General features: G+C 50.3%; 2 protein-coding genes, 1 long non-coding RNA gene and 1 pseudogene across 4 annotated transcripts; all 4 read left to right on the plus strand.

The window, feature by feature from the left end:
• Positions 1 to 41,589: 41,589 nt before the first annotated feature.
• LOC307051343 (phosphoethanolamine/phosphocholine phosphatase-like) lies at positions 41,590 to 44,041 on the plus strand (annotated as a pseudogene). Its single transcript has 2 exons — positions 41,590 to 42,319; positions 43,889 to 44,041. The product of its transcript is annotated as a phosphoethanolamine/phosphocholine phosphatase-like (transcript).
• A 223-nt stretch (positions 44,042 to 44,264) lies between these two features.
• LOC307051490 lies at positions 44,265 to 59,634 on the plus strand. The gene is made up of 3 exons (XR_013810825.1): positions 44,265 to 44,509; positions 58,596 to 58,713; positions 59,325 to 59,634. It is a non-coding gene; the product is annotated as an uncharacterized lncRNA (long non-coding RNA).
• A 4,618-nt stretch (positions 59,635 to 64,252) lies between these two features.
• LOC307051344 (putative ATP-dependent RNA helicase DDX28) lies at positions 64,253 to 65,877 on the plus strand (the record flags this gene model as incomplete). The annotated part of the gene is given in 3 exon segments (XM_079701631.1): positions 64,253 to 64,630; positions 64,634 to 65,473; positions 65,476 to 65,877. Coding segments are annotated over 3 exon segments (1,620 nt in total).
• A 2,890-nt stretch (positions 65,878 to 68,767) lies between these two features.
• On the plus strand, positions 68,768 to 70,922 carry LOC307052540 (DPEP2 neighbor protein-like; the record flags this gene model as incomplete). The annotated part of the gene is made up of 2 exons (XM_079703501.1): positions 68,768 to 68,834; positions 69,962 to 70,922. The coding sequence occupies 2 exons, from the start codon at positions 68,768 to 68,770 to the stop codon at positions 70,222 to 70,224; spliced, it is 330 nt and encodes a 109-aa protein (XP_079559627.1). The 3' UTR covers positions 70,225 to 70,922.
• Positions 70,923 to 70,955: the final 33 nt, after the last annotated feature.

A 70,955-nucleotide genomic window follows, 5' to 3' on the forward strand; every position in this document is an offset into this window, starting at 1 on the left:
TTCTCCTTCATCACTTTAAATATGTCCTGCCAGTCCCTTGTGGCTTGCAGAGTTTCTGCTGAAAGATCAGCTGTTAACCTTATGGGGATTCCCTTGTGTGTTATTTGTTGTTTTTCCCTTGCTGCTTTTAATATGTTTTCTTTGCATTTAATTTTTGACAGTTTGATTAATATGTGTCTTGGCATGTTTCTCCTTGGATTTATCCTGTATGGTACTCTCTGTGCTTCCTGGACTTGATTAACTATATCCTTTCCCATATTAGGGAAGTTTTCAACTATAATCTCTTCAAATAATTTCTCAGTCCCTTTCTTTTTCTCTTCTTCTTCTGGAACCCCTATAATTCGAATGTTGGTGCGTTTAATGTTGTCCCAGAGGTCTCTGAGACTGTCCTCAGTTCTTTTCATTCTTTTTTCTCTATTCTGCTCTGCAGTAGTTATTTCCACTATTTTATCTTCCAGGTCACTTATCCGTTCTTCTGCCTCAGTTATTCTGCTATTGATCCCTTCTAGAGTGTTTTTAATTTCATTTATTGTGTTGTCCATCGTTGCTTGTTTCGTCTTTAGTTCTTCTGGGTCCTTGTTAAACGTTTCTTGAATTTTCTCTATTCTATTTCCAAGATTTTGGATCATCTTTACTATCATTATTCTGAATTCTTTTTCAGGGAGACTGCCTATTTCCTCTTCATTTGTTAGGTCTGGTGGGTTTTCATCTTGCTCCTTCATCTGCTGTGTGTTTTTCTGTCTTCTCATTTTGCTTATCTTACTGTGTTTGGGGGTCTCCTTTTTGCAGGCTGCAGGTTCGTAGTTCCCGTCGTTTTTGGTGTCTGTCCCCAGTGGCTAAAGTTGATTCAGTGGGTTGTGTAGGCTTCCTGGTGGAGGGTGCCTGTGTTCTGGTGGATGAGGCTGGATCTTGTCTTTCTGGTGGGCAGGTCCACGTCTGGTGGTGTGTTTTGGGGTGTCTGTGGACTTATTATGATTTTAGGCAGCCTCTCTGCTAATGGGTGGGGTTGTGTTTTTGTCTTGCTAGTTGTTTGGCATAGGGAGTCCAGCACTGTACCTTGCTGGTCATTGAGATAAGCTGGGTGTTGGTGTTGAGATGGAGACCTCTGGGAGATTTTCGCCGTTGGATATTACGTGGAGCTCGGAGGTCTCTTTTGGACCAGTGTCCTGAAGTTGGCTCTCCCACCTCAGGGGCACAGCACTGACTCCTGGCTGCAGCACCAAGAGCCTTTCATCCACACGGCTCAGAATAAAAGGGAGAAAAAGTAGAAAGAAAGAAAGAAAGAAAGAAAGAAAGAAAGAAAGAAAGAAAGAAAGAGGATAAAAGAAAATAAAGTAAGGTCAAATAAAATAAAGTTATTAAAATAAAGAATTATTAAGAAAAAATTTTTTAAGTAAAAAAAACAAAAACCAAAAAAACGGACGGATAGAACCCTAGGACAAATGGTGAAAGCAAAGGTATACAGACAAAATCTCACACAGAAGCATACACGTACACACTCACAAAAAGAGGAAAAGGGGAAAAAAAATCATAAATCTTGCTCTCAAAGTCCACCTCCTCAATTTGGGATGATTCGTTGTCTATTCAGGTATTCCACAGATGCAGGGTACATCAAGTTGATTGCGGAGCTTTAATCCGCTGCTTCTGAGGCTGCTGGGAGAGATTCCCCTTTCTCTTCTTTGTTCGCACAGCTCCCGGGGCTCAGCTTTGGATTGGGCCCCGCCTCTGCGTGTAGGTCGCCGGAGGACGTCTGTTCTTCGCTCAGACAGGACGGGGTTAAAGGAGCCGCTGATTCGGGGGCTCTGGCTCCCTCAGGCCGCGGGGGAGGGAGGGGCACGGAGGCGGGGCGAGCGTGCGTCGGCGGAAGTCGGCGTGACGTTGCGTCAGCACGAGGTGCGCCCGTGCGTTCTCTCGGGGATGTTGTCTGTGGAGCCCGGGACCGTGGCAGTGGCGGGCAGCACAGGCTCCCGGGAGGGGAGGTGTGGAGAGTGACCTGCGCTCGCACACAGGCTTCTTGGTGGCGGCAGCAGCAGCCCCAGCGTCCCACGCCCGTCTCTGGGGTCCGCGCTTTGAGCCGCGCCTCGCGCCCGTCTCTGGCGCTCCTTGAAGCAGCGCTCTGAATCCCCTCTCCTCACGCACCAGGAAACAAAGAGGGAAGGAAAAGTCTCTTGCCTCTTCGGCAGCTCCACACTTCTCCCCGGACTCCCTCCCGGCCGGCCGTGGCTCACTAACTCCCTTCAGGCTGTGTTCACGCCGCCAGCGCGCTCTGACTGAAGCCCGAGCCTCAGCTCCCAGCCCCGCCCGCCCCGGCGGGTGAGGAGACAAGCCTCTCGGGCTGGTGAGTGGCGGTCGGCACCGGTCCTCTGTGCGGGAATCTCTCTGCTTTGCCCTCCGTACCCCTGTGGCTGCGGTCTCCTCCGCGGCTCCGAAGCTTTCCCCCTCCGCCACCCGCAGTCTCCGCCCGCGAAGGGGCTCCTAGTGTGTGGAAACCGTTTCTCCTTCACGGCTCCCTCCCACTGGTGCAGATCCCGGCCGTATCCTTTTGTCTCTGTTTATTCTGTTTTCTTTTGCCCTACCCAGGTACGTGGGGGAGTTTCTTTTCTTTTTTTTTTTTCCGGTACACGGGCCTCTCACTGTTGTGGCCTCTCCCGTTGCGGAGCACAGGCTCCGGACGCGCAGGCTCAGCGGCCATGGCTGACAGGCCTAGCCGCTCAGCGGCATGTGGGATCTTCCCGGACCGGGGCACGAACCCGTGTCCCCTGCATCGGCAGGCGGACTCTCAACCACTGCGCCACCAGGGAAGCCCCGTGGGGAGTTTCTCGCCTTTTGGGAGGTCTGAGGTCTTCTGCCAGCGTTCAGTAGGTGTTCTGTAAGGGTGGGTCCCCGTGTAGCTGTATTTCGGATGTATCTGTGGAGAGGAAGGTGATGTGCGTGTCGTACTCTTCCGCCATCTTCCCGCTCTCCCAAACATTTTAATAATAGTAGTTTTTCTGACGCATGAGCGTGGAATACTGTTTTCTATTGTGTCTTCAGTTTCTTTACCAGTGCTTTATAGTTTTCTGAGTATAGGTCTTTCGTGTCCTTGGTTAAATTTATTGCTAAATAGTTCGTTCTTTTGGATGGAATTGTAAATGGGATTGTTTTCTTAATGTTTCTTGCTGGTGGTTCATTATTAGTGTATAGAAACGAAACTGATTTGTGTATATTGACTGCATATTTTGCAACTTTACTGAATTTATTTTTTAACGTAGTTTTTGAAGTAATGTGAAAAATTGCAATACTAAAATCTCACCGTTTCTACTGCCCCCCAGGTGATCCACAGGACGCACGACATGGTAGCTACTACTATACTCTTCCCACGGTGCCTCTTAATACCATGCGGACTCCTACAAGGGAAATAAGTATCACAACTTTGGTTGAACGTGGTCTGGGTAAGTCTTGGCCTCTATAAGAAAAATTTGATGTCTGTCTTCTCTGATTTTCTGGCATGATCCTGACACGGTTGTCTAGAAAAGTAATTTACTTTCCAGTAATTTAAAATGTACAGAAAAGTTGCAATAATGTCAAAAAGTACTCACATTTGCCACTTGACACAAAATGCTCAGTGTGTTTTGCCCAAGGCACCAGCACATAACCCCTAAATGAAGAAATCCTGATGTCCACATTATAATTTAATACTCAGCCCCACTTCAACCTTCACCTACTGTCCGAACGGTATGAAAATGTCTTTTTCCATCCTGATCCAGTTTTCTTTTTCTGGAACCATGACTGAGTTTCTCCCTCATTTGGACAACCTTGATGGATTTGAAGCAGACAAGATGAGTATGGGATCTAGGGGGCCTTTTCTGTATGGCTTTTTTCACTAAGAATGTTTTTAACGTTCATTTTTGTAACAAATATCAGCGCTACACTTTTTTTTTCATTGTCATTAAAAATACAAAACACGACTTTAGCATTTAATTCACTTTATGTATACAGTTTTGTGGTATTAACTACCTTCATTTAGTTGCACAAACAAGTTAACTAACATGTGTACCTCCTGTGTGCATGGCAGATACCCAGGAAGTTGAGTAACACCCTGAAACGGCCCAAGACATCACCTTAAACACCGTATTCATCTAAAAGGGAAAAAAAGGAAGGCTATAGTTGTTTCTGTCTACATTCATTTGATCGTATATGGTTTCCAATTGATGTTGTATAACTAGTTGTGGAGAAGTCATGGGATAGGTGGCTTCATTTCAGTTTGAATTTCCAAATTTAGTGGATTCTGCAGGCTTTTTACAAGGTTTACAAACTTCATATTGGGTCAGGACATCCCATGGTGTAACTGGTATTCATGGTTTGTTCAACAATTAAAGTTCTGTGTGATATGAGTTCATCCGGGAGTAACCCAGGTTAGTTTCTCTTACACATTTGTCCCAGGATGAAAGGACAAGAGAACTAAGACCTAATTTATAAAAGTGCCTTCAAACTAATTGATACTGAAGTATAGTTAACCTACAATGTTGTGTTAATTTCTGCTGCACAGCAAAGTGATTCATATATACGTACATACATATATACATATTTTTCATATTCTTTTCCATTATGGTTAATGACAGGGTATTGAATATACAGTTCCCTGTGCTGTACAGGAAGACCTTATGTATCCATCCTATATATAATAATGTGCATCTACTAATACCAAACTCCCAATCCATCCCTCTCCCCTGTCTTCCCCTTGACAACCACAAGTCTGTTTTCTGTATTTGTGAGTCTGTTTTTGTTCGGTAGATAGGTTCATTTGGGTCTCATTTTATAATCCACATATAAGTGATATCATATGGTATTTGTTGTCCTGTGTCTGACTTACTTCACTTTGTATGATAATCTCTAGGTCCATCCATGTAGCTGCAAATGGCATTATTTCATTCTGTTTTATGGCTGGGTAATATTCCATTGTATATATGTACCACATCTTCTATATCCATTCATCTGCTGAGGGACATTCAGGTTGCTTCCATGTCTTGGCTATTGTGAATGGTGCTGCTGTGAATGCTGGGGTGCATGTATCTTTTCGAATTATAGTTCTGTCTGGATATGTGCCCAGGAGTGGTATTGCTGGGTCATATGGTAATTCTAGTTTTAGTTTTTGAGGAACCTCCATACTGTTTTCCACAGTGGCTGCATCAATTTACATTCCCACCAGTAGTGTAGTAGGGTTCCCTTTTCTCCACACCCCTTCCAGCATTTCTTTCTAGACATTTTAATGATGGCCATTCTGACCACTATGAGGTGATAACTCACTGTAGTTTTGATTTGCGTTCTCTAATAATTAGCGATGTGGAGCATCTTTTCATGTGCCTATTGGCTATCTGTATGTCTTTGGAGAATGTCTGTTTAGACCTTCTGCTTATTTTTTGATTTTTTTTTCTTTTTTGAGCTGTATGAGCCATTTGTATATTTTAGAATTAAGACCTTGTTGGTCGCATCATTTGCAGGTATTTTCTCCCAAACAGTTAGCACAGGTGGTGGAACAACTGGATACCCACATGCAGAAGAGTAAAGTTGGACCCTTACCTCCCCGCACCCCACATACAAAATCAACACAGAATGGACCAAAGGCCTAGGTGCAAGAGCCAAAATTATAAAACTCGTAGAAGAAAACATGAGAGTAAATCTTCATGACCTTGGATTTGGTCATGATATCTTAGATCTACCAAAAGCACAAGCAGCAATAGACAAAATAGATGAATTAGACTTCCTCAAAATGAAAAAGAGTTGTGTTTAAAAGGAGCAAGGAATAAGATAACCCACCATCCAAAATGGCACAGGATGTTTGCAAACCATGTATCTGATAAAGGACTGTATGTAGCCCCCCGGCCAAGCCCCTGGTGGTCCAGTGGAGTGTCTGTGCGGCCCCTGCCGTCCTCGGTGATCAGGGAATTTCAGGCCCCACGGCACCCGAGGGGTGGTCACTGGTCATCCTCGGCACCCTCAAGGAGTGAGTGAGTGCTGGATGGTTTTGAGCCCAGATGCACTCCCATTACTGCCCTCAAAGGCTGAAGCCTTCAGCATGCCTCCAGAAGGACACAGAGTATTTGCAAGTCTTTGAGAGCCAAGAGAACAGTCTTCACTTTTCTGAAAAGGGCATCTTACTATCTCACAGCATGACCATTTTCAATCTGGCTCTCGGGGTGCCCTCCCACCTTCTTTATTTCTCTGAGAGTGGCCATGGTGGTTTGGCTGTCCCCAGTCCCCACACCAGGTGACGAGGCCAGTGGGGCCAGATCCTGGTGGTCCTTAGCTTCGTTGGAGATGAACCCAGACTCTCGGCCTGCGATTGAACGGGGATGCCCCTGCTTCTCCCCATCACCGATTCTCATCTCCTCCTCTATCTCTTTTCCTCTTGCTTTTCAGTCTCAGATTTACCTGATGGTCACCACTCACAGCTCCCGCAGAGCCCAGAGATTTCTCCTTGAAGGAAAGGTTGTGGAAAATCAGAGGGGTAAATAAAGGATGCAGCTGATTCCCGCCTTGTGCTGACGCCCAAGAGGGTGAGGAGAGTGAGTGTTTTCTCATTAGAATTTTAAATCCTGCAAGTAATAGATCATTGGGGGTGGGGGGCATCCAGTGTTTTCCTGCTCATTCTAATAATGTCATTCCTGAATTTTTATGTGGTAAATAATTTATATTATTTATCAGTAATTTGATTATTGATATAATCAAATTATTATCAAATTATCCTGAGGGGGAGATCCATTTAAAAAATGTTAGAGGTAACTCCAAGGGATTTACAACAAACAAGGGCACAGAACCCGTTCTCCAGACGCTGGCTGAGAGATTCCTACCCTGAGCCGCAGTCCCCTGGAGGGCGGAGTGGCCATGACTCTCCTCCCACAGGTGAGCGTACACAGGCACATCCCACGTGGGACCACTGCATCGCAGAATCTTAGAGTGGCCAATTGCAGGCAGCTGGCCAGAGATGCGGACAAGAGAAAACTGCCCAGCAGCCTGGGACAACGCCGGGGTGAGGCCTTAGGAAGGGCCAGTGTCAGAGCCTCAGAGATAACTTGAAGAGAGTTCAGGCTGTTAAGGACATCGTCAGAGATGCACTTAGGGACATATTCAGGGCCTTAGTTATGGACAGGATCAGGGCATTATTTAGTGACAGCTTAGACTATAGGGGACAGCATCAGGGCCTGATACTGTCCCTAACAAAATCCCTAAGCCTGACTCAGGCCCTGACAGTGTACCTAACAGAAGGCCCGGACGCCAGTCCTAACCAAGACCCTGTCACTGTGCCTAACAAAGGCTCTGATGGTAGTGCTAACCAAGGCTCTGACACAGTCCCTAAGTAGGGCCTGAGACTACAGCTAACTCAGGCCATGACACGATACCTAACCAAGGCTCTGATGCTAGTCCTAACTCAGGTCCTGACACTGTCCCTAACTAAGGCCCTGACACGACTCCAAGCTCAGGCCCTGACACGATACCTATTGAAGGCTCTGATGCTAATCCTAACCAAGGCTCTGATGCTAGTCCCAACTAAGGCCGTGACACTGTCCTAATTTATGCCCTGACACTGCACTGAACACAGACCCTGACACTTCCTAAGAGAGGCAATGATTCTATTCCTAACTCAGTCCCTGACACTACTACAAGCTCAGGCCCTGACACGATACCTAATGAAGGCTCTGATGCTAATCCTAACTAAGTCTCTGACAATCCTAAATAAGGCCTTGACAGTACTCCTAACTAAGCCCCTGACACTGACCGTAACTAAGGCCTTGACACTACTCCTAAATGAGGCCCTGACACGATAACGAAGAAAGGCTCTGATGCTCGTTGAAAGTAAGGTCCTGACACTGTCCGTAACTAAGGCCTTGACACTACTACTAACTCAGGCTGTGATACTGTCCCTAACTAAGGTTCTGACAGTGTCCCTAAGTAAGGGCCTGACTCTCGTCCCAACTCTGGCCCTGCAATTATACATAACAAAGGATCTGACTCCCTTACTAACTGAGGCCTTGACACTCTCCTTGACTAAGGCACTGACACTACTTCTAACTCGGGCCCTGATATTATACCTAACGAAGGCTCTGATGCTAACCCTAACTAAGGCCCTGACAGTGACCCTAACTAAGGCCTTCACAGTATTCCTAACTAAGGGCGTAGCCCTAGCCCTAGCCGCAGCCCCAGCCCCAGGCCCAACCCCAGCCCCTCATGCTGATTCTACAGAGGCCCTTATGCTCCTCCTAGGCCTTGCCCTGACACTGTCCTTAAGTAAGGCCTTGACCCTATTCCTAACTAAGGGCCTAGCCCTAAACCTAGCCCCAGCCCCAGCCCCAGCCCCAGGCCCAACCCCAGCCCCTCATGCTGATTCTACAGAGGCCCTTATGCTCCTCCTAGGCCTTGCCCTGACACTGGCCTTAAGTAAGGCCTTGAACCTATTCCTAACTAAGGGCCTAGCCCTAAACCTAGCCCCAGCCCCAGCCCCAGCCCCAGCCCCAGCCCCAGCCCTAGACCCTGATGCTGATGCTATAGAGGCCCTTATGATCCTCCTAGTCTTTCCCCTGACAATGTGGTAACTAAGGCCTTGACACTATTTCTAACTAAGGCCCCAGGTCCAGCCCCAGGCGCAGCCCCAGCCGCAGCCCCAGCCCCTGATGCTGATCCTATAGAGGCCTTTATGCTCCTCCTAGGCCTTGCCCTGACACTGTCCTTAAGTAAGGCCTTGACCCTATTCCTAACTAAGGGCGTAGCCCTAGCCCCAGCCCCAGCCCCAGCCCCAGCCCCTGATTCTGATCCTACAGAGGCCGTTTTGCTCCTCGTACGCCTTGCACTGACACTGTCCTTAACTAAGGCCTTGACACTACTAATAACTCAGGCCGTAATATTGTCCCTAACTAAGGCCTTGACAGTGTCCCTAACTAAGGGCCTGACTCTCCTCCTAACTGTGGCTCTGCCATTTTTCATAAAAAAAGCTCTGACGCTCATCCTAACAAGGCCCTCACACTGTCCCTCACCAAGGCCCTGACACTACTTCTAACTCAGGCCCTGACATTATAGCTTCTGAAGGCTCTGATGCTAACCCTAATTAACGCCCTGAAAGTGACCCTAACTAACACCTTGACACTATGCCTAACTAACGGCCTAGCCCCAGCCCCAGCCCCAGCCCCAGCTCCACCTCCAGCTCCAGCCCCTGCCCCAGCCCCAGCCCCTGATTCTGATCCTACAGAGGCCCTTATGTTCCTCCTAGGCCTTGCCCTGACAGTGTCTTTAACTTAGGCCCTGACAGTACAACTAATTTAGGCCGTGATACTGTCCCTAACTAAGGCCCTGAGAGTGTACCTAACTAACGGCCTGACTATCCTCCCAACTCTGGCCCTGCCATTATACCTAACAAAGGCTCTGATGCGAACCCTAACTAAGGCCCCGACAGTGACCCTAAGTAAGGCCTTGACACTATTTCTAACTAAGGCCCTATTCCTAGCCCCAGCCCCAGCCCCAGGGACAATCCCATCCCCAGCCCCAGCCCCAGCCCTAGCCTGAGGCCCTGCCCCAGGCCCAGCCCCAGGCCCTGATGCTGATCCTACAGAGGCCTTTATGCTCCTCCTAGGTCTTGTGCTGACACTGTCCTTAACTAAGGCTTTGACACTATTCCTAACTAAGGCCGTAGCCATAGCCCTAGCCCCAGCCCCAGCCCTAGCCCCTGATCCTACAAGGGCCCTTATGCTCCTCTTAGGCCTTACCCTGACACTGTCCTTAATAAGGCCTTGACATTACTACTAAGTCAGGGTGTGATACTGTCCCTAACTAAGGGCCTGACAGTGACCCTAACTAAGGCCTTGACACTATTCTAACTAAGGACCTCTTCTTAGCCCTAGTCCTAGCCCCAGCACTAGCCCCAGCCCCTGACTCAGCCCCCGGCCCAGCCCCAGCCGTAGCCCCATCCCGAGCCCCAGCCCCAGCCCCTTATGCTGATCCTACAGAGGCCCTTATGCTCCTCCTAAATATTGCCATGACAGTGTCTTTAACTAAGGCCTTGACAGTACTACTAATTTAGGCCGTGATACTGTCCCTAACTGAGGCCCTGACAGTGTACGTAACTAAGGGCCTATCCTCCCAACTCTGGCCCTGCCATTATACATAAAAAAGGCTCTGACGCTCGTCCTAACCAAGGCCCTGACACTGTCCCTCACTAAGGCCCTGACACTACTTCTAACTCAGGCCCTGACATTATACCTAACGTAGGCTCTGAAGCTAACCCTAATTAAGGCCCTGAGAGTGACCCTAACTAAGGGCTTGATAGTATTCCTAAGTAAGGGCATAGCCTTAGCCCCAGCCCCAGCCCCTGATGCTGATCCTACAGAGGCCCTTATGCTCCTCCTAGGCCTTGCCCTGACACTGTCCTTAAGTAAGGCCTTGACACTACTGCTAACTCAGGCCGTAATATTGTCCCTAACTAAGGGCCTGACAGTGTCCCTAACTAAGGGCCTGACTCTTCTCCTAACTCTGGCTCTGCCATTTCACATAAAAAAGGCTCTGACGCTCGTCCTAACCAAGGCCCTCACAGTGTCTTACACTAAGGCCCTGACACTACTTCTAACTCAGGCCCTGACATTATACCTAACGAAGGCTCTGATGCCAACTGTAAATGAGGCCCTTGACAGTGACACTAACTAAGGCCTTGACACTATTCCTAACTATGGCCATAGCCCTAGCCCCAGCCCCAGCCCCTGATGCTGACCCTACAGAGGCCCTTTTGCTCCTCCTAGGCCTTGCCCTGACAGCGTCTTTAACTAAGGCCTTGATACTACTACTAAGTCAGGCCGTGATACTGTCCCTAACTAAGTCCCTGACAGTGTACCTAACTAAGGGCTTGACTGTTCTCCCAACTCTGGCCCTGCCATTTCACATAAAAAAGGCTGTGACGCTCGTCCTAACCAAGGCCCTGACACTGTCCCTCACTAAGGCCCTGACCCTACTTCTAACTCAGGCCCTGACATTATACCTAACGTAGGCTGTGATGCTAATCCTAACTAAGGCCCTGACAGTGACCCTAACTAAGGGCTTGATACTATTCGTAACTAAGGGACTAGCCCTAGCCCCATCCCCAGTCCAGCCCCAGCCCTAGCCGCAGCCCCAGCCCCAGCCCCAGCCCCAGCCGTAGCCCCAGACCCAACCCCAGCCCCAGCCCCAGCCCTATCCCCAGCCCCTGATGCTGATCCTACAGAGGCCCTTTTGTTCCTCCTAGGCCTTGCCCTGACAGCGTCTTTAACTAAGGCCTTGATACTACTACTAAGTCAGGCCGTGATACTGTCCCTAACTAAGTCCCTGACAGTGTACCTAACTAAGGGCTTGACTGTTCTCCCAACTCTGGCCCTGCCATTTCACATAAAAAAGGCTGTGACGCTCGTCCTAACCAAGGCCCTGACACTGTCCCTCACTAAGGCCCTGACCCTACTTCTAACTCAGGCCCTGACATTATACCTAACGTAGGCTGTGAGGCTAATCCTAACTAAGGCCCTGACAGTGACCCTAACTAAGGGCTTGATACTATTCGTAACTAAGGGACTAGACCTAGCCCCAGCCCCAGTCCAGCCCCAGTCCAGCCCCAGCCCTAGCCGCAGCCCCAGCCCCAGCCCCAGCCGGAGCCCCAGACCCAACCCCAGCCCCAGCCCCAGCCCTATCCCCAGCCCCTGATGCTGATCCTACAGAGGCCCTTTTGTTCCTCCTAGGCCTTGCCCTGACAGTGTCTTTAAGGCCTTCATACTACTACTAACTCAGGCCGTGACATTATACCTAACGAAGACTGTGATGCTAACCCTAATTAAGGCCCTGACACTGACACTAACTAAGGCCTTGACACTATTCCTAAGGGCCTAGTCCTAGCCCTAGTCCTGGCAGGCCCAGCCCCAGCCCCAGCCCCAGGCGCAGGATTAGCCACAGAGCCAGCCCCAGGACCAGTGCCAGCCCTAGCCCAAGCCCTAGCCCCAAACCAAGCTGCAGCCCCAGCCGCAGCCCGAGCCGTGGCCCCAGCCCCAGTCCCAGCCCCAGCCCCAGTCCTAGCCGTAGCCGCAGCCCCAGCCCCAGTCCCAGCTCCAGCCCCAGCCCCAGTCCCAGCCCCTCATGCTGATCCTACAGAGGCCCTTATGCTCCTCCTAGGCCTTGCCCTGACACTGTTCTTAACTAAGGCCTTGACACTACTAATAACTCAGGCCGTAATATTGTCCCTAACTAAGGCCCTGACAGTGTCCCTAACTAAGGGCCTGACTCTCCTAACTGTGGCTCTGCCATTTTACATAAAAAAGGCTCTGACGCTCATCCTAACAAGGCCCTCACACTGACCGTCACCAAGGCCCTGACACTACTTGTAACTCAGGCCCTGACATTATACCTAAGGAAAGCTCTGATGCTAACCCTAATTAACGCCCTGAAAGTGACCCTAAGTAAGGCCTTGACACTATTTCTAACTAAGGGCCTAATCCTAGCCCTAGTCCTAGCCCCAGCACTAGCCCCAGCCCCAGCTGTAGCCCCAGCCCAAGCCCCAGCCCCAGCCCTAGCCCTAGCCCTAGCCCCAGCCCCAGCCCCAGCCCCAGCCCCTTATGCTGATCCTACAGAGGCCCTTATGCTCCTCCTAAACATTGCCATGACAGTGTCTTTAACTAAGGCCTTGACAGTAATACTAATTTAGGCCGTGATACTGTCCCTAGCTGAGGCCCTGACAGTGTACGTAACTAAGGGCCTGACTATCCTCCCAACTCTGGCCCTGGCATTATACATAAAAAAGGCTCTGACGCTCGTCCTAACCAAGGCCCTGACACTGTCCCTCACTAAGGCCCTGACACTACTTCTAACTCAGGCCCTGACATTATACCTAACGTAGGCTCTGAAGCTAACCCTAATTAAGGCCCTGAGAGTGACCCTAACTAAGGGCTTGATAGTATTCCTAAGTAAGGGTCTAGCCTTAGCCCCAGCCCCAGTCCCAGCCACAGCCCTAGCCCCAGCCCCAGCCCCAGCCCCAGCCCCAGCCCTAGCCCTAGCCCTAGCCCTAGCCGCAGCCCCAGCCCCAGCCCCTTATGCTGATCCTACAGAGGCCCTTATGCTCCTTCTAAACATTGCCATGACAGTGTCTTTAACTAAGGCCTTGACAGTACTACTAATTTAGGCCGTGATACTGTCCCTAACTAAGGCCCTGAGAGTGTACCTAACTAAGGGCCTGACTATCCTCCCAACTCTGGCCCTGCCATTATACCTAACGAAGGCTCTCATGCGAACCCTAACTAAGGCCCTGACAGTGACCCTAAGTAAGGCCTTGACACTATTTCTAACTAAGGCCCTATTCCTAGCCCCAGCCCCAGCCCCAGGCCTAGCCTCAGGCCCTGCCCCAGGCCCAGCCCCAGGCCCTGATGCTGATCCTACAAAGGCCTTTATGCTCCTTCTAGGTCTTGCGCTGACACTGTCCTTAACTAAGGCCTTGACGCTATTCCTAACTAAGGCCATAGCCCTAGCCCTAGCCCCAGCCCCAGCCCTAGCCCCTGATCCTACAAGGGCCCTTATGCTCCTCCTAGACCTTGCCCTGACACTGTCCTTAATAAGGCCTTGACATTACTACTAAGTCAGGGTGTGATACTGTCCCTAACTAAGGGCCTGACAGTGACCCTAACTAAGGCCTTGACACTATTCTAACTAAGGGCCTAGTCCTAGCCCTAGTCCTAGCCCCAGCACTAGCCCCAGCCCCAGCCCCAGCCCCAGACTCAGCCCCAGCCCTAGCCTTAGCCGTAGCCCCAGCCCCAGCCCCAGCCCCAGCCCCAGCCCCAGCCCCAGCCCCAGCCGCAGCCCCAGCCCCTGATGCTGATCCTACAGAGGCCCTTATGCTCCTCCTAGGCCTTGCCCTGACAGCGTCTTTAACTAAGGCCTTGACAGTACTACTAATTTAGGCCGTGATACTGTCCCTGAGGCCCTGACAGTGTACCTAAGGGCCTGACTATCCTCCCAACTCTGGCCTTGCCATTATACATAAAAAGGGCTCTGACGCTCGTCCTAACCAAGGCCCTGACACTGTCCCTCACTAAGGCCCTGACACTACTTCTAACTCAGGCCCTGACATTATACCTAACGTAGGCTCTGAAGCTAACCATAATTAAGGCCCTGACAGTGATCCTAACTAAGGGCTTGATACCATTCCTAAGTAAGGGCATAGCCTTAGCCCCAGCCCCAGTCCAGCCCCACCCCCAGTCCAGCCCCAGCCCCAGCCCCAGCCCCTGATGCTGATCCTACAGATGCCCTTATGCTCCTCCTAGGCCTTGCCATGTCACTGTCCTTAACTAAGGCCTTGACACTACTACTAACTCAGGCCGTAGTATTGTACCTAACTAAGGCTCTGACAGTGTCCATAACTAAGGGTTTGACTCTCCTAATTCTGGCTCTGCCATTTCACATAAAAGAGGTTCTGACGCTCATCCTAACCAAGACCCTCACAGTGTCTTACACTAAGGCCCTGACACTACTTCTAACTCAGGCCCTGACATTATACCTAACGAAGGCTCTGAAGCTAACCCTAAGTAAGGCCCTGACAGTGACCCTACCTAAGGCCTTGAGACTATTCCTAACTAAGGGCCTAGTCCGAGCCCTAGTCCTAGCCCTATCCCCAACCCCAGCCCCAGCCCCAGTCTCATCCCTAGCCCTAGCCCTAGCAGCAGCCCCAACACCAGCCCCAGCCCCAAACCCAGACCCAGACCCAAGCACAGCCCCAGCCCCTGATGCTGATCCTACAGAGGCCCTTATGGTCCTCCTAGGCCTTGCCCTGACAGTGTCTTTAACTACGGCCTTGACACTACTACTAACTAAGGCCGTGATTCTGTCCCTAACTATGTCCCTGACAGTGTACCTGACTAAGGGCCTGACTATCCTCCCAACTTTGGCTCTGCCATTATACATAAAAAACCATCTGACGCTCGTCCTAACCAAGGCCCTGACACTGTCCCTCACGAAGGCCCTGACATTACTTCTAACTCAGGCCCTGACATTATACCTAACGTAGGCTGTGATGCTAATCCTAACTAAGGCCTTGACAGTGACCCTAACTAAGGGCTTGATACTATTCGTAACTAAGGGACTAGACCTAGCCCCAGCCCCAGTCCAGCCCCAGCCCTAGCCGCAGCCCCAGCCCCAGCCCCAGCCCCAGCCGGAGCCCCAGACCCAACCCCAGCCCCAGCCCCAGCCCTATCCCCAGCCCCTGATGCTGATCCTACAGAGGCCCTTTTGCTCCTCCTAGGCCTTGCCCTGACAGTGTCTTTAAGGCCTTGATATTACTACTAACTCAGGCCGTGACATTATACCTAACGAAGACTGTGATGCTAACCCTAATTAAGGCCCTGACACTGACACTAACTAAGGCCTTGACACTATTCCTAAGGGCCTAGTCTTAGCCCTAGTCCTAGCCCTAGCACCAGGCCCAGCCCCATCCCCAGCCCCAGGCCCAGGATTAGCCACAGAGCCAGCCCCAGGACCAGTGCCAGCCCTAGCCCAAGCCCTAGCCCCAGCCCAAGCCGCAGCCCCAGCCGCAGCCCCAGCCGTGGCCCCAGCCCCATCCCCAGCCCCAGCCCCAGCCCCAACCCCAGTCCTAGCCGTAGCCGCAGCCCCAGCCCCAGCCCCAGCCCCAGCCCCTCATGCTGATCCTACAGAGGCCCTTATGCTCCTCCTAGGCCTTGCCCTGACACTGTTCTTAACTAAGGCCTTGACACTACTAATAACTCAGGCCGTAATATTGTCCCTAACTAAGGCCCTGACAGTGTCCCTAACTAATGGCCTGACTCTCCTCCTAACTGTGGCTCTGCCATTTTACATAAAAAAGGCTCTGACGCTCATTCTAACAAGGCTCTCACACTGACCCTCACAAAGGCCCTGACACTACTTCTAACTCAGGCCCTGACATTATACCTAATTAAAGCTCTGATGCTAACCCTAATTAACGCCCTGAAAGTGACCCTAACTAAGGCCTTGACACTATTTCTAACTAACGGCCTAGTCCTAGCCCTAGTCGTAGCCCCAGCACTAGCCCCAGCACTAGCCCCAGCCCCAGCCCCAGCTGCAGCCCCTGCCCCAGCCCCAGCCCCAGCCCCTGATGCTGGTCCTACAGACGCCCTTATGTTCCTCCTAGGCCTTGCCCTGACAGTGTCTTTAACTAAGGCGTTGACAGTACTACTAATTTAGGCCGTGATACTGTCCCTAACTAAGGCCCTGAGAGTGTACCTAACTAATGGCCTGACTATCCTCCCAACTCTGGCCCTGCCATTATACCTAACGAAGGCTCTGATGCGAACCCTAACTAAGGCCCTGACAGTGACCCTAAGTAAGGCCTTGACACTATTTCTAACTAAGGCCCTATTCCTAGCCCCAGCCCCAGCCCCAGCGACAATCCCATCCCCAGCCCCAGCCCCAGGCCTGCCAGGCCCAGCCCCAGGCCCTGATGCTGATCCTACAGAGGCCTTTATGCTCTTCCTAGGTCTTGCCCTCACACTGTCCTTAACTAAGGCCTTGACACTATTCCTAACTAAGGCCATAGCCCTAGCCCTAGCCCCTGCCCCAGCCCCAGCCCCTGATCCTACAAGGGCCCTTATGCTCCTCCTAGGCCTTGACCTGACACTGTCCTTAATAAGGCCTTGACATTACTACTAAGTCAGGGTGTGATACTGTCCCTAACTAAGGGCCTGACAGTGACCCTAACTAAGGCCTTGACACTATTCTAACTAAGGGCCTAGTCCTAGCCCTAGTCCTAGCCCCAGCACTAGCCCCAGCCCCAGCCCCAGACTCAGCCCCAGCCCTAGCCTTAGCCGTAGCCCCAGCCCCAGCCCCAGCCCCAGCCCCTGATGCTGATCCTACAGAGGCCCTTATGCTCCTCCTAAACATTGCCATGACAGTGTCTTTAACTAAGGCCTTGACAGTACTACTAATTTAGGCCGTGATACTGTCCCTAGCTGAGGCCCTGACAGTGTATGTAACTAAGGGCCTGACTATCCTCCCAACTCTGGCCCTGCCATTATACATAAAAAAGGCTCTGACGCTCGTCCTAACCAAGGCCCTGACACTGTCCCTCACTAAGGCCCTGACACTACTTCTAACTCAGGCTCTGACATTATACCTAACGTAGGCTCTGAAGCTAACCATAATTAAGGCTCTGACAGTGACCCTAACTAAGGGCTTGATACTATTCTTAAGAAAGGGTCTAGCCTTAGCCCCAGCCCCAGTCCCAGCCACAGATCTAGCCCCAGCCCCATCCCTAGCCCCAGTCCCAGACCCTGATGCTGATCCTACAGAGGCCCTTATGCTCCTCCTAGGCCTTGCCCTGACACTGTCCTTAACTAAGGCCTTGACACTACTGCTAACTCAGGGCGTAATATTGTCCCTAACTAAGGCCCTGACAGTGTCCCTAACGAAAGGTCTGACTCTTCTCCTAACTCTGGCTCTGCCATTTCACATAAAAAAGGCTCAGACGCTCGTCCTAACCAAGGCCCTCACAGTGTCTTACACTAAGGTCCTGACACTACTTCTAACTCAGGCCCTGACATTATACCTAACGAGGGCTCTGATGCTAACCCTAAGTAAGGCCGTGACAGTGAACCTACCTAAGGCCTTGAGACTATTCCTAACTAAGGGCCTAGTCCCAGCCCTAGTCCTATCCCTATCCCCAACCCCAGCAACATCCCCAGCCCCAAACCCAGACCCAGACCCAAGCACAGCCCCAGCCCCGGATGCTGATCCTACAGAGGCCCTTATGCTCCTCCTAGGCCTTGCCCTGTCAGTGTCTTTAACTAAGGCCTTGACACTACTACTATCTAAGGCCGTGATACTGCCCTAACTATGGCCCTGAGAGTGTACCTGACTAAGGGCCTGACTATCCTCCCAACTTTGGCTCTGCCATTATACATAAAAAACAATCTGACGCTCGTCCTAACCAAGGCCCTGACACTGTCCCTCACTAAGGCCCTGACACTACTTCTAACTCAGGCCCTGACATTATACCTAACGAAGGCTCTGATGCCAAGTGTAAATGAGGCCCTTGACAGTGACGCTAACTAAGGCCTTGACACTATTCCTAACTATGGCCCTAGCCCTAGCCCTAGCCCCAGCCCCAGCCCCAGCCCCTGATGCTGACCCTACAGAGGCCCTTTTGCTCCTCCTAGGCCTTGCCCTGACAGTGTCTTTAACTAAGGCCTTGATACTACTACTAAGTCAGGCTGTGATACTGTCCCTAACTAAGGCCCTGACAGTGTACCTAACTAAGGGCTTGACTATTCTCCCAACTCTGGCCCTGCCATTTCACATAAAAAACGCTCTGACGCTCGTCCTAACCAAGGCCCTGACACTGTCCCTCACTAAGGCCCTGACCCTACTTCTAACTCAGGCCCTGACATTATACCTAACGTAGGCTGTGATGCTAATCCTAACTAAGGCCCTGACAGTGACCCTAACTAAGGGCTTGATACTATTCGTAACTAAGGGACTAGACCTAGCCCCAGCCCCAATCCAGCCCCAGTCCAGCCCCAGCCCTAGCCGCAGCCCCAGCCCCAGCCCCAGCCGGAGCCCCAGACCCAACCCCAGCCCCAGCCCCAGCCCTATCCCCAGCCCCTGATGCTGATCCTACAGAGGCCCTTTTGTTCCTCCTAGGCCTTGCCCTGACAGTGTCTTTAAGGCCTTGATACTACTACTAACTCAGGCTGTGACATTATACCTAACAAAGACTGTGATGCTAACCCTAATTAAGGCCCTGACACTGACACTAACTAAGGCCTTGACACTATTCCTAAGGGCTTGGTCCTAGCCCTAGTCCTAGCCCTAAGCCCAGGCCCAGCCCCAGCCCCAGCCCCAGGCCCAGCATTAGCCACAGAGCCAGCCCAGGACCAGTGCCAGCCCTAGCCCAAGCCCTAGCCCCAGCCCAAGCCGCAGCCCCAGCCGCAGCCCCAGCGCTGGCCAGAGCCCCAGCCCCAGCCCCAGGCCCAGTCCTAGCTGTAGCCGCAGCCGAAGCTGCAGCCCCAACCCCAACCCCAGCCCCAGCCCCAGCCCCTCATGCTGATCCTACAGAGGCCCTTATGCTCCTCCTACGCCTTGCCCTGACACTGTCCTTAACTAAGGCCCTGACACTACTACTAACTCGGGCCATGGTACTGTCCCTAACTAAGGCCCTGATAGTGTACCTAACTAAGGGCCTGACTATCCTCCCAAGTCTGGCCCTGCCATTATACATCAAAAAGGCACTGACGCCCGTCCTAACCAAGGCGCTGACCCTGTCCCTCACTAAGGCCCTGACACTACTTCTAACTCAGGCCCTGACATTATACCTAACGAAGGCCCTGATGCTAACCCTATCTAAGGCCTTGACACTATTCCTAACTAAGGCCCTAACCCCAGCCCCAGCCCCAACCCAAAACCCAGCCCCAGCTCAAGCCCCAGCCCCAGCCCCAACCCTTGATGCTGATCCCACAGAGGCCCTTATGCTCCTCCTAAGCCTTGCCCTGACACTGTGCTTAACTAAGTCCTTGACTCTATACCTAACTAAGTCCGTAGCCCCAGCCCCAGCCCCAGCCCCAGCCCCATCCCCATCCCCATCCCCATCCCCAAACACAGACCCAGCCCCAGCCCCTGATGCTGATCCTACAGAGGCCCTTATGCTCCTCCCAGGCCTCGCCCTGACAGTGTCTTTAACTAAGGCCTTGAAAGTACTAGTAACTTAGGCCGTGTTACTGTCCCTAACTATGGCCCTGACAGTGTACCTGACTAAGGGCCTGACTATCCTCCCAAATTTGGCTCTGCCATTATACATAAAAAACGATCTGACGCTCGTCCTAACCAAGGCCCTGACACTGTCCCTCACTAAGGCCCTGACACTACTTCTAACTCAGGCCCTGACATTATACCTAACGAAGGCTCTGATTCCAACTGTAAATGAGGCCCTTGACAGTGACACTAACTAAGGCCTTGACACCATTCCAAACTATGGCCCCAGCCCCAGCCCCTAATGCTGACCCTACAGAGGCCCTTTTGCTCCTCCTAGGCCTTGCCCTGACAGTGTCTTTAACTAAGGCCTTGATACTACTACTAAGTCAGGCTGTGATACTGTCCCTAACTAAGGCCCTGACAGTGTACCTAACTAAGGGCTTGACTATTCTCCCAACTCTGGCCCTGCCATTTCACATAAAAAAGGCTGTGACGCTCGTCCTAACCAAGGCCCTGACACTGTCCCTCACTAAGGCCCTGACCCTACTTCTAACTCAGGCCCTGACATTATACCTAACGTAGGCTGTGAGGCTAATCCTAACTAAGGCCCTGACAGTGACCCTAACTAAGGGCTTGATACTATTCGTAACTAAGGGACTAGACCTAGCCCCAGCCCCAGTCCAGCCCCAGTCCAGCCCCAGCCCTAGCCGCAGCCCCAGCCCCAGCCCCAGCCGGAGCCCCAGACCCAACCCCAGCCCCAGCCCCAGCCCTATCCCCAGCCCCTGATGCTGATCCTACAGAGGCCCTTTTGTTCCTCCTAGGCCTTGCCCTGACAGTGTCTTTAAGGCCTTGATATTACTACTAACTCAGGCCGTGACATTATACCTAACGAAGACTGTGATGCTAACCCTAATTAAGGCCCTGACACTGACACTAACTAAGGCCTTGACACTATTCCTAAGGGCCTAGTCTTAGCCCTAGTCCTAGCCCTAGCCCCAGGCCCAGCCCCAGCCCCAGCCCCAGGCCCAGGATTAGCCACAGAGCCAGCCCCAGGACCAGTGCCAGCCCTAGCCCAAGCCCTAGCCCCAGCCCAAGCCGCAGCCCCAGCCGCAGCCCCAGCCCTGGCCACAGGCCCAGCCCCAGCCCCAGCCCCAGCCCCAGTCCCAGCCCCAGCCCCAGGCCCTCATGCTGATCCTACAGAGGCCCTTATGCTCCTCCTAGGCCTTGCCCTGACACTGTTCTTAACTAAGGCCTTGACACTACTAATAACTCAGGCCGTAATATTGTCCCTAACTAAGGCCCTGACAGTGTCCCTAACTAATGGCCTGACTCTCCTCCTAACTGTGGCTCTGCCATTTTACATAAAAAAGGCTCTGACGCTCATCCTAACAAGGCCCTCACACTGACCCTCACCAAGGCTCTGACACTACTTCTAACTCAGGCCCTGACATACATAATGAAAGCTGTGATGCTAACCCTAATTAACGCCCTGAAAGTGACCCTAACTAAGGCCTTGACACTATTTCTAACTAAGGGCCTAGTCCTAGCCCTAGTCCTAGCCCCAGCACTAGCCCCAGCACTAGCCCCAGCCCCAGCCCCAGCCCTAGCCTCAGGTCCAGCCACAGCCCCAGCCCCAGCCGCAGCCCCAGCCCCTTATGCTGATCCTACAGAGGCCCTTATGCTCCTCCTAAACATTGCCATGACAGTGTCTTTAACTAAGGCCTTGTCAGTACTACTAATTTAGGCCGTGATACTGTCCCTAACTGAGGCCCTGACAGTGTACCTAACTAAGGGCCTGACTATCCTCCCAACTCTGGCCCTGCCATTATACATAAAAAAGGCTCTGACGCTCGTCCTAACCAAGGCCCTGACACTGTCCCTCACTAAGGCCCTGACACTACTTCTAACTCAGGCCCTGACATTTTACCTAAGGAAGGTTCTGATGCTCATCCTAACTAAGGCCCTGACAGTGACCCTAACTAAGGCCCTAGCCCTAGCCCCAGCCCCATCCCCTGATCCTACAGAGGCCCTTATGCTCCTCCTAGGCCTTGCTCTGACACTGTTCCTACTAACGGCCGTGATACTGGTCCTAAAGAAGGCCCAGGTGCTCTCGATAACTAAGGCCTTCAAAGTGTCCCTCGCTCCGTTCCTGACTTTATCCCTAGTCTGTAGTTAATGTCCTGCCTCTTACCCTATCTGAAGCCCTAATGCTGTCCCTAACTAAGGCCCTGACTAGTCATCACTAAGGCCCTGACACTGTTTGTTAGTAAGGCCCGGAAGCTGTCCCTAATGCAGGCCCTGCTGCCGGCAATAAGTAAAGGCCTGACAGTATTCTGAGCCAATATACTGACCCATCTCGAACCAAGGTCCTGACACTATCTCTAAGTCAGCCCTGATGCTGTCCCTAAATAAAGCCCTGAGGCTGTCTCTAACATAGGCCCTGAAGCTATCCCTAACTGAGGCCTTGTCGCTCCGCCTATCTCAGGCCCTGACCACGTCTTTAACTAAGACCATAATGCTCATCTACGGAGGCCCTGATGCTGCTCCTGAGTCATGATCGGACAGTGTCCCCATCTAAGGGCCTAATGCTAGTCCTCACTCAGGCCCTGTCGCTCTCCCTACGTCAGACTGTGACGCTGTCCCTATCTGAAGCCCTGACACTGGTTCTAAACAAGGCTGCGATACTCTCAGTAACTAAGGTGTTGACACTATACCTGGGTCATTTCCTGACACTGTACCTACACCATAATTTAACCCTGTCTTTAGCTAAATGCGAGCCTCTTATGGCAACTAAAGCCCTGATGCTGTGCCTAACTGAGGCCCTGAATTTAGCCCCAAGGCCGTGACACTGTTCCTAACTAAGACCTAGTTTCTGTTCCAATGTCAGTGCCTGATACTGTCCCTAACAAAGTCTCTAACACTATGCCTGACAGTGTACCTAACAGAAGTCCCTGACGCCAGTCCTAACCAAGACCCTGGCACTGTCCCTAACAAAGGCTCTGATGGTAGTCCTAACCAAAGCCCTGACACTGTCCCTAAGTAGGGCCTGAGACTCCAGCTAAGTCAGGCCATGTCCCGATACCTAACCAAGGCTCTGATGCTCGTCCTAACTAAGGCCCTGACACTGTCCTAACTTATGCCCTGATAGTACACCTAACACAGACCCTGACACTGTTCCTAAGAGAGGCACTAATTCCACTCCTAACTCAGACCCTGACACTGTCACTAACTAAGACCCTGACACTACTAGATCAGGCCCTTAAAGGTTACCTAATGAAGGCTCTGATGCTAATCCTATCTAAGTCTCTGACACTAATCCTAAGTAAGGCCTTTACAGTACTCGTAACTAAGCCCCTGACCCTGACCCTAACTAAGCCCTTGACATTACTCCTAAATCAGGCCCTGACACGATACCGAACAAAAGCTCTGATGCTAGTTGTAAGTGAGGCCCCGACACTGTCCTTAACTAAGGCCTTGACACTACTACTAACTCAGGCCATGATACTGTCCCTAACTAAGGCCCTGACAGTGTCCCTAACTAACGGCCTGACTCTCCTCCTAACTCTGGGCCTGCCATTTTACATAACGAAGGCTCTGACGCTCGTCCTAACCAAGGCCCTGACACTGTCCCTCACTAAGGCCCTGACACGACTTCTACCTCAGGCCCTGACATCACACCTAAGTAATGCTCTGATGCTAACCCCAACTAAGGCCCTGACAGTGACCCTAACTAAGGCCTTGACACTATTCCTAACTAAGGCCCTAACCCTAGCCCTAGCCCCAGCCCAGCCCTAGCTCTATTCCCAGCCCCAGCCCCAGCCCCAACTCTAGCCCCAGCCCCAGCCAAGACCCTGATGCCGATCCTAAAGAGGCCCTATGCTCCTCCCAGGCCTTGCCCTGACACTGTCCCTACTGAAGGCCGTAACGGTGGTCCTAAAGAAGGCCCAGGTGCTCTCGATAACTAAGACCTTCAAAGTGTCCCTCGCTCCGTTCCTCACTTTATCCCTAGTCCGTAATTATTGTCCTGCCTCTTACCCTACTTGAAACCCTAATGCTGTCCGTAACTAAGGCCCTGACTAGTCATCACTAAGGCCTTCACACTGTTTGTAAATAAGGCCCGGAAGCTGTCCCTAATTCAGGCCCTGCTGCCGGCAATAACTAAAGGCCTGACAGTATCCTGAGCTAATATACTGACCCATCTCAAACCAAGGTCCTGACACTATCCCTGAGTGAGTCCTGATGCTGGCCCTAAATAAAGCCGTGAGGCTGTCCCTAACACAGGCCCTGAAGCTATCCCTACCTGAGACCTTGACGCTCCTCCTAACTCAGGCCCTGATCATGTCTTTGACTAAGACCGTAATGCTCATCCTACGGAGGCCCTGATGCTGCTTCTGAGTCATGACCTGACAGTGTCCACAGCTAAGGGCCTGATACTAGTCGTCACTCGGGCCCTGTCACTCTCCCTACGTCAGGCTCTGATGCCGTCCCTACCTGAAGCCCTGACACTGGTTCTAAACAAGGCCCCGATACTCTCAGTAACTAAGGTGTTGACACTATACCTGGGTCATTTCCTGACAGTATACCTAGATCATAATTTAACCGTTTCTTTAGCTAAAGTCAAGCCTCTTATGGCAACTAAAGCCCTGATGCTGTGCTTACCTCATGCCCTGAATTTAGCCGCAAGTCCGTGACACTGTCCCTAACTAAGGCCTAGATGCTGGTCCAACATCAGGACGTGGTACTGTCCCTAACAAAGTCCCTAACACTATGCCTGACTCAGTCCCTGACGCCAGTCCCAACGAAGACCCTGACACTGTCCCTAATAAAGGCTCTGATGGTAGTCTTAACCAAGGCCCTGGCACTGTCCCTAAGTAGGGCCTGAGACTTCGGCTAACTCAGGTCGTGACACGATAGCTAACCAAGGCTCTGATGCTAGTCCTAACTGAGGCCCTGACACGGTCCCTAACTAAGGCTCTGACACTACTCCTACCTCAGGCCCTGACATTATAGCTAACGAAGGCTCTGATGCTAACCCTATCTAACGCCCTGACAGTGACCCTAACTAAGGCCTTGACACTATTCCTAACTAAGGCCCTAGACCTAGCCATAGCCCTAGCCCCAGACCGAGCCCCAACCCAAGGCTCAGGCCCTGATCCTATTGAGGCCCTTATTCTCCTCCTAGGCCTTGACTTGACACTGTCCTTAACTAAGGCCTTGACACTACTACTAACTCAGGCCGTGATACTGTCCCTAACTAAGTCCCTGAGAGTGTCCTTAACTAAGAGCCTGACTCTCCTCCTAACTGTGGCTCTGCCATTATACAGAACAAAGGCTGTGACGCTCATCGTAACCAAGGCCCTGACACTGTCCCTCACTAAGGCCCTGACAGGACTTCTACCTCAGGCCCTGACATTATAGCTAATGAAGGCTCTGATGCTAACCCTAACTAAGACCCTGACAGTGACCCTAACTAAGGCCTTGACACTATTCGTAACTGAGGCCCTAGCCCTAATCCTAGCCCTAGCCCCGGCCCCTGCCCCTGCCTCTTCCTCTGATGCTGATCCTAGAGAGGCCCTTATGCTCCTCCTAGGCCTTGCCCGGACACTGTCCTTAACTAAGGCCTTGACACTACTACTAACTCAGGCCCTGATACTGTCCCTAACTAAGGCCCTGACAGTGTCCCTAACTAAGGGTCTTTCTCTCCTCCTAGCTCTGGCCCTGCAATTATACATAATAAAGGCTCTGATGCTCATCCTATCCATGGCCCTGACACTGTCCCTTACTAAGGCCTTGATACAACTTCTAACTCAGGCCCTGAGATTTTACCTAACGAAGGATCTGATGCTAACCCTAACTAAGGCCCTGGCAGTGACCCTAACTAAGGCCTTGACACTATTCCTAAGTAAGGCTCTAGCCCTAGTCCCAGCCCCTGCCCCAGCCCCAGCCCCAGCCCAAGCCCCAGATCCGGCCCCAGCTCCTACAGAGGCCCTTATGCTCCTCCTAGGCCTACCCTGACACTGTCCTTAGCTAAGGCCTTTACAGGACTACTAACTCAGGCCGTGATACTGTCCCTAAGTCCCTGACAGTGTCCCTAACTAAGGACCTGACTCTCCTCCTAACTCTGGCCCTGACATTACATGTAACAAACGCTCTGATGCTAGTCCTATCCAAGGCCCTGAGACTGTCCCTAACTAAGGCCCTGACACTGCTCGTAACTCAGGCCCTGACATTACACCCAATGAAGGCTCTGATGCTAACCCTAACTAAGGCCGTGACAGTGACCCTGACTAAGGCCTTGACACTATTCGTAACTAGGCCCTGAAGCTACACTTAACTCAGGCCCTGACACTGTCCCTAAATAAGGCCCTGATACTACACCTACAACAGGCCCTGACACTGTTCCTAACAGAGGCACTGATGCTAGTCCTAACTCAGGCCCTGAGAGTGTCCGTAACAAACGCCCTGCTGCTGTCAATATCTAAAGTTTTGACAGTATCCTTAGCATATATCCTGTCCCATCTCTTACTAAGGTCCTGAAACTGTCCCTAAGTGAGCCTTGACGCTGTCCCTAAGTGAGACCCTGAGCCTGTCCTTAAGTGAGGCCCTGAGAATGTCTTTAACCAAGACCCTGATGCTGATCCTACAGAGACCCTTATACTCCTCCTAGGCCTTGCCCTGACACTGTCCCTACCGAAGGCTGTGACACTGGTCCTAAAGAAGGCCCAGGTGCTCTCAGTAACTAAGGCCTTCAAACTGTCCCTCGCTACGTTCCTGACTTTATCCCTAGCCCGTAACCTGACTCAGTCCGTAGTTAATGTCCTGCCTCTTACCCTACCTGAAACCCTAATGGTGTCCCTAACTAAGTTCCTGACTAGTCATCAGTAAGGCCCTGACACTGTTTGTAAGTAAGGCCCAGAAGCTGTCCCTAATGCAGGCCCTGCTGCCGGCAATAACTAAAGGCCTGACACTATCCTGAGCTAATATACTGACCCATCTCTAACCAAGGTCCAGACACTCTCCCTAAGTCAGCCCTGATGCTAGCCCTAAATCCCTGAGGTTGTCTCTAAGACAGGCCCTGAAGCTATCCCTAATTGAGGCCTTGATGCTCCACCTAATTCAGGCCCTGACCATGTCTTCTTTTTTTTTTTTTTTTTTTTTTTTGCGGTACACCGGCCTCTCACTGTTGTGGCCTCTCCTGTTGTGGAGCACAGGCTCCGGACGCGCAGGCCCAGCGGCCATGGCTCACGGGCCCAGCCGCTCCACGGCATGTGGGATCTTCCCGGACCGGGGTATGAACCCGTGTCCCCTGCATCGGCAGGCGGACTCTCAACCACTGCACCACCAGGGAAGCCCCCATGTCTTTAACTAAGACCGTAATGCTGATCCTACAGAGGCCCTGATGCTTCTCCTGAGTCATGACCTGACAGTGTCTCCAGCTAAGGGACTGATGCTAGGCCTCACTCAGGCCCTGTCGCTCTCCCTACGTCAGGCTCTGACGCTTTCCCTACCTGAAGCCCTGACACTGGTTCTAAACAAGGCCCTGATACTCTCAATAACTAAGGTGTTGACACTATACCTGGGTCATTTCCTGACACTATACCTAGATCATAATTTTACCCTGTCTTTAGGTAAAGTCAGGCCTCTTATGGCAACTAAAGCACTGATGCTGTCCCTAACTCAGGCCCTGAATTCAGCCCCAAGGCTGTGACACTGTCCCTAACTAAGGCCTTGATGCTCTAAGTCAGCTCCTGATACTGTCCTTAACTAAGGCCGTAATACTATTCCTAACTCAAGCCCTGACAGTGTACCTAACAGAAGGCTCTGACACTAGTCCCAACCAAGGTCCTGACAGTGTCCGTAACAAAGGCTCTGTTGCTCCTAACCAATGCCCGGACACTGTCCTTAAGTAGAGCCTGAGACTACGGCTATCTCAGGCTGTGACACGATACCAAACAGAGGTTCTGATGCTGGTCCTAATTCAGGCCCTCACACTATTCCTAAGAAAGGCTCTGGTGCTACTCCTAACTAAGGCCCTGAGACTACTCCTAACTCACGCCCTGACACTCTCCCTAAATAACACCCTGACATTACTCCTAGATCAACCCGTGAATGTGTCCCCAACTAAGGCCCTTGTTGTACTCCTAATATAGGCCCTGCCACGATACCTAACAAAGGCTCTGATGCTAGTCCTAACTAAGGTCCTGACACTGTCCGAACTAAGGCCCTGACACTACACCTACCTCAGGTCCTGACACTGTCCATAACTAAGGCCCTGACACTACTCCTAACTCAGGCCCAGACACGATACCTAACGAAGGCTCTGATGCTAATCCTAACTAAGGCCCTGACACTGACCCTAGCTCAGTCCCTGACACTGTCCCTAACTCAGGCCCTGACACTGTCCCTAACAAAGGCCCTGCTGCCATCAATATCTAAAATTTTGACACTATCCTGAGCATATATCCTGTCACATCTCTTACTAAGGTCCTGAAACTGTCCCTATGTGAGCCTTGACGCTGTCCCTAAGTGAGGCCCTGAGCTTGTCCCTAAGTGAGGCCCTGAGAATGTCTTTAACCAAGACCCTGATGCTGATCCTACAGAGGCCCTTATGCTCCTCCTAGGCGTTGCCCTGGCACTGTCCCTACCGAAGGCCATGACGCTGGTCGTAAAGAAGGCCCAGGTTCTCTCAGTAATTAAGGCCTTCAAACTGTCCCTCGGTGCTTTCCTGACCTTATCCCTAGCCCGTAACCTGACTCAGTCCATAGTTAATATCCTGCCTCTCATCCTATGTAAAGCCCTAATGCTGTCCCTAACTAAGGCCCTGAATAGTCCTGTTAAGGCCCTGACACTGTCTGTAAGTAAGGCCCGGAAGCTGTCCCTAATGTAGGCCCTGCTGATAGTAATAACAAAAGGCCTGACAGTATACTGAGCTAATATACTGACCCACGTCTAACCAAGGTCCTGACACTATTCCTAAGTCAGCCCTGACACTGTCCCCAAATAAAGCCGTGAGGTTGTCGCTAACATAGGTCCTGAAGCTACCCGTAACTGAGGCCCTGACACTCTCCCTAACTCAGTCTCTGATCATGTCTTAAGACCGTAATGCTGATTCTACAGAGGCCCTGATGCTGCTCCTGAGTCATGCCCTGACAGTGTCCCTAGCTAAGGGCCTGACGCTAGGCCTCAGTCATGCTCTGATCGTCTCTCTGTCAGGCTCTGATGCTGTCCCTACCTGAAGCCCTGACACTCGTTCTGAACAAGGCCCTGATCCTCTCAGTAACTAAAGTTTGACACTATCCATAGGTTATTTCCTGATACTATACCTAGACTTTAACCTAACCGTTTCTTTAGCTAAAGTTGAGCTTCTTATGCCAACTAAAGCCCTGATGCTGTGCCTAACTGAGGCCCTGAATTTAATCCCAAGGCCGTGACACTGTCCCTAACTAAGGCCTAGATACTCATCCTAAGTCAGGGCCTGATACTGTCCCTACCTAGGGCCCTGACACTATTCCTAACTGAGGCCCTGACACAATCCCTAACAAAGTCCTTGACACTACTGCTAACTGAGGCCCTGACAGTGTCCCTAAATAACGCCCTGATACTACTCCTAACTCAGGCCATGACATTGTTCCTAACTAAGGCTCTGATACTACTCTTAACTCAGGCCCTGATATGATACCTAACAAAGACTCTGATGCTAGTCCTAACCAAGGCCCTGACACACACTGTCCCTATCTAAGGCCTTGACATTGCTCCTAACTCAGGCCCTCACACGATTACTAACAAAGGCTCTGTTGCTAGTCCTAAGTAAGGACCTGACACTGTCCCCAACTGAGACCCTGACACTACTCCTAAGTCAGGCCTTGACATGATACCTAACAAAGGCTGTGATGCTAGTCCGAACTAAGGCCCAACACTGTCCCTAACTAAAGCCTTGACACTACTCCTAAGTCAAGGGCCTTAGTTAGGTCCTGTTTCAGCACCTTAGTTAGGAATAACATCAGAACCTTTGTTAGGTATCGTGTCAGGGCCTAAGTTAGGAGTACTGTCAGGGCCTTAGTTAGGTACAGTGTCAGGGGCTGAGTTAGGAGTACGGTGAAGGCCTGGGTGAGGACAGTGTCAGGGCCTTAGTTAGGACTATTCAGGTCCTTAGGTAGGGACAGAGTTAGGGCTTCAGGTAGGCTAATTATTACTTACTTAATAAGTAAGCCTTGTTAGGTACCGGATCAGGGCCTAAGTTAGGAGTACTGTCAGGGTCTTAGTTAGGGACAGTGTGAGGGCCTTGGTTAGGACTAGCATCTGAGCCTTTGTTAGGGACAGTGTCAGGGTCTTAGTTAGGACTAACGTCAGGACCTTCTGTTAGGTACACTGTCAGGGCCTGAGTTAGGATTAGTGCTAGGGCCTTTGTTAGGGACAGTATCAGGCCCTGACGTTTGACCAGCATCTACACCTTAGTTAGGGACAGTGTCAAAGCCTTGGGACTAAGTCAGGGCCTCAGTTACGCACAGCATCAGGCCTTTAGTTGGCATAAGAGGCTCGACTTTAGCTAAAGACAGGGTTACGTTAAGGTATAGGTATAGTGTCAGGAAATGACCTGGGGATAGTGTGAATACCACAGTTACTGAGAGTATCAGGTCCTTGTTTAGAACCAGTGTCAGGGGTTCAGGTAGGGATTGCCTGGGAACCTGTCTTAGGGAGAGAGACAGGGCCTGAGTGAGGCCTAGCATCAGGCCCTTAGCTAGGGACACTCTCAGGGCATGACTTAGGAGCAGCATTAAGGCCTTTGTAGGATGAGCAGTAGGGTCTTAGTTAAAGACATGATCAGGGCCTGAGTTAGGAGTACGTTCAGGGCCTTAGGTAGGGAGAGTGTCAGGGCCTTAGTTAAGACTAGCATCAGAGCCTTTGTTAGGTATTGTGTCAGGGCCTGAGTTATGAGTAGTGTCAGGGCCTTAGTTAGGGACAGTGTCAGGACCTGAGATAGGAGTAGTGTGAAGGTTTTAGTTAGGGCCAGTGTCAGGGCCTGATTTAGCAGTAGTCAGGGCCTTAGTTAGGGACAGCATTAGGACTTCAGGTAGGATAAGAGGCAGGACATTAGCTACGGACTGAGTCTGGTTACAGGCTAGGCATGACGTCAGAAAATGAGCGAGGGATAGTTTGAAGGCCTTAGTTATTCAGATCATCAGGGCCATATTTAGGACCTGTGTCAGGGCCTTATCTAGGGGCAGTGTCCACACAAGGCTTAGGAGTAGCACCAGTACTTCTGTAAGATCAGCATCAGGGTCTTTGTTAAAGACATTATCAGGGCCTCTGTTAGGGACAGCCTCAGGGCGTCTCTTAGGGACAGCATCAAGGCCTCACTTAGGGACAGTTTCAGGAACTTAGTAAGAGATTGGTCAGGATATAAGCTTAGGATAGTGTCAGGACTTTCGATATTGACAGCAGCAGGGCCTTTATTAGGGACAGTGTCAGGGCCTGATTTAGGACTAGCATCAGTGCCTCTGTTAGGAACAGTGTCAGGGCCTGTTTTAGGTGTAGTATCAGGGCCTTATTTAGGGACAGTGTCAGGGCCTGAGTTAAGTGTAGCATCAGGGCCTTAGTTAGGAATAGTGTCAAGGCCTTAGTTAGGGTTACCATCAGTGCCTTCGTTAGGTATCGTGTCAGGGCCTGAGTTAGTAGTAGTGTCAGGGCCTCAGGGACAGTGTCAGGGCCTGAGTCATTAGTAGTGTCAAGGCCTTCGTTAAGGACAGTGTCAGAGCCTGAGTTAGGTGTAGCATCAGGGCCTTAGTTAGGAGTAGTGTCAAGGGCTTAGTTAGGGTCAGTGTCAGGGCCTTAGTTAGGATTAGCATCAGAGCCTTCGTTAGGTACCGTGTCAGGGCCTGAGTTAGGAGTAGTGTCAGCGCCTTTGTTTCGGACAGTGACAGGGCCTTGGTTAGAACTAGCGTCAGAGCCTTTGTTAGTTATAATGTCAGGGCAGAGTTAGGAGTAGTGTCAGGGCCTTAGTTAGGGACACTGTCATGGCCTGAGGTAGGTGTAGTGTCAGGGCCTTAGGTAGAGACAGTATCAGGGCCTGAGTTAGTGGTAGTGTCCAGGCCTTAGTTAAGGACAGTGTCAGAGCCTTAGGTACGATTAGCATCAGAGCCTTTGTTAGGTATCGTGTTAGGGCCTGAATTAGGAGTCGCACAAGGCCCTTCATTGGGGACAGTGTTAGGGCCTGAGTTAGGAGTGGCATCAGTGCCTTTGTTAGGAACAGTGTCAGGGCCTTAGTTAGGACTAGCATCAGAGCCTTTGTTAGGAATCGTTTGAGGGCCTGAGTTAGGGAAAGTGTCAGTGCCTTAGTTAGGAACAGCATCAGAGCCTTTTTTAGGTATCGTGTCATGGCCTGAGTTATTAGTAATCTCAGGCCTTACTTAGGGACAGTGTCATTGCCTTGGTTAGGACTAGCATCAGAATCTTTGTTAGGGACAGTGTCAGGGTCTTAGTTAGGACTGGGGTCAGGGCCTTCTGTTAGGTAGTGTTAGGGACTAAGTTAGCCATAGTGCTAGGTCCTTAGATGGGGACAGTATCAGGTCCTGACTTTGGACCAGCATCTAGGCCTTAGTTTGGGACAGTGTCAGGGCCTTGGTTAGGAGTAGCATCAGAGCCTTCTGTTAGGTACAGTGTCAGGGCCTGAGTTAGGAATAGTGTTAGGGCCTTTGTTAGGGACAGTATCAGGCCCTGACGTTGGACCAGCATCTAGGCCTTAGTTAGGGACAGTGTCATGGCCTTGGGGCTAAATTCACGGCCTGATTTAGCCACAGCATCAGGGCTTTAGTCGGCATAAGAGGCTCGACTTTAGCTAAAGATAAAGTTAGGTTAATATCTAGGTATAGTGTCAGGAAATGACCTGGGGATAGTGTCAATACCATAGTTACTGAGAGTACCAGGGGCCTTGTTTAGAACCAGTGTTAGGGCTTCAGGTAGGGACAGCGTCAGAGCCTGACGTAAGGAGAGCGACGGCCTGAGTGAGGCCTAGCATCAGGCCCTTAGCTAGGGACACTCTCAGGGCATGACTTAGGAGCAGCATTAGGGCCTTTGTAGGATGAGCATTAGGGTCTTAGTTAAAGACATGATCAGGGCCTGAGTTAGGAGTAGGTTCAGGGCCTTAGGTAGGGAGAGTGTCAGGGCCTTAGTTAAGACTAGCATGAGAGCCTTTGTTAGGCATCATGTCAGGGCTTGTGTTATGTGTAGTGTCAGGGTCTTTGTTAGGGACAGTGTCTGACCTGAGTTAGGAGTAGTTTGAAGGCTTTAGTTAGGGCCAGTGTCAGGGCCTGAGTTAGGAGTAGTCAATGACTTAGTTAGGGACAGCATTAGGGCTTCAGGTAGGATAAGAGGCAGGACATTATCTACAGATCGAGTCAGGTTAGTCAGGTTACGGGCTACGGAAAATGTTAGGAAATGAGCGAGGGATAGTTTGAAGGCCTTAGTTATTCAGAGCATCAGGGCCTTATTTAGGACCAGCGTCAGGGCCTTATCTAGGGAAAGTGTCAGGCCAGGCTTAGGAGCAGCACAATTGCCTCTGTAGGATGAGCATCAGGGTCTTTGTTAAAGACATTCTCAGGGCCTATATTAGGGACAGCCTCAGGGCCTCACTTAGGGACAGCATCAAGGCTTACATCAGGAGAGTTCTAGGACGTTATTAAGACATTTGTTAGAATATATTCTCAGGATAGTGTCAGGACTTTAGATATTGACGGCAGCAGGGCCTTAGTTAGGGTCAGTGTCAGGGCCTTAGGACTAGCATCAGAGCCTTCAAAGGAATCGTGTGAGGCCCTGTGTTAGGAGTAGTGTCAGTGCTTTAGTTAGGGCCAGTGTCAGGGCCTGAGTTAGGTGTAGTGTCAAGGCGTTAGTTAGGGACAGTGTCAGGGCCTTAGTTAGGACTAGTGTCAGAGCCTGAGTTAGGAGTAGTGTCAGGGCCTTAGGACTAGCGTCAGGGCCTTCTGTTACGTACAGTGTCAGAACCTGAGTTAGGAATAGTGTTAGGGCCTTAGTTAGGAACAGTATCAAGCCCTGACCTAGGAGAAGCATCTAGGCCTTAATTAAGGACAGTGTCACGGACTTGGGACTAAATTCAGGGCCTGAGTTAGGCGCAGCATCAGGGCTTTAGTTATCATCAGAGGGAGGACATTAGCTAGTGACAGGGTCAGGTTAACATCTAGGGATCGTGTCACGACGTTAGTTACTGAGAGTACCAGGGCCATTTTTAGAACCAATGTCAGGGCTTCAGGTAGGGACAGCGTGAGAGCCTGACTTAGGGAGAGTGACAGGGCCTGAGTGAGGCCTAGCGTCAGGCCCTTAGCTGGGGACACTGTCAGGTCATGACTTCAGAGCAGCATCAGGGCCTTTGTAGGATCAGTATTAGGGTCTTAGTTAAAGACATGTTCAGGTCCTGAGTTAGGAGTAGGTTCAGGGCCTTAGTTACGGAGAGTGTCAGGGCCTTAGTTAGGCGTAGCATCAGAGCCTTTGTTAGGTATCGTGTCAGGGCCTGAGTGAGGACTAGTCAGGGCCTTAGTTAGGGACAGCATTAGGGCTTCAGGTAGGATCAGAGGCAGGACATTAGCTATGGATCGAGTCAGGTTAAGGGCTAGGGATAATGTCAGTAAATGAGCAAGGGATAGTTTGAGGGCTTTAGTTACTCAGAGCATCAGGGCCTTATTTAGAAGCAGCGTCAGGGCCTTATCTAGGGACAGTGCCTGGGAAAGGCTTAGTAGCACCACAAGTGCCTCTGAAGGATCAGCATCAGGGTGTTGGTTAAAGATATTATCGGGGTGTCTTTTATGGACAGCCTCGGGGCCTCACTTAGGGACAGCGTCAAGTTTCACTTAGGGAGAGTTTCAGGACTTCAGTAAGAGATGGGTCAGGATATAAGCTCAGAATTGTGTCAGGATATAGATACTAACAGCAGCAAGTCTTTATATAGGGACAGTGTCAGGGCCTGAGATAGGAGTAGCATCAGTGCTTTTGTTAGGTTAGGGTTAGGGTTAGGGTTAGGGTTATGGATAGAGGTTTTGGGTTAGAGGTTTAGGGTTAGGGTTAGGTGTTAGGGTTAGGGTTAGCGTTAGTGTTAGTTATGGGTAGGGTTAGTTAGGGTTAGGGCTGGCGTAGTGTTAGGTTTAGGGTTAGGGATTAAGGTTTAGTGTTTAGGGTTAGGTTAGGGTTAGCAAACGGGTAAGGTTTATGGTAAAGGTGAGGGTTAGTGTTAGGGTAGCGTTAAGGTTAGGTTTAGGGTTAGGGTAAGGTTTAGGGTTAGGGTTACGGGTTAGGGTAAGTGTTGGGTTAGGTTTAGGGATAGGGTTTAGGGTCAGGGTCTGGTTCAGGGTTAGGGTTAGGGTATGGGTCTGGGTATGGGTTAGGTTATGGTTTAGTGTTAGCGTACGGGTTAGGGTTAGGGTATGGGTTAGGGTATGGTATGCCTTAGTTTTAGGATTCGGGTATGGGTTAGGGTACGGCTATGTGTTAGGGTTAGGGTATGGGTTAGGGTACAGGTTAGGGTATGGGTTAGGGTATGGGCTAGGGCTAGGGTACAGTTTAGGGTGTGGAGCAAGGGTGTCCTGAAGGGAGTGGCTTGGGGTCAGGAGGCGGTGGAGACTATGTTTCGTGGGAGAGTCTTGCACACCTGTGACACTTCGTTCTCGGGGTCAGCATGGCAGCGCGGATCCACCATTTGCCCATTTCTCTGTTCCTTCATTGCTCACTCATTGCCTTGCTCATTCATTCATTCACCCTCTCGATCCGTGACTTGAGCAGTTACTAAGGGTGTACTGTCTGCAGCAAAACACAGGATGCAGAGGGCCCGAGAGATCTGCCCGTCAGTAAGACTAAGGCCTGCTCAGCGCGTCACTCGTGGTGAGCCCGGCAGTGAACTGTGCACCAGGGCAGGGGCTCCAGGGGGACGAGAAGACCATGGAACTGGGGTGCCACCTCTTCCCGCCTCATCTCCCTCAGTCTCCCTGCCCTGCCCGCGTCCCTGTGGCACAGCTCTGTGTTTGGTCACCCTTTGTGTGGTAGAGGCCTGGAGGAGATGGTCAGTGTCCTCATGGGAGGATCCTGCTGCCCACAGAGTACCTGGGACTCTGAATCCAAGTTCAGCAAGGGGAATACTCTGGAACTTTCTGACCCTCCAGGCCCCAAAAGCCTGGGAGCTTGGCTGGGCTCCCGTACCCACTTCTTACGCAGTCTCCCTGGATCCCCCATCCCACCACAGTGAGGATCCAGAAGGTGCTATGTGAGGCCCTTTCCAGTCTGGGCAGGACCAGGGCCCTGGGGCTCTTCCAGGCCCAGAGCATCTCTGAGTATGTTCCAGTGTAGTGAAAAATTGAGTTTTCACACAGTGTAGAACAAGCCTGGCGGTTATTTATGGTTTGTGTTGTGTGTGATTTTTTATGGTCTTGGAGAGTTCTATCATTTTTTTTATGCATCAGCACATTTTCCCACAGCACGTGCTTGAGTCCACAGGCTCAGGGGGTATTCCTGGGTTCTCTGGTCAGGAAGGCCCAGTGAGACTGGAGGGGAGACTGACCACACCCAAGGCCTGGTCCTTGTCAGGCAGAGGGCAGGAGATAGTCCAGTTGAGGTAGGATTGAGGCTCATTCCAGGAGGGTCATCCTGACTGTGGTCTAAAGAGATGCTGCTGCTTCTGGGAATATTTTTTTCTAGAGGAGAAAAACAGAGATGTTGTATAGAGCATGACTTGGACTAACAGGCAAAGGCAAGTCCGTGCAGGCCTGCGAGAGGGGGATCATGTCTCCCAGATCTTCATGGACTGTAGACCCAGCACCTCTGCAATCAGCCCCAGGTGGAGCAGCATTAAGACATAGAAGAAGTGGACTTGGGTCAGACTGCAGCTTTGTGATTGTGCACAGAGACGGCTGACTGTTTCCCAACTCCAGGGTTCTAGAACTGGGGCCTCTGGAGGGCATAGGCATTCAGGAATATGGTGAAGTGCTTATGGAAGAGTAGATAGCAAAATGTAAGCCTCAGCCCACAGCAAGATACCATGCAAGATAACACAAGACCCCCAGTCCGGAAGTAGCACAGACATGACCTGCAAGTGACACTCAGACTTGCTTCTCCCACGAGCGGCTGGGGCAGCGGAAGGCTCGGCTGAGGCAGCTGAGCAGGCTGGGTCTGTACCCCACGACTGGGCAGGGCAGAGCGTGCTTGAGCCTTCAACTAGCCTCTGTGACAGATGCAGGGCTGTGACCATCTTTATTTCCCAGGGACCATCTGCTGTCTCCTCATTCTTGGGGAGGGTGAAACAAAAACAAACTTTATGAAATTTCCTGAGCTTTTGTATGTATGTGTGTGTATTACGTGAGTGTGCACAAGCATGTGCATGTGTGTGCTGTGCACAGGTCTGTGTACACCCGAGTGCATGTGAGTGTGTTTATGTGCAGGCAGGCACATATGTGTGTATGCACGTGTTTTTGCATGTGTAGCATGTGTGATTGTGTGCCTGTGTGTGACTGCAGTCCATCTTTGCATGTGTGTGTGTACATGTGTGTGAATGCAGGTATGCTTGGGCATGTACGTGCACATGTGTGTGTACACATGCATACTGTGGGGGGATGAGGAAGGCACGGAGTTGTTGCTTTCTGGTGCCGCCTTCCCCCACCCTCCCTTTTGCTGTTGCCTCAGCACTTTGTGGTGAAGTGTAGAGACTCAAATGGAGGACCACTCCCCGCTACCGTGAGTGATATGCCTGCTCATCCTCACGGTCATCCATCTGTCCAGTAAACATCCCTGAGCCTGTGCCATGTGCTGGGGCCTGGGGTCCACAGTGAAGCAGGCGCATGCTCTCAGCTCTGCTCAGCCCAGCCGGGCGCGGGGCAGAGAAGCTGCAGGCCAGGTGTGTCTGTGGAGGGAGAGGTTACCTCTGGCTGGTGAGTCAGCGGAGGCGGCAGCTGAGCTGAACTGAAGGAGCGGGGTGGACGGAGCTCACTCTAGAGGAGGGTGGGGGCAGGGGGCAGGGTAAGGGGCTGGGTGCCTGGCTCGCGGGGAGGACGCATCGCAGAGGGGCTGCAAGGGTGGCCAGACAGCTAGCTTTGACTTCGTTTTATAGACAGAGAGAACAGTTTTGGAACCAGAGTGACAGGATCAGGCCCACACTTTCCCTCTGGTGGCGGCTGAGGGGTTTGATGGCAGAAGAGAGGAGATGGGCTGAGGAACAGGGGTGACGGTGGGGGCTGTGCCTCCACCAGGGTTCCAGCCTCTTTTTTGTGGTCCCTTGGGTCCACAAGGTTAGCACGCACCTTGCGTGAGGCCAGAATGGGGCTTCCTCTTCATTCCCTCTTTCCCAGAAGTAAACGCAACACAGTTTGGAGTTGGTGAGACTGAGGGGGCCATCTCTCAGGAAAGGCAAGTGTCAGCGTTGGCTGGGGTGCCCACCCTGGGACAAGGGGGACCCTTAGCCAGACCCGCAGACCCCGGGGAAGGACACGGTGTGCTCAGAGAGGCAGGGATAGTCAGGAAAGCCAGGTGTGCAGAGAAGGCTTGGCCAAGGGGGCCCTGGGGGCTCAGACACTCAGGAAGTGAAAGGAGGGACGGCCAGACAGCCGTGAACTAGGCCCAGGGGTCGACGGACGAACGGTCGTGCTGTGTGCAGGGTGGACACACAGGGCCAGAGGCTCTTCTGTAGGGAACGTCTCCTGGCTGCAGTGGGCTCTGGAAATTGTCTGCGGGTTGCCACGCCTTCTGGGGCTCTCCGGCCCAGACCCCAGCCGGGAGCTGCCTGTCCAGCCTACCCTGGCTCCACCTCCAGACTGCGCAAGCCTGGGCGGGCGGGACGGGCTCCTCGTGCCTCGGTTGCCATGACCTGTAACGTTTCCTTTCCAGTTGCCAGATTCATTGTAAGTATATATGTACAGTTTCTTGCATTGTCTTGCGCCACCCGTTGGCTTAGGGAAGAACTCTCCTAATAGGTTGGCCTGCAAGGTGTGCTACTTCAGAGCTTCCATCTGACATACTCTTCCCTGTCCGAAATGCAAACACAGCACACACTCCCTGCCTGGTTTGGGAATGATGACACCTCACCTCTCACCTCTCCTGCTGTCTCCTGCCCGCACTCCAACCTCAAGGACACTTCGGTTCCCCATCTGACTCCCGACCCCTCCAGCTGGTTAGGGACAGGGAGCCTCATGAGACACTGCACACAAAGTTTTCTGGCCGGACTGTGAGGATGGGGACCAGGTCCCACCTGTGCCAATGAAGCAGGCGTCTCACCTGGATTTGTCTCCGGGCTGTTGAAGGTGGACTGAAGGTCAGACAGTCCAGAGGCCAAGGGCCCCAGAGGAGGGGGGTGTGGGCGCAGGTAGACCAGGAGCAGCTGCCCATCTGGTCAGGAGAGTCCAACAACCCAGGGCTTTCTGGTTCCTGGGGGGAGGAGAGGGCAGAGGCAGTGGGGGCCCAAAGACAGGTCCTGCTTCACCTCTGGATGGAGCCACTCAGCTGAGCCCAGGTTTTGAGGGATTAGAGTTAAAGGATGCAGGCTAGAGGGTCAGGGTTAGAGGATCAGGTTAGACGGTCTGAGTCAGGGTCAGGGTAAGGGTTGGGAGTTTACAGGTCAAGGTCGAGTATCTAGGGGCTAGGGGTTAGGAGCCTTAGGGTTTAGGATTAGAGATGAGGAGGTTAGGGTTAGGGAGTGAACAGTAGAGATTTGGGCGTTAGGGTTAGTGGGTTAGTGTTAAGCACAGCTGACCCACGGTCCCCCTAACCCCACACCTCTGAGTCCTGTAGGGTAGACAGGATTTGCCCGGGGTCACTCACGAGTGGGGGTTCACCTGGACCGCTGGTTATCTACCCCCGTCCTGGAACCTGATGGCGGAAGAATGAAATGTCTGCTCTGGTCACTGACTGTTTCAAATCCAACTCAACCTCAGTCAACGGCTGTTAGGGCCTCAGAAGCCCACAGGGTTTCCTCCTACCATCTGAACTGGAGAAGTAGTGCTGGCCCCCACTTGGCCTGGACAGCCCGGGTCCAGCACAGGCCTGGCTGAGCTCACTCCATGGTCATGTTATGAATTTATACAGAACTTGGTGCAGCGACCTACCAGCCCCCAGGTGCTGCCTCCTGAGGGCTGGTGGGGCCCTCCTGGGACTGCAGGCATCCTTTGTCCCATCTGAGTGGGCATCAATAGACATCAAGTCTCAGGACAGCCCTTGACCTCTGACCATCCAGGCAGTCATCTCTGGTCCTCCAGCTCAGGCCAGTCCGGTCCCTGTCAAGTCTCTGTGGCCAATTACTGAGCTGACCTTGCTGCTGGGCAATTGAACAGCTACCTGGGCAGCACAGACAGCCCTTTGGGATGTTTCAGTTACTAACATCCTTGTGGTTGAGAAAAGGGCCTCCCCGTCACAGGCCCATAGCCTGCCAAGCGAGGTGATAACCATCTAAACATTTGAGTGTGTCCCTGACACAACAACCATACAGCAGACCGTGGCCTTGCAATCCTTTGGGCTTCCAGCTGTAACAAACTTTTGATATTCATACTCATTAAGAGTCAAAGATACGGGAGCAACTGGGCCACCCAATGGACAGTTTCACACTGAGGCTGCATGGTCTTGGAGAGCCACGTGCACCCATGTGGTCTCTGAAAGCTGCCAATGATGGATTCCATGATACGGCATAATCCTTGAGCCTCCCACTGCTTCATTGAGCAAGAATTTCCTAACCACCATAGCATTTAGTCTCTGCTCTTTGTAAAGGAGGGAGGAGACTGGATAAATGAGCAGTATTGTTCTTGGGGGATGGGTGAGTCATGTGGCCAGGGGGCAGGTGTGACTCCTGGGCTCCCGCCACCAGAGGCATCAAGGAGAGCTGTGCCTTTTGCAAGAGGAAGAGGTTCTTGCTGTTGTGGATGGACAGCAAGAGCACTGGATGGGTGGCTGCAGCCCCTGACCCTAAATCAGCCCCTTCCTTCCTTGGCCTTCAGATCCCACAGCTGTGCAGTGGGCCGTCAGTGGTGTGGAATCTGCCCCTTTCCCCAAGCCAGCATCTGTTCTCATGCCAAAGTCCAGAACCTCAGCTTTCCTTTGGGAACTTCTTACCTGTTTCCAGTCCAAACAGTTCCAGAGGGCTGATGTACGTTCCACCCACCTTGAAGATGGGCATATGATCCACATTTAGCCAATCCCATGTTCCATCCTGTGGGTGCTCTGATGGGTTCAAGGATGATGCTGTGACCCAAAACCAGGCCAATGACGTTTATTTTATTTTAATTTTTGGCCATGCTGTGCACACGGGATTTTAGTTCCCCGACCAAGGATCGAACCTGTGCCCCTTACATTGGGAGCTCAGAGTCTTAACCACTGGACCACCAGGGAAGTCCCATCCCCTCATTTTCAAAACTGCTATGGATTTAAAGCACATAAGATGGTTGTGATATGAGTGGCCTTTTCAGTATGACTTCTTTGACTTAGAATGTTTTCAATGTTTATCCATGTTGTAACATGTATTATCAGTGTTTCATTCATTTTTTTTATTGTGGTTAAAAATACATAACATGGGGATGGGGGGCAAGTGGAGGGAACGGCCCAGATGCACAGCATTCACGGACCCTCTGGACTGGAAGGACTCGTGAGAGCCGGAGTCCAGAAATCCGGGGATGGATATAAGACGCAGCGTCCCCTCCAATTCCCGTGAGCACCCCTTGCTCCATCCTGTGCCCAAATACCTCAGCTCGGCCCTCTCCCCACTCTTGACACTCCAGACTCAGCCGGGACAGACCTCCGCAGCCACTGCTCCCCGCCCTGCAGGAGAAGCTCAGAGGCCCTGTCCCCCTTTCCTCTGAGGGACTCTTTGGTGACCACAAAAGGATTTGGTCGCTCAGGACAAAGCTGGTAGAGGAGAGCGGGATGGCTGCGCCCGGCGCGCCGCGCTTCCTCCTGACCTTCGACTTGGACGAGACTATCGTGGACGAAAACAGCGCCGACTCCGTTGTGCACATGCTGCGGCGGGCCAGCGGCTACCTGAGAGCCTGCGTGCCACCTAGCGCGAGGGCTTCTACAACGAGTACATGCAGCGCGTCTTCCAGTACCTGGGCGAGCAGGGCGTGCGGCCGCGGGACCTGCGCGCCAACTACGAGGCCATCCCCCTGTCGCCCGGCACGGGCGAGCTGCTGCAGTTTGTGGCCAAGCAGGGCGCCTGCTTTGAGGTTATTCTCATCTCAGACGCCAACACCTTTGGCGTGGAGAGTGTGCTGTGCGCCGCCGGCCACCACGGCCTGTTCTGCCACATCTTCAGCAACCCGTCGGGGCGCGACCCTTGGGGGCTGCTGGCCCTGCGGCCCTTCCACGCACACAGCTGCGCTCGCTGCCCCGCCAACATGTGCCAGCACAAGGTGCTCAGCGACTACCTGCGCGAGCGGGCCCACGACGGCGTGCCCCTTCGAGCCTTTTGTACGTGAGCGACGGTGCCAACGACTTCTGCCCCACGGGGCTGCTGGCAGGTGGCGACGTGGCCTTCCTGCGCCACCGCTACCCCATGCACCGCCTTATGCAGGAGGCGCAGAAGGCCGAGCCCAGCTCCTGCGCCAGGGTGGTGCCCTGGGAAATCTCCACCGAAGTGCGCCTACACCTGCATCAGGTGCTGAGGACGTGGCCTGCAGGGGCCACCCGGGCGGGGAGGGGGTGGGGCGGTGGGGGTCGGGAAAGAGAAAGCTAGTTTTATTACTCCCTTTCCCTTTCGTTTTGGTATATCCCTCCAGGATTTCCCGGAATCCCAGGTTGGTCCATTTGGGGACTGGAGGAGGGAGTTGGGAGCTGTCCCCATCTGTGCAGTTAACCGAGCTCGGCTGCCTCCCCCAGTTCCACTGCAAGCGAATTCTGGAGTCTGGCCGCAGCAGCGTGGCACGCATATCTGAGCAGGCAGCAGTGTTTCCACAAACCTTGTCCTCTCAGTTGGGAGGACGGGGTTCCCTGTCAGGGTCGAGAAGGAACATGTCCCGCCGCGTTGTGGTTAACTGTTGCCTTGGGCTGCATGGCCTCCCTCCTCCAGTTTTCTGTCCAGAGGACCCAGGCCCCGAAATGTTCCCCCCCACCTCCCCGCACCAGACTCCCCACGGAGAGAGGTGGCGCTCCTTGCCGATGGTCCCAGGCCTAGATCTTGCTTTACCTACTGTGACTACACTACACTCCTTGCCCCCCGCCCCCCCCACCCTGTCAGCATCCCCACAGGATAAAAAGCTAGAGGGAACAGTCACCTCTTGTTGGTGGAAAGAGGTAGCACACTGTCCCGGGGCTCGGGTCTGGCCAGCCAGGGACCTCACAGAGCCCGAAGATGTCTCCTTGCACCCCAGCCTCGTCTATGCAGCAAGAAACCAGGGACTTAACCAATGTCGCCCCACTGACTGGGCCTTTTGAGTCCCCCTCCTCCCGTATGGAACAGAAAGCCATGATGCTTTAAAGCAGAGCCAGTGGAAACCCAAGGCCCACCTCACTCTTTTGGAGTTTCAGAGCGAGATCTCTCACGACCCCCCACATAACATAACATTTACCATTTGAATCACGTTGAACATACAGTTCTATGGCATTAACACCATTCACGTAGTTGTTTTGTACAACATTGTTGTAGAAATGTTCTCAGCATCCACCTCCGGAACTTATTCATTTTCCCTATGGGAAATTCTGTATCAGTTTCTCTAAATTTTTGCCAACATTTGTTATTTTTAGCTTTCTTGATTGTAGGCGTTCTAGTGTGTGGAGGGGTCGGCGTTGTGGTGTTAACTTGCATTTCATCGCGACTAATGACGATTAACATCTCTTCATGTGCTTGCTGACCATTTGTATGTCTTATCTGGAGAAGGGTCTTTTGAAGTCCTTTTTTTTGTTTTGTTTTGTTTTTTGGTTTTTGCAGTACATGGGCCTCTCACTGCTGTGGCCCCTCCCGTTGAGGAGCACAGGCTCCGGACGCGCAGGCTCAGCGGCCATGGCTCACGGGCCCAGCCGCTCCGCGGCATGTGGGATCCTCCCAGACCGGGGCACGAACCCGCGTCCCCTGCATCGGCAGGCGGACTCGCAACCACTGCGCCACCAGGGAAGCCCTGAAGTCCTTTTTCCATTTAAAACATTGGGTTGTTTGCCGAGTCCCGCCAAGCGCTCCTCCTGGCGGCGTTGGTGTCGGTGAATCCAGCCTGGAGCGGTCTCCGCGCCGCAGGGGCCCGCGCCCCGGGGCATCGCTAGCTGCTTCTCAGGAGAGGAGACGCCCGCCCCCCGGCGCCCGTGCCTGGAGCGCCGAGATCGTGCTGCGCCGCGCGGACCCGGTGCCGGCGGGGCGGGTCTTGCTCGGCATTGGCTGCGGGTCACCTGAGCGCGGCGGCTGTCTGCGCGCCTCTCCCGGAGGAGAGTGTCCCGGAAGTGGGCGTTCCGGCGCCCGTGCTTGGGGCGCCGAGATCATGCTGCGCCGCGCCGACGCGGCGCCGCCGGGTCGGGTCTTGCTCGGCATTGGCTGCGGGTTACCTGAGCGCGGCAGCGGTCTGCGCGCGTCTCCCGGAAGAGAGTGTCCCGGAACTGGGCGTCCCGGCCAGAGCGCACATGGCGCGGGGCGTCCTCGGGGCTCCTAGCCGTCGGCGCCACGCGAGCCGGCGGGGTCTAGGGAGCCACCGCCCGGCGGCTGGGAATGACCCGTCCAGTGGGTCCCAGGCACCCCAGCGGCATCCGAGCGCGGAGCGGAGGGAGTCTAGGGAGCCAGCGCCCGGCGGCTGGGAACGACCCGTCCCGTGTGTCCCTGGCACCCCAGCGGCATCCGAGCGCGGAGCGGGAGGGCTGCGGACCGCAGGTAAGGGGACAGGGGTTGGTGGGGGTGGGTGGAGGAAGGAACGAGGAATTACACCAGAGCTGTTTGGTACAGGGGCAGAAACAGAAAACTCAGACGTAGCACTGCAGAGGCCATGGGAGTTAAGTTGTAAATGCTGCTGGCTTTCAGTAGCCGGCAGCCATTCTCTTCCTGTAGCTGATGGGATACAAAGCTCTACTGGGTTGTTCTTTGCACGGGATAGTCTTGCTTTGCAGAAATTCAGCTCATAGCCATTCTTGATGTGTAAGTGTAAGGTCGGATCTTAACAAACGGCATCGCGAAACAGAGGAAAGCTTCAAGTGAGCTTTATTAGGGGGAGCTCCCGGGCGAGCTTCACTGGTCCGAGAGAAAGGGGCCAGAGAAGTCGCCCCCGGGCGAGGGCTGGGCAAGATTTTATAGGGAAAGAAGGGAAAGGGGTGTGGTGAATCTGGGAGGGCGCAGGGAATTCCTTATCTGGTGGTCTCTTCGGGTGTCGTGGCACTATCTGGTGCCGGTTACATCAGTCTTGGGACCGCTAGTCCCGTCCCTCGAAAGGCGGGAAGGCTGAGCCGGGTGGAAAGCCCCCAGGTCAGTTCCTGGACCTGGGTGGTCCGGAATGTCTCCAGGTCAGTTTCTGGAACTGGGTGGTCCGGAGAGTTTCGGTCTGATGCAACCTGTGAATCTGATTGCGTTCCCCTGCCTCGGGCCAGTTGGCCTTATATCCCGACATCTTTGGTGTAATGGGGCGGCGTTCTGATCTCTGACTACTTCATGCTGAATGAGGGTGTCGAAAGGGGAGTCGGGCGACCAGAGGTCCGAGGCTTAGGGGAGACCAGTGGGGGTTTCTGTAGGAAGCAAGGTGTAAGGACCGAGGAACATTTGGTTTGTGGCCACCCGAGAGACTTCCTCCATGCGCCGGCGAAGGAACCTAAGAAAACAGGGGGCAAACATGAGCAAGATACAGATGAGAATTAAGGGTTAAGACTGGTGTTAGCCAGGTATAGAGGGTGGATCGCCACCAATCGGGAATTGGGGAGGCGGACTGTTGGTGTTTGCGTCGGAGTTCTTCTCTTAAGCGATGGAGGGCGTTTACAGCAGCATTCCTCCTGTAGGAAGAGGCAGGTACCTCCTTTGTCGGCCGTCAGGAGATCCACGGCTCGTCGATTCTGGAGAGCGACTCGGGCTATGGAGGTGATTTGGCGCTGGAGAGAGGAGATGGAGGCGGCGGAGCCTTCAATGGCTAGTTGGAGTTTATGTTCTAAGTCGCGGGATGTTGAAGCACTATGTGTTAGAGCTCCCCCTGCCCCCGAGGCCTGCAGCGACCAGGGAGGAGGCGAGAGAGATGCCTGCGAGCAGAGGAAGAAAGATAGCTCTTTTCTGTCGGGTAAAGGGCGGCGTGATTAGCGAGGAAAATTTGGCTTGGCTATACAGTGTGAGTTGTGGGACGAGAGTAACGGGGATACGTGGGAAGGGGGAGGAAGAATTGATCTCTTTTGTGAGGGAACCATTGCACCACAAAAACATGCCTGGTGGTGCTTCAATTGATGTGTTTACCGTGAGGGATGTGTTGCAAAGAAACCCAGTATCAGCTAGATTTGGGCGGCTGCCGTAACAGGTGGTGAGATTTTTTTGAATCAAGGAATATGGGGACTTTTAACGGGGAAAAAGGTGAGTTTGGGGAGGTGTAGGAAGTAGAATTGAAGGGCTGGTCGAGTGGGACAGCAGCCAAGGGTGGCCGGCCAAGCGAGGCACATAGAAAGCAGTCGGAGATGTTACCTATTCCTGTGTGGTTGAGTATCTGTAGTGTTTGTTTGGTCAGTTTGGCTGTTGCTGCTAGGGCCCGAAGGCATGGTTGCCATCCCCGAATGGTTGGGTCTAGCTGTTTGGAGAGGTAAGCCACGGGGCGGTAGGAAGGCCCTACAGGCTGGGCAAGGAGTCCAGTGGCTATTCCGGCCCGTTCATCCACAAAAAGGTGAAAAGGTCGGTTTGGGTTGGGCAGAGAAAGGGGAGAAGATATCAGAGCGTTACGGAGGGTGAGAAAGGCCTGTCCAACAGCGGAAGGAGAGGTGAGGGGTCCTTGAGGGGTTTCTTTAGCGGCTAGATATAAGGGTTTAGCGAGGAGAGCAAAGTTAGGGATCCAGTGTCGGAAAAATCCTATAAGGCCCAAAAAGGAGAGAATTTGTTCCGCTGTTTCCGGAGGCTGGAGTTCACGGATAATCCGGGTGCGATCGGCTGTTAGACCTTTTGTGGTGGGAGTAAGGTGGAGCCCCAGGTAGGTTACAGAAGATACAGATAACTGAGCCTTGGCTGGGGAGACCCGATAACCGCGAGAGCCAAGGTAATTGAGGAGATCTGCAGTATGTTGTCTTGAGAGGCTGAGAGATGGGCTACAAAGGAGGAGGTCATCTACATATTGAAGGAGTGTGCTGGGGGTACCGGAGCAGGAAGTGAGGTCCCGTGCCAGCGCCTGACCGAAGAGGTGAGGAGTGTCGCGGAAGCCCTGGGGAAGAACTGTCCAGGTGAGCTGACTGGAAGTATGAGTATCCGGATCCGTCCAGGTAAAGGTGAAGAGGAAATAGGAGTCAGGATGTAGGGGGATAGTGAAAAAGGCATCTTTGAGATCCAGAACCATAAACTGGGTTGTGGATGGGGGGATATGGGAGAGCAAGGTGTATGGGTTTGGTACTACTGGGTGGAGAGGAATTATGGCCTCATTGATTAGTCGGAGGTCCTGGACCAGGCGATAATCCCCAGAGGCCTTGCAGACAGGCAGGATGGGGGTGTTGCAGGGAGAGTCAATGGGGATAAGGAGTCCCTGGTTTAGGAGTCTGGTGATAATAGGTCGTAGGCCCCTAAGGTGAGTCTCAGAGATGGGAAATTGGGGCCTTGATGGAAATTTGGAGGGGTCCTTTAGGCGGATGAGGACGGGGGAATGGTGTGTTGCTATTATGGGCTTAGAAGTATCCCAGACTTGGGGATTGATGGGGTTGGTGTGATTGGAAGAGGGGGATAGGAGGGGGAGGGTTCTAGAGACAGGCCGAGAAGAGGAAGCAGGAGTTGGGAGGAGGGGACCTTAGGGTCAAGTCTAACCAGCTGGAGGGAGGCCCCTAAGTGGAAAAGGACATCTCGGCCTAGCAAGGGAACTGGGCAGGTTGGTATGACTAAGAAGGAATGAGTAAAAGGGAGTCCTTCGATATGACTTGGGAGTGGACCGGTCTGGAGTGGGAAGGATGGTTTGCCATCAATACCCATGACCGAGATCTGGGAAGGAGAAACTGGCCCGGAATAAGTAGGCAGGACCGAATAGGTAGCCCCCGTGTCCACCAGAAATGAGATGGACTTACCCGCTACCTGTAGCATTACCCTGGGCTCGGTGAGGGTGATTGGGGTCTTCGAGTCCGGGTGCCGGGTGCCGTCAGTCGTCAGCCAATCCCAGCAGTTTGAGTGGTCATGCCGTTGGGTCGGCCTGCCCCCCCGCGTGGAGACGCTGAGGGAGGGCCAGTCGTAGGGCAGTCACTCTTCCAGTGGCCCGTTAGCCCGCAGCGGCGACAGGGCTTAGAAGGAGGTCGGGGATTGGGACATTGGCGAGCCCAGTGGCCTTCTTTTCCGCATTTGAAGCAGGCCCCCGGTGGGGTTGCCTTTTGCGGACCCCGTGGATGCTGTGATCCATGGGAGATGGCCGGCCTTAGGGCGGCTACAAGAGCTTGGGTTTGGAGGGCCACCTTCTGGTGCATCCGATCCTGTCAGCTGGATCATTGTAGACTTTAAAGGCCATCTTTACCAGATCTCGAATAGGGGTTTAAGGGCCGTCTTCTGCCGGTTTTAATTTCTTTCGGATGTCCGGGGCTGACTGGGTGGTAAAATGGGTGGCTAGGACCGCTGCCCCTGCCGGGGTGTTGGGATCCAGCCGGGTGTAGAGAGTTAAGGCCTCTGTAAGGCGATTAAGAAAGATAGCTGGATTTTTGTTAGGTTCTTGGGTTATCTCTTTTAGTTTTTCAAAACTGACTACCTTATGAGCGGCAGCCTGCATGCCAGCCAGGAGGCATTGGATCATGAGGTCGTGTTTACGACGGCCATCTTGGCCATCCTGGTAAGTCCAGCCTGGATTGGTACCAGGTACGGCAGTCACTCCGACAGGCATGGAGTTGTCGGTAAGGTGAACCTGACCTGCATGGTTTGAATTCTTTCCCTCTCGTCAGGGGTCAGAGTAGAAGATAGGATCACAGAGATATCATGCCAGGTTAGATCGTAGGCTTGAGAGAGGTAGCGAAATTATTTGATGTAGCGGGAAGAGTCAGCCGAAAAGGAGCCTAATCGCTTTTCTATTTGAGAGAGATCTTGGAGGGAAAAGGGAACATGAACTCTAACTAATCCTTCCGCTCCTTCTACCTCCCTCAGAGGGCAGAGGAGATTTGGATCTTGGGAGTCGGGAGAGCGTGTATGTGCACTAATTGGCGAAGCAAGGGGCGTGGGAGGAGAAACCGTTGAGGGAGGCGGGGATGCGGTTGGATGGGCCGGAGCGGCTGCGGGATGAGGAGGGACCGCTTCAGGGTTGGGTGGAGGCTGGAGAGGAGCTCTGGAGGGGGGAGAGGCGAAAGATTCGGGTGGGTCGCCTAGTGGAGAGGAGTCATCATCAAAGGATATTAGGGGCTTGGATGTAGGAGATGTCTGTTTGGCAAGAAAGATCTGGGAAGTGGAACAATCGACGTAGAGGGAGGGGCGGGAGCGTAAATACCAGAATGCCTGAACACAGGGGACCTCGGACCATTTGCCCATCCTGCGGCAGTAATTATCTAGATGACGGAGGATGTTAAAATCGAAAGTCCCTTCAGGAGGCCATTTGGATTGATTGCCTAGAGGATATTGTGGCCAGGCCACAGTGGAATAGAAAATAAGCCGTCGGCAACGGAGATCTTGGGAGAAAGGGCTGTAAAATTGGCTAGGAGACACCCCAGGGGTGTCTTAGAATCTGGTTTCGATTCTGAGGTTCCCATGACCCCCAGTCTGTCCCTGAGTGAATGGAGAAGGAGAGAGGCGTGCCTGGTCTCAGTCTCCAATTCACGGCAGGTCGGAGGGCGGTCAGGCGATTGGGACGTCTCCACAATCACCCGAGGCCCGGCGGGTCGGAAAGCGGTCAAGCAATTGGGACGTCTCCACAGTTCTATAGACCTCACTTGCTATATGGTCGGTCTTTTGATACAGGTATTTAATAGGTATTTGTACACGTATGGTAACCCTAATCTTAATTTTTCCATTCACCCCACCTTTCCTTTTAGATAAGCATAGTTTGTTTTCTAAGTCTGTGAGTGTCTTTCTCTGTGGAAATATGTTCATTTGTGTCAGTTGTTAGATAATGCCTATAAGTGACATCATAGGATATGTCTTTTGCTTTCCGACTTACCTCATGTTCTGTGATTATCTCTAGGCTCAACTATGGTGCCTCAAAGAGCAGTGTTTCATTGTTTTCCATGGCGAATATTCCATTTTGTACATGGACCACTTCTTCTTTTTCCACTCATCTGGTGATGGACATTTTGGTTGCTTCCGTGTCTTGGCTATTGTGAAAATTCCTGCAGTGCAGCTGTTGAAGCCTGTGCCTTCTCGACTCTGGACTTCTCAGGTGAGACGCTCAGCGGTGGGCCTGCTGAATGGAATGGTGGCTCAATTTTTACATTTAAAGGCAGCTCCTTTCTATTCTCATTATTGGCTGTTTCCACTTTACATCTCACCAGCAGCTAGAGGGTACACAGTTCTCTAAAACCCCTTCAGCATTTATTGTTTGTAGATTTTTTGCTGATGGTAGTTGACATGTGTGAGTTGAAAACTTTTTGGAGGTTAGATTTGCATGAGTCTAATAATTCCTGATGTTGAGCTTTTATCCATTTTCCTCTTTTTTTTTTTAAATGAGTGAGTAAAACTTACCCCTCCATACTATCTCCTTGAAAATTTGCCAGTTTTGAATTTTTTTGGCCATTCCCTACATCCGCAAAATTATTTAGGGCAGGTGTCCTTTACAGCACTGAGTCCTTGTGAATGTTAAGTGACCATTAGCTGTGGGTTTAAAGCCGCTCTTGTGGGAAACGGCCACAAGGCGGCAGCATTTCTACATTTCCAACTCTGGGTTTTTGGGCAACAGAGCTTTCCTGGAAATCGTGTTAGTAAGCTTCAAATTAGAGTGGAATGTGCCAGCGCAAACCCCCAAGAGCTTATATGTCCTAAATTGTTGTTTGCTTTTTAAATTTATTTTTTATTAATTATCAGAGCAAATTTGATAAAAATGTAGATTCTCCTAGGTGTACAGTTTCTGGTTCATCCTATCAATGTATCTGTCTATTCCTCTTTGGATCCTTTCCCGTGTATGTTATTATAGAGTGTTGAGTAGACCTCTCTTCGTATTCCATAGGTATTTTGTGATTATATGTTTCATATGTATTAGTACATGTCTGTTAACCCCCATATCCTAATTCATACATTCCTTACACCTTTCCATTTGGTTAAACATAATTTGGTTTTCTGAATCTATGCGTGTCCTTCTCTTGGAAATTATTTCATGGGTATCAATTTTTAGGTAACACCTGTAAGTGATGTCATAGGATGTCTGTCTTTCGGTTTCTTTCTTACTTCAAGTTGGGTGATTATCTCTAGATCCTTCTATGGTGGTGCCAGCGGCACTGTTCCATGCTTTTCCATGGCTAATATTCCATTGTGTACATGGACGACTTCTTCTTGGTGCATTTTTCTGTTGATGGACATTTTGGTTTCTCCCAGGTCTTGGCTATGGTACATGCTGCTGCAGTGCAGGATTGCCAGCCTGTGTCTTTTTGATTCTGGTCTACTCAGGTGATAGGCCCATGAGTGGGCCTACCAGATCACATGGTAGCTCCATTTTTACCCTTAAACGCACCTCCATTCTGTTCTCACTACTGGCTGTTACCAGGTTACATCCCACCAGCAACTAAAGGGTACACAGTTCTCTAAAACCCTTTCAGCATTTATTCTTTGTAGACTTTTTTTTGCTGATGATCATCCTGAAGGCTGTGAGGTGAACGTTTTTGTACACTGGATTTGCATGGCTTTATTAATTCCTGATGTTCAGCCTTTTTCCATTCCCGTTTTTTTAACAAAGAAAGAAAGAAAAAGAAAGAAACAGAACACAAATGTGCGTAAAATATGCCTCTTGAAACTGTCGTTTTGAAATGTAGACGTCTTTTGAATTTTTTGGTCGATATACGACCCCAGGATTTGTTTTCAGGGCAGGTGTGATTTACAGGCCTGCAATTATTTTGAATATCAACTGACCTTTAGCGCTGGGATTAAAGCTGCTGTTGCGTGAAACGGCCACAAGGTGGCAGCAGTTCTCCTTTACCAAATCTGGTTACTAGGGCAACAGAGCCTCAATGGAAGTCGTGTTCTAGGTTGTAATTTAGAATGGAATGTGCCAGGAAAAAGCCCCTTATGTTTATGTCTCACAACTTCTTGTTCGTTTTTTTAATATAATTTTTATTTTTTATCACAGCAAGTTTTATTACAATGTTTGGTTTGTTCTAGGTGTGGAAGATGTGGTTCTTTTACACATAAACATATGTCTATTCTTCCTGGGATACTTTTCCCATGTACGTTATGACAGAATGTTGAGTAGCCTTCTCTTGGTATTCCGTAGGTCTTTGGTGATTATATATATCACCTGTGTTTGTATATGTCTGTTAACCCCAATATCCTAATGTATCCAATCCTCACACCTTTCCATTGGTGAACCCTAAGTTTGTTTAATGAATCTGTGATTGCCCTTCTCTGTGGGAATATTTTCACTGGTATCAATTTTTAGGTAACACCTATAAGTGATATCATACGATATATGTCTTTCTCTTTCCGACTTACTCCAGGTTGTGTGATTACCTCTAGAATCATCTACGGTGCTGCACATGGCATTGTGTCCTTTTTTTCCTTGGCTAATATTCCGTCGGTACATGTACCAGTTCTTCTTTGTCCACTCATCTGTTGCTGGACTTTTTGGTTACTTTTATTAATTATCAGAGCAAATTTGATAAAAAATATTGTGTTTCTCCTAGGTGTACAGAATCTGGTTCATTATATCAATGTATCTGTCTATTCATCTTTGGAGCCCTTCCCGTGTAGGTTATTACAAAGTGTTGAGTAGACCTTCCTTGGTATTCCATAGGTATTTTGTGATTAAATATTTCATATGTATTAGTACATGTCTCTTAACCCCCATATACTAATTCATCCATTCCGTACAACTTTCCATCGGGTTAAACATAATTTTATTTTCTTAATCCATGCTTTTCCTTCTCTTGGAAATAAGTTCGTGGGTATCAATTTTTAGGTAACACCTATAAGTGATGTCATAGGATGTCTGTCTTTCAATTTTTTTCATACTTCAAGTTGGGTGATGATCTTTAGCTCCTTCTATGGTGGTGCAAACGGCACAGTTTTATTCTATTCCATGGCTAATATTCCATTGTGTACATGGACCACTTCTTCCTTGTCCCTTTTTCTGTTGATGGACATTTTGGGTTCTTCCAAATCTTGGCGATGGTAAATGTTCCTGCAGTGCAGGATTGCCAGCCGGTATCTTTTTCATTCTAGTGTGCTCAGTGATAGGCGCATGACAGGACATACCAGATCACATGGCAGCTCAATTTTAACCTTTAAACGCACCGCCATTCTCTTCTCACTACTGGCTCTTACCAGTTTATCTCCCCGCAGCAGCTAGAGGGTACACAGTTCCCTAAAACCTTTTCAGCATTTATTAATTGTACACTATTCTCCGGGTGATCATTCTGGTGGCTGTGTGGTAAAAGTTTCTGTAGATTGGATTTGCAATCTTAATTGCTGATGTTGAGCATTTCCATTCCCTTTTTCTTTTTAAAGGAAAAAAAGCAAGAAAAGACAAAATGTGCGTAAAATATGCCTCTTGAAATTGTCTTCTTGAAATGTTGACGTCTTTTGAATTTTCTGGTCGAGTTACGACCCTAGAATTTTTTTTGATGGCAGGTGTCTTTTACAGGCCTGCAATTATTTTGAATATTAAGTGACCATTAGCGCTGGGTTTAAACCTGCTGTTGTGTGAAACGGACAGAAGACAGAAGCATTTCTCCTTACCAAATCTGGTTACTAGGGCAAGACAGCCATAATGGAAGTTGTGCTGTAGGCTGTAAATTAGAATGGAAAGTGCCAGGAAAATCCCCTTAAGATTATGTCTCATTCCTTCCTGTTCGTTTTTTAATTTAATTTTTACTTTTGATCACAGCCAATTTGATCACAATGTTTTCTTTGTTCTAGCTGTGCAAGATGGGGTTCTTTTACACATATACATATATCTACTTTTCTTCAGATCCTTTTTCCATGTAGGTTATGACACAACGTTGAGTACTCTTCTGTTGGTGTGCCATAGGTCTTTGGTGATTATATATTTCACATGCGTTCGTATATCTCTGTTAACACCAATATCGTAATGTATCCAATCCTCACACCTTTCCTTATGCTGAACCCTAAGTTGTTTAATGATTCTGTAATTGCCTTTCTCTGTGGAAATATCTTCATTGGTATCAACTTTTAGCTAACACCTATAAGTGATATGATAGGATATGTGTCTTTCGCTTTCTCACTTACTACAACTTGCGTGATTACTTCTAGACACATCTATGGTGCTGCAAATGGCATTGTTTCATTTTTTCCCCAGCTAATATTCCATCTCTACATGTAGCAGTTCTTCTTTGTCCACCCATGTGTTGCTGGACTTTTTGGTTACTTCCATATCTTGGCTATTGTAATACTGTGCAGTGCACATGTGTCCTCCTGTGCCTTTCCAATTCTGTCTTCTTTTGTTATAGGTCCAGGAATGGCCCTGCTGAATGATGTCGTAGCTCAATGTCTACCTTTTAAAGGCATATCCATTCTGTTCTCATTAGTGGCTATTTCCAGGGTACGTCCCACTGAGAGTTGAGGGTTTGCATTTCTCCACAACACCTTCAGCATTTATTGTTTATAGGTTTCTTGCTGATGGTTATTCTGAGGGGTGTGAGCTGATACCTCTTTGTGGTTGAATTTCTGTGTGTCTCATAATCCACTGAAATTAAGCTTTAATGCATGTCCTTTTTATTTTTCAAACTGTGATTACAGCTTAGCTCTTCAAAGTGTTTTCTTAAAGTATGTGTCACATTTTGAAATTTTTTGGCCCTAACCTCCCTCAAGACATTCTGAGGGCAGGTTTCATTTACAGCCCTGCACTACTTGTTCACATGAAGTGACCATTAGCACAGGCTTTAAAGCTGCTTTTGCAGGTAACGGCCAGAGGGTGGCAGCCTTTCTACGTTCCCCACGCTGGTACTAGGGAAACAGACCTTCCTGCCAGTGGTGTTCCTCGGTTATAAATTAGAGAGGAATGTGCCTGGATAAACCCCCAAATGCTTATGTCTCCTTACTTATGTTTGTTTTTAAATTTAAGTTATACTTTTTATTGGAGTAATATTCCATTGTGTACATGGACCACTGCTTCTCGGTGCATCCCTCTGTTGATGGACATTTTCGTTGTTTCCAAGTGTTGGCTATGGTAAGTATTGCTGGAGTGCAGAATTGCCAGTCTGAGTTTCTGATTCTCATTTTCTCAGGTGATAGGTCCAGCAGTGGGTATGATTGACTGACTGGTAGCTCAATGTTTCCCTTTTCAAAGCACGTCCATTGTGTTTTCATTAGTGGCTCTTACCACGTCCCCCTTAGAACGGAGGGTACGCACTTCTCCACAATCGCTTCAGCATTTATTGCTTGAAGCATTTTTGCTAATGGCCATTCTGACTGCTGTGAGCTGATAGGTTTTTGTAATTTGGGTTTGCATGTCTTTATAAATTCCTAAAATTCATCCTTTTTCCAAGCCTTTTTTTGTTTCTGTTAAAAAAAATGGAGAAGTGTGCATACAATATACCTCTTGAAATTGTCTTCTTGGAAGGTGGCCCTCTTTTGAATTTCTTATTCGATTTTCGACACCAGGAGTTTTTTGGTGGACAGGTGTCATTACAGAACTGCACGTTTGGTGAACCATTAGCAGTGGGTTTAAAGCTGCTGTTGTGTGAAACGGCCACAAGGAGGCAGCATTTCTCCATTCCCCAATCCTGGGTAGTAGGGCAGCAGAGCCTTTCTGGAAGTCGTGTTCCTAGGTTTTAAATTAGAATGGAATGTGCCGGGAGAAACCCCCATAAGTTTATGTCTCATTACTTCTTGTTGGTTGTCTTAGTTTGTGTAATCGGGGTAATGATTAGAATATTGTTTGTCCTAGCTGTACACAATCTGGTTCATTTGTACCTTATATATGTCTATTCACGTACAGATCCTCTTCCCATCTAAAATATTACACAGTGTTCCGTGGACCTCCCTTGCTATAGGATCGGTCTTTTTGACATATGTATATAATATGTATTGGTGTACGTAACACTGACTTTAATGTATCCATCCCCACCACCTTTCCTTTTAGATAAGTACAGTTTTCTCCTACATCTGTGAGTGTCTTTCTCTGTGGAAATATTTTCATTTGGGTCTGTTATTAGATAACGCCTATAAGTAATATCATAGGATATAGGTCTTTTGCTTTGCAACTTACCTCATGTTCCGTGATTATCTCTAGGCTCACCTGTGGTGCCTCAAAGAGCAGTATTTCATTGTTTTCCATGGCGAATATTCCATTGTGTACATGGACCTCTTCTTCTTTATCCATTCACCTGTTGATGGACATTTTGGTTGCTTCACTGCCTTGGCTATTGTGAATAAGGCCGCAGTGCAGCTGTTGCAGCCTGTGTCTTCCCGATTCTGAACTTGTCAGGTGAGAGGCCTAGCGCTGGGCCTGCTGCATCGTATGGTACCTCAATGTTTACTTTTCTAACGCAGCTCCTTTCTGTTCTCATTATTGGCCGTTACCACTTTACATCTCACCAGCAGCTAGAGGGTACACAGTTCTCTAAAACTCCTTCAGTGTTTACTGTCTGTAGACATTTTGCTGATCGTCAGTTGACAGGTGTGATTTGTAAACTTTTTGTAGATTAGAGTTGCATCAGTCTAATAATTCATGAGGTTGAGCTTTTTGACAAAAGGATCCAAAGAAGAATAGATATATGTGTACATGTAAAAGAAACACATTTTGCACACCTAGAACAAACAAGAGATAGTAGTGAAATTTGTGTGATGAAAAATAAAAATTAAATTAAAAAAACAAACCAGAAGTAAAGAGACATAAACTTAAGGGGCTTTTTGCTGGCACATTGCATTCTAATTGACAACCAACAACACAACTTCCATTATGGCTCTTTTGCCCTAGTAACCAGATTTGGTAAGGAGAAATGCTGCCGCCTTTGGCCGTATCACACAACAGCAGCTTTTAAACCAGCGCTAATGGTCACTTAATATTTAAAATAATTGCAGGCCTGAAAATGACAGCTGCCATCCAAAAAAATCTAGGGTCGTTAATCGACCAGAAAATACAAAAGATGTCAACATTTCAAGAAGACAGTTTCAAGACGCATATTTTACACACATTTTGGCTTTTATTTTTCTTAAAAAATGGGGGAATGGAAAAATGCTCAACATCAGGAATTGATGAAGCCGTGCATATCCAATCTACAGAAACGATCACTTCACAGCCGTCAGAATGATCTTCAGCCAATAGTCTACATACAATAAATGCTGACGGGGTTTTAGAGAACTGTGTACCCGCCAGCTGCTAGGGGGATGTAAACTCGTAACAGCCAGTAGTGAGAAAATAATGGAGGTGCATCTAAAGGTAAAAATTCAGCTACCATGTGATCTGGGAGGTCCTTAGATGCGCCTATCCCATGAGCAGAGAAGATTGAAACAGACACAGGATGGCAATCCTGAACTGCAGGAATATTTACCATAGCCAAGACTTGGAAGAAATCAAAATGTCCAACGACAGAAAAATGCACAAAGAAAAAGTGGTCCATCAACACAATGGAATATTAGCCATGGAAAACAATGAAAGAGTGCCGTTTGCACCACCATACAAGGACCTACAGATAATCACCTAACTTCAAGTAAGAAAGAAACTGAAACACAGCTATCGTATAACATCACTTCTAGGTGTTACCTAAAAATTGATACCCACGTATTTCCAAGAGAAGGAAACGCATGGATTAAGAAAACAAAATTATGTTTAATCAAATGGAAAGTTGTAAGGAATGCATGAATAAGGATATGGAGGTTAACAGACATGTACTAATACATATGAAATATATAATCAGAAAATACCTATGGAATACCAAGAAAGGTCTACTCAACACTCTGTAATAACCTACATGGGAAGGGATCCAAAGATGAATAGACAGATACATTGGTATAATGAACCAGATTCTGTACACCTAGGAGAAGCAAAATATTTTTTATCAAATGTTCTCTGATAATTAATAAAAATTAAATTTAAAAAACAATCAAGAAGTAAGGAGATATAAGCTCTTGGGGGTTTTCCCTGGCACATTCCACTCTTATTTGCCGCCTACTAACACGATTTCCAGGAAGGCTCTACTGCCCAAAAACCGAGTGGGAAAAGTACAAATGCTGCCGGCTTGTGGACGTTTCCCACAAGTGCGGCTTTAAGCCCACAGCTAATGGTCACTTAACATTCACAAGGACTCAGCGCTGTAAAGGACAACTGCCCTAAAAAAATTGTGCTGAGGTAGGGAATGGACAAAAAAATTCAAAACAGGCAAATGTTTCAAGAAGATAGTATGAAGAGGTAAGTTTGACTCACTCTCTTTAAAAAAAAAGGAAAATGAATAAAATCTCAACCTCAGGAATTATTAGATTCATGCAACTCTAATCTACAAAAAGTTTACAAATCACACCTGTCAACTGACGATCAACAAAAAGTCTACAAACAATAAATACTGTAGGAGTTTTAGAGAACTGTGTACCCTCTAGCTGCTGGTGAGATGTAAAGTGGTAACAGCCAATAATGGGAACAGAAAAGTGCTGCATTAGAATCGGGAAGGCACAGGCTGCAACAGCTGCACTGTGGCCTTATTCACAATAGCCAAGGCAGTGAAGCAACCAAAATGTCCATCAACAGGTGAATGGATAAAGAAGAAGAGGTCCATGTACACAATGGAATATTCGCCATGGAAAACAATGAAATACTGCTCTTTGAGGCACCACAGATGAGCCTAGAGATAATCACGGAACATGAGGTAAGTTGCAAAGCAAAAGACCTATATCCTATGATATTACTTATAGGCGTTATCTAATAACGGACCCAAATGAAAATGTTTCCACAGAGAAAGACACTCACAGATGTAGGAGAAAACTATACTTATCTAAAAGGAAAGGTGGGGCGAATGGATAAATTAAGATCAGTGTTACGTATACCAATACATATTATATACATATGTCAAAAAGCCCGACCCTATAGCAAGGGAGGTCTACGGAACTCTGTGTAATATTTTACATGGGAAGAAGTTCTGTACATGAATAGACATATATAATGTGAAAATTTTGGTTGCTTTAAATTTACAACCTAGGAACACGACTTCCAGAAAGGCTCTGCTGCCCTACTACCCAGATTTGGGGCTGGAGAAATGCTGCCTCCTTGTGGCCGTTTCCCACAACAGCAGTTTTAATCCCATTGCTAAAGGTCACTAAATATTCATCAGAGGTGCAGCTCTGTAAATGACCCTGCCCTCCAAAAAAAATCCTGGGGTCTAAAATCGGCCAAAAAATTCAAAGGAGGGCAACCTTCCAAGAGGACAATTTCAAGAGGTATATTGCACTCACACTTTTTTCTTTGCTTTCCTTTTAACAGAAAAGAAAAAGGCGTGGAAAAATGATGAATTTTAGGAATTTTTAAAGACATGCACACACAAATTATAAAAACCGAACAGCTCACACCAGTCAGAATGGTCAAGAGTAAAAATGCTGCAAACATTAAATGCTGAAGGGGCTGTGGAGAAATGTGCACCCTCGGTTCTGAGGGGGATGTGGTAAGAGACACTAATGAAAACACAACGGAAGTGCTTTGAAAAATTAAACATTGATCTACCACTCAATGAAGCATACCGACTGCTGGTCCTATTATCTGAGAAAATGGCAATAAAATAGTCATAGCCTGGCAATCCTGCACTCCACCAATATTTACTATAGTCAACAGTTGGTAGCAATGAAAACGTACATCAAAAGACGAATGGACAAAGAAGTGGACGATGTACTCAATGGAAGAGTATTCCAAAAAAATATATAATTTAAATTTACAAAACAAACATAAGTAAGGAGACATAAGCTTGTGGGGGTTTATCAGGGAACATTCCGGTCTAATTTATAAAAGTGTCCATCGACAGACGATGTGGCACATATATACAATGGAATATTAGCCATAAAAAGAAACGAAATTGAGTTACTTGTAGTGAGGTGGATAGACCTAGAGTCTGTCATACAGACTGAAGTAAGTCAGAAAGAGAAAAACAAATACCGTACGCTAACACATATATATGGAATCTAAAAATATAAAATGGTTCTGATGAACCTAGGGGCAGGACAGGAATAAAGACGCAGACGCAGAGAATGGACGTGAGGACACGGGAAGGGGGAAGGGTAAGCTGCGACCAAGTAAGAGAGTAGCACTGACATATATACAATACCAAATGTAAAATAGCTAGTTAGTGAGAAGAAGCTGCACAGCACAGGGAGATCAGTTCAGTGCCTTGCACCCACCTAGAGGGGTGGGATCAGGAGGGTGGGAGGGAGACGGAAGAGGGAGGGGATATGGGGATATACGTATGCATATAGCTGATTCACTTTGTTATACAGCAGAAACTAACACACCATTGTAAAGCAATTATACTCCAATAAATATGTTAAAAAAAAAAAAAAAGCAAACCAAGGATCCGCCTGCCAATGCAGGGGACACGGGTTTGCTCCCTGGTCCAAGAAGATCCCACATACCTCAGAGCAACTAAGCCCGTGAGCCACCACTACTGAGCCCATGCGCCACAACTTCTGAAGCCCGTGCGCATAGAGACCATGCTCCCCCACAACAGAAGCCACTGTACTGAGAAGCCTGTGCACAGCAACCAAGAGTAGACCCTGCTTGGGGGAACGACAGAAAGCCCACGCACGGCAACAGAGACTGAACGCGACCAAAAATTAATTAATTAATTAAAATGTAGATTAAAAAAAAAAAACCAAAAAATCACTGCTGGGAATTCCCTGGTGGTCCAGGGGTTAGGAACCCGTGCCTCCAGTTCATTGGGCCTGAGATCAATCCCTGGTTGGGGAAGTAAGATCCTGAAACCTGGCATCACAACCCAAATAAAAACGAAATAAAATAAAATACATTAAAATAAGAAAAAGAATCTGATTCAAGGTCTAAAGGGTGTTTAAGGTCTAAAGAGAAGGTGTTTATCAGGCCAATATGTGGGGAGAAAATCTTTCCCATTTCAGTAAGTAGCACCTCCATTTACCCAATTACACACCATTAACCCACACTCCCCACATCCATCTCATCACTCCTATTCGCCTCCAAGCCATCACTAACCTTCCAAATATGACTCTAACCTGCCTGCCTTACTCCACCTCCAAGGCCACCACTGTGCACAAAGCCAGCCTCCTAATGAGTCTCCCCAAATCTTCTCCTGCCCGCTCCTATCCATTCTCTTACAATAGCCAGTATGGTGTCTGAAAAAAGGCATCTCTGCTAACACCACTTCTCTGTTTATACCCTGCAATGGCTTCCCACCAAGTTTAGGATAAATCCCAAACAGATGATGGACTGGAGGTTGAAAGACCAGAAGGAGGTAGGGTGTTGGGTTAGAAAGAGGGATAAAAGGTCTAGGCGAACAGCGAAAAGGGCTGAAAAGAAAATGATCGGCACTTGTACAACAGTCCGGATGCAGGCAGGAGAATGCAGGAATAGCGAAGGAATACCAGTAGCCACTTTTTATTTCTGCAATGCCTTTGCAATTCCCAAAGTGCTTCACTTATGACTGTGATGCTCAAACCTAGCTGTACATTAGAATCATCTGGAGAGATTTTTAAAACTACCAATGGCCAGGCCTCACCCGAAGCCAATTAAATCAGAATATACAGTTCACTAGGGCAGGAATTTTGTCTGTTTCGTTCACTGTCCATATGAAAAGTACCTGGCCTATACATGGTACTCAGAAAACATATACTGAATGAATAAATGAAGGAAGGAATGTACCACTACCACCTGAGATCCAAAGAAGAATTCTTTTCAAAACTTACTGAGTAACCAGGCAACGTCAGTTACCATGGCAGCCCTGGGAAAAACATTACCAAGTGACACTAACACTCCCAGGGGCCTACATTTGATTCCACAGTAAGTAAACTTTTCTCATTTCTAAAGTACTATACTGTGAAATATGCATCTCAGTCACAACTAGAGGTTACTCAGTGTCTGCTGTGAGCAGGAGGAAAAGAGAAGGGCCTTACACAGTATCTAAAGCAATGACAAGAAGAAACTAGGGGCCACGGCAGAGACAGACAGGCTCAGACAGGCTCCAATCCCTATGACATTTGAGGTGATCACGTTGTAAGGGCTTGAGCACGAGAAAGCAGCCACTAACCAGCTACCCTGTCTCAAATATTTGGAGAAAGTCAATGCAAATACATACCTATGTATTATTCTTTTCTGATCATTCTTTCAGTGTATCCCTCCTGGCTTCGTGCAAAGCGATTCTTTGTCTTGTATCTGAAAGTTGAGTGGCCCATGTAAATGGATGAAACATCTCAGAGCAGACATCCAAGAAGCGCTTCAGCTAACGAATGAGGAGCTCCGAATTCTGGGAAAGAATCGTAAAAGTAGTGTAGAATCACAATATCTTAGAGCATCCTTTATATCAACAACCGTCTATCATATCACAAATCGGTGGTCATCAGCCTATACATGAACTTTGCAGTGACAGAAAACCCAGCACTGTCTACACAGGTCTAGGCACTTCTAGTTGCTACAGCAGTCTATATCAAATTCAGAATCTGACTCCCTGTCACGCATCAGTCCCAGTCTGCCTTCTGCAATGGTACACCCCATGGCACACCTCATCTCTTTTCCATCTGGCACATTTCCCAAACACATGAGGACAATTTTGTTCTCCCTAAAGCTCTCTTCTCCCACGTCACCCTCCTAAATCACTCCTTCCTTCCTGTGTTTATGACTTTGAGGAGCCCCCAAGGTTTTCTCATCCCAAGGCCATGACAAGCAATGGCATCAGTGTGCCTGCTACAGATTCTGGGAAAGGGGCAGGGCCACACGAGGGTCTGGCAAGTGTGACTGACAACCTGAGGTGAGAGTACATGGGAGACCCTCAGCCTCTCTTCAGCCCTCAGCCTCTATCCAAGGTTTCTCCATAGCACACTATTGACATTTGGGGCCAGGTAATTCTTTTGGGGTGGTGGGGAGGGCTGTCCTACGCCTCGTACGATATGTAGTAGCAACCTGGCCACTACCCACTACATGCCTGAAGCACCACCCCCCACACACACCCGGGATGTGACAAAGAAAAATGTCTCCAGCCATTGTCAAACGTTCTGGAGGACGGGTGACGGCAAAATCACCCTCACTCAAGAGCCACTGCTCTATCCAATGACTCTGTTCACCCATGAGGACTCAAAACTCTCTCCTCTGCTGGCTTAACAGGTAACTCTCCAGAACGTCTATCGTATAGCAAAATGCTGTCTGAAACTTAATAGTATGTATCTCTATAACGGTATCTGATGAAAGTAAAACTCTCTCCAGATGTTAAGAACCTCCCAGGTGGTTCATCCACGTTAACCTTATCTCCTACCCCAGGCCCTGGAAATTACAGAAATGATCGGACACCCATTTTCGGGATCCGTTCAAGAAGGACCAGTAGTGTAAGGCTTTTTGGCAACCTGAACAACTGAATTCAAGTAAAATATTCTGCCTGACCATGGCTTTGTGAGACAGGCCACAAACCTGTAGCAGGACCCTCCTCGCTGCTATTTACAGAATTGTGCTATCTGACTGGAAAGCCGGTGGAGGTGAACTACCCAAGAAAGCAGTGGGTTCAGGATGAGAAGTTGGAAAGGGTGACAAGGGAGGGGAGAATGAACCTCAGCTGAAAAGTAAGGGGAAAAGTACCAAGAGATGAGTTCTCTTGACTTTAGAGAAGATACGCTGAAAGCCATCAGCTTGCCCTTGGGGCCCTCAGCTCTCTGGGGAGCTCTAAGGGAAGGGTGAGCCTGGACCTACGACTCCGGACTCCTGGTCTCGGCCCCCAGGCCTGACCATTCACTCAGACTCTCAATAAATACTTGTATTAAAAGACCTTACACGGGGACCACATCTGGGAAAACATCGCCGCACCCTCATAAGTCACAGGGGGAGACCCGAACTGGCCAAGCCATGACAGGAGCTGTGAGGGCGACAACAGAGCATGGCAGGGATCGGACATCAGATCGCCAGAAGCCCTCCTCCGCCCTCCTGGTTCGTAATGCCAGGGCCCCATCGCCGCATATCGCCGGACCCCGGTCCTGCCTCCGTCGCGCACCCTTCCCCAAGGTTGGCCGGGGTCTGGAGTCACCATCCCCTGTTCGGACCTACAGACCTCGCCGCTGCTGAGCTCTGCAGATCCCGCTCCTTCCATACAGTTCGCCGATTCCGCGGGCCTTCCTGAGCCGCGCCGGCCACCGTCCGCGAGGCCTTGGCGCGCCTGTGACGTCACTGTCGTGCGCCTCTTCCGCAACAAGGGGTGGATGGCTCTGGCAGGGCAGCTGCGGCTGTGGTTGCTCGCGGCTCGTTTGCTTCTGGCGCCTCGCCGGGACCTGACGGTCTGCGGTCCCAACGAGCCCCTGCCCGTGGTGCGCATCCTGCGGGCTCTACAGCGGCGGCAGGAAGAGAGGCAGAGTGGGCAGCGGAGCCCCCCGCGGCCGGTGCTGGCGCGACCTGGGCTGCTGCTTATGTCAGCGCGGCGACCGGAGTTGAACGAGCCGTCACACCTCACGCTGGGCCCTTGGAACCCGCGCCACTCTCTTTGCGCCTGGAGGAATCCGCGCACCCACGCGGACCATTTCTCCATCGAGTGCGCGCAACATGAGGCTCCAGCGCTGCGGAACCTTTCGCCCAAGGGCAGCTGAGCCGAACTGGGTCTGGAGCTCCGCGTTCTGAGCGCACAAGAGGCTGCTCCCGAAGTTGTTCGGCCCACAACCGTGGAGTCGAGTACCATTCCCCCACTACTTCGCGGCCGCCACATCCTCTGCGCCGCAGAAACCGGCAGTGGCAAAACTGTCAGCTACATGCTACCTCTCCTTCAACGGCTGTTGGGCCAGCCAAGCCTGGACCCCTGTCGTATCCCTGCTCCTCGAGGCCTGGTTCTTGTGCCTTCTCGAGAATTAGCCGAACTGGTGCGTGCCGTGGCCCAGCCCTTGGGCAGCTCCTTGGACCTCCAGGTGCGGGAGTTAGGGGGAGGCCATGGCACGAGGAGGATCAGGCTGCAACTGTCCAAACAACCTCCAGCAGATATTCTGGTGGCCACTCCGGGCCTGAAAACTCAACTGATCAGCCTGGAGCCGCTCTCCTTCTTGGTGTTGGATCATGCAGACACGCTGTTGGATGAAAGCTTCCTGGAACTGGTGGATTACATCTTGGAGGGGAGCCATACAGCAGAAGGCCCAGCTGACTTAAAAGACCCCTTCAATCCCAAAGCTCAGTTAGTGCTGGTGGGTGCCACATTTCCCGAAGGTGTAGGCCAGCTGCTGAGTAAAGTTGCCAGCTTAGACTCTCTAACCCCCGTTACCAGTGACAAGCTCCACTGCATCATGCCTCATGTCAGACAGACATTCATGAGGCCAAAGGGAACAGAGAAGGTGACTGGGTTGGTACAGATCCTCAGGCAGCATGACAGAGCATATAGGACTGGCGCCACAGGAACTGTTCTGGTGTTCTGTAATTGCTACAGCACTGTGAACTGGCTGGGGTATATATTCTGGATGATCACAAAATCCAACACTTAAGACTGCAGGGACAGATGCCAGCCTCAATGAGAGCAGGCATCTTCCAGTCCTTCCAGAAGGGCTCCCGAGACATTCTTCTCTGCACAGACATTGCCTCTCGGGGCCTGGACAGCACCCAGGTGGAGCTAGTCCTCAATTATGATTTCCCTCTCACCCTTCAAGACTACATCCACAGAGCAGGGAGGGTGGGCCGGGTGGGGAGCGAGGTGCCAGGCACCGTAGTCAGCTTTGTGACCCATCCCTGGGACGTGAGCCTGGCTCAGAAGATTGAACTGGCAGCTCGCTGGAGGAGAAGGCTTCCAGGACTGGGGTCCTCAGTGAGAGAGCCTTTGCACCAGCAAACCTTATTGCAGCAGGCTTATATATGATGCCATAACAGGGACCTTTCCCTCTGTGCTGGATGGGTGAGCACACTTGTCAGTAGGGTGCTCTGGGCTGCCTAGTCACCTTCTGAGGACCCGGGCTGCTGTCTGGCTTCAAAAGGTAAGTTGCTGGCCAACACCTGAGGGTGAACTACTGAGCTTGGCTCTCTGTAGTCTTTCACGTGAAGAATAATGTCGATCTTGGCTCTGTATTATGTCATGGTTTCTAACAATAAGCGATGTTTCTATGGGTGCCCCTTAATAACAGTTTCCAATGGGACAGAATTCAGTAGACTCTGAGAAGATTCACACTCCAAACTACCACACTTAGGACGAAGGCTCTTTCAATTGATGTTTTAGTTTAAATTTTGTTTCCTGCCCCCAAACATCCATTAAGCCCCCAGGAGAAGGAAAAGGGGATGTGACTAGCAATAGAGAGAAACTTTCTTCACAACAATGGCCATGGCAAGCTTAGGCACTTTTGGTGAAATCTCTCTGGGAAGTACTGGCAGAGGAATAAAAGGCAAACTGACACCGAAGTATTGCTTGGTGTGCATTTCCAGGCTCTGCCTTCTTTCTCATCTCTTGGTGGCAGGTGGAGGAAGAGGAGAAAAGGTTAAACTTTTTTATAAACCGGCAGAATAAGCTTATAACATCCTCTCACTATCTCTGCATAGGTTCTAGTTTCTGCAGCATTATATAAGCTTTGCCCAAAGTAATGAACTGTTGAAAGTCAAATGTAATACTTCACCAAACAACTTAAAAATGCTTGCGCACTGGAAAGGGTTAAGTTGCAGAGAACACAAATGGACCCAGAGCAACCTTTGCCGAAAGAGAATATTGTGCCAAATGTACAGTCATAGCTCTTTTCCATATGAAGAAACAGTCAGAAGGATAAAAGAACTTGGTCAAAATCACACAAGTCAGTAGGAAAGAATCTGGTTTGTCTGTCCTCAGGGTTGTGTTCTTTAACCACCAGGCTAGCTTTTCTCAAATCTGATTCATGCATAGAATAACTATACACCTCTGCTTCCCTTGAATATCCCCCGTTTATACATATGCCTGCTGCAGTTTTTCATATTGCCCACTTTGACTCCCAAAAGCAACCGAGAATACACAATAATTTGGTCTCTCTATCCATGGACCACTGTGGTGGGACTGCCCAGGAAGCTTATTAAAAGTGCAGCTTCCTGAGCCCTACTCCAGATCTAGATAAGTTTTCTGAGGGTTGGCTCAAGAATCCAGGTACAAGGCTTTTTAAGTGGTTTTGTGGAACCCCCCAGGTGATTCTCTCACTCTCTTAAGTTAATAAACCGTTTATTCTGCCTCCCCCAGATGCCAAGCCAGGTCCTGTTAAGGTAGGAGTCCCCACACCACATCAGAGGGATGCTCCCAGCCAGGTAATCTCTGGAGCCTTGGAGATTCTGAATGGTCTCATGCTGGCCCACCTGCCGTGACAAACCTCCGCCAGAGCGAGCATTCCCCTTCACAGTTACCTTCTACCACTCCCAAAGGCAGTCTGCTCCAATGAGGCCTGACTTCGTCTGTCCTAACGGGCACCCACTGATTCAAGCAGTTTAGGGATAGAAGGTGCTGTGGTTCTCAACCAGGGTGGCCCAACCTCTAAAAGGGTAGTCCAAGCAGTCTCTACCTCCTGGGCACATCCCCTCTGCAACAGCCCCAGTAAACGAAGGTCCCATCTTTGCTTTTTCAAGGTCGGCAACAGGGAGTCCCCTCCTAAAGAAGGTTCTCTCTCATTGCCACACTATCAAAAGCTGCCCCAAATGTGGTTCCTTCCTGTGGGCCTGATCAGGCTAAGGGCAGAGTTGTCTCTTTCCTTCTCTGAGTCGGACCAAGTTGTCTTACTAACCCCTCTTCACAGTGTTGACCGTGATTTTCACGGGGGCTGCTGCTGAGCCTTTCTCTCATCCTTTCATGGTGGAGAGAGAGAGGATTGTAATGATTTTTACTTCTAGGGGAGAGGGGAGTGGAATGATTACGTTGTCATTTTGTATTACGTCCTTTTGTCATGAATTTGTTTTGAATTTCATATTACAATGGGCCCACCATTCCCACTTTGTGAGGTCATTCAGCACCCTCATTTTGCACCTTTAACATCTCTCTCAGTATCACTTGGAAATGTTTGAAATGGCATGAGCTCGTCCTCACATTCCTATCAGCTGTAAATCCGGAGCCCCGACATGAACGTAACCATTGAGCAGAACCCCTCTCCACTAGCTGTGTAACACTGGGTAGGCTCCTTAACATCTTGGTTTTTTTAAGCCCTCAGGTGTAAAAATGTGAGGGTTCTATGAATTTATATTTGGGGCAGGACAAGGTCGAGAAGAGTGTGTCTTTGCTTGTATTCTTCCAAACTGGAATGTCTTCCCTCTCTTCCCCATGGGTCCAAATCTCACTTGTCCTTCAGGCCCACTGCCAAGGAGCCTTCCCTGATTCCCCAGTCCACACAATTCTCTGCCTCTTAGGGTCAGTGCCATACAACCTAGCTGTCTCTTAACGTTAATCTTGCCTCTCAAGCCAATTTCAGAATGTGGGTCTCTCTTGCCCTCCTGGGGCCCCTGGGGCTGTACCAGCCCACCTGCACGCCCCACGTGGGGTGTCTACTAGACTAGGGCATGGGCGGGGAGGCCCAGGTGTGAGGGGCCAGGCAGAGTACCTCTGCCTCCACCCTGCTCTCCTCCACAAAACTGCCCCTCCTCCTGAAGCCTGACCCGCAAGTCACAGGTTCCTTATTATGACCTCACCGGGTAGTGATGACCTCACAGGCCTTCTCACAGTTTCCATGGCAGCATAACTATGGAATCGTGCTGCCCTCAGAGAAACTTCCCTACCAGTTCTCCACCAGATACCAATCTCTTTGGTCGTCTGAGAGAGAATGTCTGACCGGATCGTCTATATTTACTCAAACCTGTGCTCTGTTCCCTGGCTGGGCAGTGCAGCAGGTACACCGAGACCGGGCATCTGTAGAAGAGGCATGGTGTACACACAACCTCACCTGGCTGCCACATGTTCCTGTGGGGCGTGCCCACTACGTAAACCTCAGCACTTTCCCAGCTGTAAGTAATACCAGTGACCTGGGACACCTTCAGGGTCCCACAGTGCTCACTGCTGAGGACAAGTGAAAGGTCATCCCTGAACTAGTGTTCAGGAAGCTTCTGATCTTTATAAATGTAGCCTTCTGCTTTGGGCTACAGGATGCTTCCATTCAGACCCTTTCCTGATTGGCCTCTTAGCAAAAGACAAGCGCATTTTTGTTGGCAGATGGTAAATGGAGCAGTTTGAGGAAGAGGGCCACTCTTGAACCGCACCTTCAAACCCAGGCACCTCTGTGCTGTCATGTACACATCTATATCGGTCCCCTCAGACACATCCCATACTGAGCTGCTGAGTACTAGGGGAGAGGGTGGTGCCTTATTCATGGGAATACCGGAAGAACCAAGGGGGATGATGAACTGCTAGTGAGACTGGAGGGCTGAGCAGATGGTGTCCCAGGAGGCTGGGTGGATGTAAGCCTACACTTGGTACCCAGAACCCGGTTCTGAGTCTCCTGATCACTCTGCCTCAGTATTTGGGTTTGTTCTAATCTAGATAAAAGTATCAGAGGGCTAGAGTTCAGTGTGGTTGTAACAGGCAGTATAAATGGGGCCCAAGACGGGTTGCCAAAGGGGGAGGGGTCCTTAACCAATTTATATGAGATTATCTTTTTCCAAAACTTGAAAGACGTTTCCATTAAAGCCTCAGAAGTGACACACTGCAAGAAATGTTTTCTCTGTTGTGGAAGGGAGAGATGGAGAGGATCATGATTGCAATTTCTTTTGGGTTCTACTGTTTTCCCTGGCAACGGTGAAGAGACTACCTCACCTGATGCAGCCGTAGGCTCTAGGAATTGCTTTTGCAGCCAGTGTCCCTTCTCTAGGGACTCATAGAGGTGATGGGCCAACTCTGTGTTTTGGATGTCAAGTAGATTAAAGGTCTTCAGCCAGAAACTGGGAGAGACATGAGAGAGGGAAATTCTGGCAGGAGACTGTGTACAGCAGAAGTGACTGATCAGTTCTGCTTTTCTTTGCAGCAGCTGTGGCTCCCATTTCTCCTCCTAAACCTGGTCACTACCATGTCCTCAACCGAGGGTGTGGAGAAACGCAGTTGGGCCGGCATGGGGAGACATACTGCCTGGTTGGTGGCTACCGGGCCTACGGGGATGCTCCTTTGGCCACGCCAGCAAAGGCGGAAGCCGAGAAGCCAGTCCCCAGGTGTGCTCCCGAGAGAAAGCACGCTCCAGAAGAGTCGGACGAAGATCTCGGTTGCTCCAGACCCAAAATCCGGCGATTGTAGCATGGTGCCAGGAGGCGGGCTCCACAGAATCTTGCTGGCTGAACCATTCTGAAGACAGGGCAATGGTTTAACTGCCTAAGGCAGCGAATGCCTCTTCCTGCAGTGACCCCTCCCGCCCACCCCCCACTGCCCACTACCACAGATTAGAACCTGCGTCGTTCTGAGCCTTCCTCAGCCAGGAGCCTCCCTGCACACTAAATGGCCATAAGCCAGGAGCCTCAGAAAGTGAGGTTTGAAATGAGAGTCTGCCCTGAACATCCCAGGGCGGAAGCTGGCCTGGAAGAAAACCTGGCATTCCTCTGCTCAATCCTCACGGGCCCCTTTGTGAGCTGGAGAAAGTGAAGTCTGCACTCTGCGAGCCGAGGAGGATGCAGGAGCAGAGACAGGGTGCAGAGAAGCCTTAGCAGTCTACCACATGGGCTCCTGCCCTGAGCCATTGTCAGCGGCCACCACCACAAACCAGGGGGGAGCTGGGCTTTTTGAAACTGAAAGCAGCAATCTGTGGCTTCCCAAAGAGCCTCCTGCCTGGGGTCTCAGGAGGCAGGATAGAGAGGCCCAGGAAGCCCTGCTCCCTGAAGCAAGAACAGGATGGAGAGTCAAGCAGCACGCACCCTGTCCCGAGGTTCACATGCTCCTTTATTGCCAGCCCTTTCCGTCCCCAGTGGGGTCCCTTACTGCTCAATAAAATGTTTTTCTGTAACAGATTTCTAGGGTCGCCAGTGCTCAGACTT

The sequence above is a fragment of the Hyperoodon ampullatus genome (genome assembly GCF_949752795.1).
Source record: "Hyperoodon ampullatus genome assembly, chromosome: 4".
Lineage (NCBI taxonomy): Eukaryota > Metazoa > Chordata > Mammalia > Artiodactyla > Ziphiidae > Hyperoodon > Hyperoodon ampullatus.